We start from the raw sequence: 72,089 nt of genomic DNA, 5'->3' as shown, positions 1-72,089 counted from the left end.
TAATAATGCAAGACAACTAAGCTTGACTTGTGTGCTTATGAGTTGGAGTTCCTTGTTTTTTAGAAAGTATTAATTGTGTTAGGTTAATAGTTGTTGAAAGTTGTTGAGAGTTGTTGTTGAAAGTTATTGAGAGTTGTTGTTGAAAATTGTTGAGAGTTGTTGAGTGTTTAAAGCTTTGTCTCCTAGGCTATGCCTATAAATAGCTTTCTTATTGTAAGAACAAGAAAAATGTTGAAGTTGAATATTGAAGAAGCATCTCTTTGCTTGAGCTTGTAAAGCTTGTTCCTCTCCTTGTGAGTGAGTAGTGTGAGGCTACGGCGTTCTCTCCGAAGATCAAGTGGTGAGAGACCACTAAACTATCCAACGACTCCATCAACCCCTCCTCCATCTAATATTCTCACGGCCCCCATCAACACCACACGGCCAGCGTCTTCATACACCCACACGACTATCATCATCTACACTTCATTGCTGTGTTCATCTTGTGATTCAAAACTTGTACAAAGGACCAACGGTATGACCTAACTACGTGTGGAACAACGTCAAGTCATCTAAACCAATATCTTGGTAACTTCAATACTTGTGTTTGAATCTTTTTTTTTATATTTTGTGAACCCTTGCTAGTAGATTAAAATCACATCTTTGAATAGCCCATTTGATCCATAGATTGCAATATTGGTACTTGCTAGTTAAAATCAATTGTATGAATATTAGTTTGCTAACATAGAACTTTTATTCTTGAATCTTTGAAATAACAACTTTTCAGTATATAACTTGATTCCTTTGTGAAAGAACCAATCGGGACTTAATTGCTAGACAAGTCATACACCTTTTCAAAATCCTTGAACATGTGAAATAAAACATGATTTATTGTGTTTATGTTCGGATAATTAAATTCTTAAATTAAAGTGTTTAAGTGTATGTGCTTGTGTGAGGGTTGAATCGTAGGACATAGGTCGACCTTTTCCGTCCTACATCATCTTGGTATCAGAGCCTAGTTCGAATTAGGCGAACCCTCTAAGTCCCAACATCTTCATTTTCCGTCTGCCATATTGATGTGCGATTTTCACTATCAAAACCTTACCATCTTCAAAAACCTTAAACACAAGAGTTGTGGAAAATTTTCTTAGCTTTCTTTTGACACTAAGATCGCCTTATTTGGAGTTCTGTAGAAAAAGTTATGCCCCAAATACCAAAAGGTGTTTGCAGTTGAAAATCCTTTAGCAGCTCTCGGGTTTCCAGAAAAACGGGTGACGGTTTTGCCAAGAACAGCCCATCTATACTCTGAATTTTGGGTATTTGGACCTCAATTATGTTACGTTTACACTTGACCTTACCTTGTGTAACCAAACACCATTCCAAAGGGCTGCCCTAGTGCTCTCCGAATCCTTTCCCAATCCCTAGGATGTCTACTCAAGTTGGGAATCCTCATCGAGGTCGTAGGATTCATGTTGAGAGAGAGCCACTTATGACTCCTAGAGAAAGACCTTCCCTCCCTCCACAAAGGCGAGTGAGTCACCAAGATGACATTGCTAGGATACCCTCACATCGTGAGGCCTATGCCCAACATTGGGATGATGAGGACTATAACGTTGATGACCTTCATATTAGGAGACCTTGCCGTAGGGACCGTCGTGATCCTTACATTGATGAAATGAGGATAAAAGCCCCCACCTTTGATGGACAAAAGGATCCTAAAGTCTTTCAAGATTGGTTGACTGGAATGGATGCCTATTTTGAGTGGTGTAAGATGCATGACTCACACCGAGTGAGGTTTGCAAAAATGAGACTAACTGGGCAAGCCAAACTCCATTGGATAAACATTGAGAGGCAAGAAGCGAGGTTAAACCATAGACCCATTGAGCATTGGGATCTAATGAAGGATAGGTTAAGGGAGAAGTATGCACCCCTTAGTTATAAAGAGCACCTTATAGATCAGCTTTACGACTTGCATCAAGGTAGCATGACTGTTCTAGAATATATGAATTAATTCGATAAGCTGACTGTAAGATATGGTGTCTATGAGACTGATAGTCAACAGACCTCCCGATTTTGCCTAGGATTAAAGCTTGAACTGAGGAGAAAACTGTTCCCATATCACATTGAGTCCCTTGAACATGCCTATAGTTTAGCTTATGAATTTGAGCAAATGACTAAAGGGCACATGGGAAAACAGTTTGATACCTCTTCCAATGAATCATACTCTCACCAGATTCAGAGTTATGAAAAGTTTCAACCAGCGCAATCAGGTCAAGTTGCTTCCCGAGTGAGCAATCCCACGGACCAAAAACCTATGGACAAAAGGAAAGCACCTATGACTAGATCCTCTCACCAGAGTTCTGGCAATGCAGTGTGCTTTAGGTACCATAAACCAGGACACTTTCCCAAACAATGTCCCACTAGGAACTTGGCACTTGATAAGGAAGATGGTGAGAAAAAGAAGAAGGAAAAGAAAGAAACTAGTGGAGAAACCTTGAATATCATAAGTGAAGGGTCGTTTGAGCAGGAAAGTCAAGATACACAACAAGTGTTGGTGGTTGTTACTGAGGAGACTGAAATGTCCCTTTCTGAGAAAGAAACACTCGTAGAAGTATCATCCCTACCTTCTGAATTTAAGGATGTCATCTTTAAGTCACCTAGTGAGTCATCTCCCACGAGAGACAATCAACATATCACTGACCTTGTTCCTTATTCATCTTTGCCTCATTTACCACATCATAGAGTGAACCCGATAGAACATGAGGAGCTGAAACAAGTGAATAAATTGAATGAACATGACTTTGTTCATAAGAGTTTAGGTCCACTTGCCTGCCCTACTTTCCCTAATCCTAAGGAAGATAACACTCTGAGCACATGCATCAATGATAGAGCACCCAACAAGATTCTCATCGAGCATAGGTTTCTCAAAACCATTGTTTCAAATAAAGATGTACAACTCATAGGTTACTTCTTGAAAGCCTTAAGGACCATGTTAGGCACCAAACTTAAATGTTCTAGTGCTTACTATCCCCAAACTAATTGTCAAGTTGAACTAGTAAATAGGAGCCTTAGGGACCTATTGAGATGTAAGGTAGTTGAAAACATTATATCTTGGGATTTATGCCTTCATGTGGTTAATTTTGCATTCAGCAGTTTAGTGGATAGGACCGCAATACTCAGCCCATTTCAGGTTATTACAAGATATAGTCCTAGAAAGCCTGTAGATCTTATTCCACTACCACTTAAGTCTAGAGTGAGCGAGCCGACTGATGCTTTTGCAAAGCATATACACAATCTATACTTTGAAATAAGAATGAAGGTTAATTTGAATCATGAACATTATAAATCTACTACTGACCTACATTGCATGTTGAAAGAATTTTCAAAATGTGATATGGTTATGGTCCAGATTCATCCTGAGTAGATTCTTGTAGGAAAGGTGAGGAAGTTACATGCTAACAAGATGGATCATTTCAAAATTTTCAAGAAAACTAGTTCTGATGCTTACATGCTTAATATTCCTATTGATTTTAGCATAGACAATGTTTTTAATGTTGAAAATCTAACCCTTTTTCTTGTAGCATCTTATTTTATGGAGCCTTCAAATTCTAACCCTGCAGGTGACCCCACTCCATTTCCCATTCCTTTTGACCCTGAAAACCCGAAATTGCCTTTGCCCCTACCCTTACCCATGCCCAAGTACCTTGATGTAATTTTGGATGACAAGCTAAAGTTCACATGAGCAGGATCATATCAAAAGTTCTTTGTCAAGTGGAGAAACAAACCACTTATTGAGAGAAGCTGGATACTTAAAGAAGACCTTTTTCATCGCACTTCAGAATTGTATTCCCAATACATCACCTCTAAATCTTCGGAGAAGAATTCTTTTGGGCCCGGGAGAGATGATGGGGATCAACATGTCTTATGTATCCCTTTTACTGATATGATGACACATGGACGACCTCCCGATCTCCACTCCTTTGCTAACATGGTGACACGTGGACGACCTCCAGATGTCCACTATTGTTTATATCTATTTTTCAGGAACACATGAGATTAATTGAAGATCATCTACTTCTTTGATGGAAGATTTTTTTTATGTGAAGACTTTGCTATTGTGTTCATTTATATTTTTCGTGTATATGTTATTTCAAGATTACTAGGTGCTTGAAAACCATGCTTGAAGACCCAAATGAAGTATTGAAGCAAAGTCCAACTCAAAACCCATGTGGCCCCCACATGGCTCCAATGGGTCCCACACGGTTTTAGCCTTCCTTTTGGAATGTGTTTAAATTTCAAATTTGAATTGTAATAATGCAAGACAACTAAGCTTGACTTGTGTGCTTATGAGTTGGAGTTCCTTGTTTTTTAGAAAGTATTAATTGTGTTAGGTTAATAGTTGTTGAAAGTTGTTGAGAGTTGTTGTTGAAAGTTATTGAGAGTTGTTGTTGAAAATTGTTGAGAGTTGTTGAGTGTTTAAAGCTTTGTCTCCTAGGCTATGCCTATAAATAGCTTTCTTATTGTAAGAACAAGAAAAATGTTGAAGTTGAATATTGAAGAAGCATCTCTTTGCTTGAGCTTGTAAAGCTTGTTCCTCTCCTTGTGAGTGAGTAGTGTGAGGCTACGGCGTTCTCTCCGAAGATCAAGTGGTGAGAGACCACTAAACTATCCAACGACTCCATCAACCCCTCCTCCATCTAATATTCTCACGGCCCCCATCAACACCACACGGCCAGCGTCTTCATACACCCACACGACGATCATCATCTACACTTCATTGCTGTGTTCATCTTGTGATTCAAAGCTTGTACAAAGGACCAACGGTATGACCTAACTACGTGTGGAACAACGTCAAGTCATCTAAACCAATATCTTGGTAACTTCAATACTTGTGTTTGAATCTTTTTTTTATATTTTGTGAACCCTTGCTAGTAGATTAAAATCACATCTTTGAATAGCCCATTTGATCCATAGATTGCAATATTGGTACTTGCTAGTTAAAATTAATTGTATGAATATTAGTTTGCTAACATAGAACTTTTATTCTTGAATCTTTGAAATAACAACTTTTCAGCATATAACTTGATTCCTTTGTGAAAGAACCAATCGGGACTTAATTGCTAGACAAGTCATACACCTTTTCAAAATCCTTGAACATGTGAAATAAAACATGATTTATTATGTGTATGTTCGGATAATTAAATTCTTAAATTAAAGTGTTTAAGTGTATGTGCTTGTGTGAGGGTTGAATCGTAGGACATAGGTCGACCTTTCTCGTCCTACATCAACAAATATATAAATGATTCAGTTTTATTTAGATCTTTGAGAGCCACTTAATGAATAGCTTCATTTTTTGTTATCACTTTAAAGGGATGGAATAATTAGTGAACCAAATCAAGAGTCAAAGCTAGACTAATAGAGATCTTTTTTTTTTGGAAAGGTATATTTTCTTCCATTGCTATTTTTCCTAGTTGTTTTAAATTATGGAAAAAATTTGTTTATTATACTCTTCATCCATCATTATTTTTCCTTAACTATTTTGAATTATGAAAATACTTATTCATTATACTCTTCGTATTATTAATATTAAACAATAAATCTAGGTCACCGAATAAACTAGTTAATGTTATAGATAGCTCATAGATTTACATCTTGAATTTTTTTAATAGAAGTTCAAACAAATTGTATTAAATAACTTTAATAATGTGTGTGTGTGTGTGTGAGAGAGAGAGAGAGAGAGACTAAATTAGTCAAACCTTCTTAATTTGAAACTTAGGAAGAAAAAAATTATTTTAAAATTGTATAAAGTCTTTAAATAGTTAGAAACTATATGTAAGGTTTTAATTATAGGGTTTGAACCATTTATTGAATATTTTGTTTCAACAATGCTCTTTTTAGGAATTAAACCTTTGAAAAACCATGAGTTGAGACCGCTTGCAACTAGTGAAGAAGAAACTAATATAAAACGTCCTTAAAAATGTTTTTTTTTTTTTTAAAAAAAGTTATAAACCTATCAAATTGTTTGAAATGATCACCAATTCAACAAATTTATATTATTTTATTATGTTTTTAAATAGGCATTTTTATTATTTGTTAAAAAAAACTATGGACATGTATGAAATACTAAAATCCATTTAAAATTCTCTTTTAGTTTTTCATTTTGTTAAAAATCTTACACTTGAGCTTTTAAAAGTAACTTTTTAAAAGCTTGATAAGTATTTTACCAAACATCTCAAATTATAGCTTTTACTTTTAAAGGAGAAAGCATTCTTGGAGAGAGGGGCTAAAGAAAAACCTAGAAGAGAGGGGGAAAAAAGAGAAAAATGGAATAAATAACCATTACCTATATTCTCAAATTTATTTTGAATTGTATTCTATCTTATTCTTTAAAATAATTATTCTACAAACTAAAAGTAATCTTTGGGCATCTCCAATGAGTCATTTGCATTTAATGAAATCTTATTAGAGAACATACGTTACTTAAGTGTGTATCCTATTGTCACCATTGAACTACCACCTTTAGTTTTTACTTTAAATTTCTTTCTTTCATCATCTGTCTCTTTCATCCTCCTAACCATTCATTATTACAAGTTTTAATTTATGTTCACCAACTTAAACCTAAAGAAATTGCAACATACATATTTTTGAATTAATACATTGCCACACCATTGAACTACCTCCTTTAGCTTTTCCTTTAAATTTCTTTCTTTTATCCGTCTCTATTGCCCTCTTAACTATTCATTATAAGTTTGATTCCTGTTCTTCAACATATATGTTTTTGAATTAATACATTGCCAAATATGCATCTCTCTCTCTCCCTCTCTATGTATATTCAAGTGCATGATATGCTCGCTTTGGGAATTCAAATAATCCATAGAAACAATGGGTATAGAATTCTATCCTTTTTTATTTAAATATTAAGTCTTATCTAAACTAAAAAATCATAAATCCTCATACAAAAATAACATGTGACAACAAATCACACAAAAGTTCATTTGCTTACTATTTTTTTTTATATATAAGTTGCAACTTACATGGCCCCTTGACATACATTGTATGGATGCAACAAACTGTGAGCCAGGCAGCAATTCACAGAGGAGTGAGTTTGTTTTCTTATCACCCAAGTCAAAGCAACACCCTCAGTTGCTTATACTGGCATTTAGCAATAATTAAAAGCTAAAGAGCTCTTTAATTCCTCCACCATGTTTTCAACTTGGAACCATTAGTCCACACTTCAAGGATTGCATCTAAGCAGAGCCATGAATCTAATTAGGCCCACAAAGAAAAGAAAAAAAAAAAAAAAACCCACTAGGTCTTGGCTGGCAACATGCTAAGTGAAGGATGGATCATGATATTGATGGCACCTTTTTTTTAAAGTTTAGGAAAGAAAAAAAAATATTAAGGAATTATCGTTTTGATGTTCAGTTATCAAGAAAAGTAATAAAAAATATATATCAAATTCATGAGCAAAATTTTAATTTAACACATCATTAGTATTTAATTTTTTTTTAAAAAAATTTAGTCATATAAAAATAAGCTTTTATTTTTAAGAAAATTTAATATAGAAAAAAGATATAATGGAAAATGAGTTATTGCTCATTCTCTTTTCCTTTTCTTTTCTTAAGTGAAGTTCTTGTTCCGAAGGGACCATAAGGGTTTCTTGCTTTCTAGGCAAAAGGCTTAATTAAGATATCTTAGGGTTTCCATTCCCATTTATTGGGGACTAGAAGGTAGGATTATCATATCAAAGGCTTTTCCAATGTTCCTTGGACCATAGGTTTCCTCTAATTCACTTTAAAAGCCAGTTGTCCCAAAAAAAATAAAAAATAAATAAACAACTCATGTTCCACCATTATCATTACATGGTTCACTAAATTAACTCGGTTTTAAATTTGACAAGATTGATCAATTGTGTTGTTCATTTACACTTCTATATTTTTTTCCTCTTAATTCACTTTTTAAAGGAGTTTTAATGATTAAACATATTAAAGGGCACTAATTATTGCCAATTAAGGATCTAAATTGCGCAATTAAGAATTTTGACATCATGAATTGACATTAAAATAATGATGCAAAAGTTGTTACCAATATAGGCCCCAAGTTTTTTACTTGAGTTATGACAAACACGAAAAAAAAAAGGCAGGACTAGTGGGACACGTGAGTGGGTAATTTTGTAATATTAAAAAATTATTAGGGACATCCATGGAATAGTATTATTCCAATAAAAAAGTTAGTGTTTTTTTTTCTTTTAAAAGTTTCAAAATTTAAACTTTTAAAGTTGCCCAAAAAAGTTAAAAGTATTCTTTTAAAATCTCAAAAAGTTATTTGTCAAACACTAGATACCGAACTTCTGCTTTTAAAAAAGATAAATTGAGACAAAAAAATGGGGACCAACCTAACCTTAAAAGGTATAGATTTGAAACTTTTAAAAGTTAAAAATAAACTTTTTCTCCAACAAAATATTCTATTCTATTAATGTTCTTAATTTTTTTCTCAAATATTTAAAAAAAAAAAAAAAAAAAAACCTATCAAACCGTTACTTACATTTCCTAAAAACACATATCCATTTTAGTCATTTTAAATACTTTTAGGCACCTTACAACTTTTTTACCAAATGTTCAACGTTAAATTTTTTAATAATTTCTTTTTCACAGAGGACTAAATATTTTTAAAACAATATCAATAATTAACCTCCTTTTTGAAAGGTTCATTTTAAATATTTACAGCATGGTCAAACTAAGCTGTAAAATAAAGTCGAAATTGTAAGAATTAAACTACTCAAACTGCAAGTTAAAACTTTAAATAAACTGTATTATCGGAGATAAGAAAACAAGAACATAATCAAATACATATTTAAATAAAAACAATTAATTTCATTTTTACATACTTAAACATGCACTCAAAATATTATCTTGCTTCTTCTCTTTAATTTGGTGGCCTTCTGCAGCATACTAATAAGTTCTTGGTGCTATAGATCCCATATATTATATGTTGACTCTCTGAAACCCTAGCTTGCAACCATTAGCTACTCCCACCTTCCCAATCCACAAGCATGCCCTAACAATATTGGATTAACCTAGCTAGCAACAGCACATAAACCCTAAATGTTCAACCCATTCCACTTACATATGTTGAACCATTCAAAATTATTTACCCCCAATTTTCTACACCGCCCTGCAAAGCACATGGTTGTGCCAACCCACTAATAAAAGATTCACAAAAGCCCAGCTCCTATGTATTCATCATCATTTAAATAAAAGAAAAGTTCCATTAATTAATCATTATAATTGATTAACAGTTTGTTATGGTCATAATCATCTCCCTTTTCTCCTTATATAATATATATATATATATATATATATTTAGAGAGAGAGAGAGAGAGAGAGAGAGAGAGAGAGAGAGAGAGAGAGGTTGCATATGACATGGATGGGAACTGCACATTTGTATCCAAGCAAGGGGTACTTTATGGTCAACAGGTTGGAAAGTGATGTGGGGCAGGGGGAACCTTGTGGCCAAACACCCCATTAGAAAAATGGGAAATTGAGAAAAAGAGTAGGGAACAATTCCCACCTAGCTGTGATTGCGTGAAGAAAACTAGAGGAGGAAAGGAAAGAGGAGAATGGGAGAGGGAAAGTCAAATTCACCCACAAGTCACATGCCCCTCGCTGCTTTGTATGCCCACCACTTGCATTGCTACGCCAATTCTATTGAATGTGGGACTTAACAAATGCAAGTAATTAACTCCCCCATACATCGCATCTGTTTATTCCTATTTAGTATGCTTAATCGCCTCATGAATGATATGCATCACAAATAAGTGCACTCTTAAATTATTCATGAATTAAGATTTCTTAGAGTAACCCATCCTGATAAATTTTTTAGGGTTGAAAATTTCTCTGTACACGTAGTAAGTGATGCATATGATACTTCAAAAATCGTAAGTATTTTGGTCTAATGAACACAGGGTAAAAGTTATTATATAGGATTTATTATCGATGGTAATATACAAATGAGCGATTGTGAGTAACTGACTTCTTGAAAAATTATTTGAGGGTACTCTATTAAAGTACAATATGTTCTATTTATGAAACATGTGCAGATATAGATACTTATATATCCATTTCTCAACTCAGATTTTTTCGGGGTAGTACAAATCGTGCTCTAAGCACGACAATTTCCTGAAAATCTCTTATCCCTATATAGATATAGAGATAAGATATCTAATTAGATATAGATATTTGTGTAACAATTTTTGTTCTAGGTTTCCGTATACTTATAATTGGTGTTATATTATAGTAATTATAATGAAAATTAAGAAGGATTTTTGGTACTGTATTGACGTGGAATATACTTCATATTTTTCTTATGAAACAGACATCTTATTTCCATCTTCACTAGGCACTTGACTTTTAGTTTGTTTGTCTAAAACTATTCAATTTGATAATATAAAAATTATTAATATTCTAATTTAATAAATGAACTATCAATAAAAGAGTATCCGTCTATTTTTAATCAAAATGCAAATTAGTAGTTTTGATCAATTGAATCCTCTAAGATACATTTGAAAAGTGTAATGACGTCTCTTGAAACGATCATCTTTAGACAATTACTTTCTAAATTTATTTGTCTAAAAACTTTTCAATTTGATACTATAACAACTGTCAACATTCTGATTTAACTAATGAATCATGCATAAAAGGTACTACAAGGATTTGCTCTAATCGTAGCATACAAAATTAATGGCTATGATTGATTGACTCCACTAAGAAATACTTGAACCATTATATTATCATGCAATATACCTTTGTATTTTTTTTTCTCCTACAATAATAATCTTATTTATATCACACCCTTCATTTAGCTTCTGAACCTATTTATTTAAAAGTGTTCAATCCAATACTATTAAGACAATTTGTAGGGACCTAAACCTTGAAAAGAAAATAAATAAAAGAAAAGAGAAATGAGGAAAAAAAAAAATTTCGGTTTGGCAAGATCCTAAACCGTCGACAGTTTCACTGAGCTCAGGAAAAACCGTCGACGGCTACAAACAACCGAGAGCAATGAACTGCCAAATCGTGGACGGTTTCACTGAGCTCAGGAAAAACCATCGACGGCTACAAACAACCGAGAGCAATGAATTGCCAAACCGTTGACGGTTTCAGGATCCCCAAGAAAACCATTGACAGTTTTCCTCTGGGCAAGCTTACTTAAGTAGTAAGCAAAGTATTTTATTTCATAATTTAACATTTCTCTCTCTCTCTCTCTCTCTCTCTCTCTCTCTCTCTCTCTCTCTCTCTCTCTCTCTCTAAATTAGGTTTTTGAGACTCTCTCTCTCTACTCTCACTCTCTCACGTGGCTCTCTCTCTCTAAGATCACTCGGAGTCCGTCATTGGTCCTGGGTCATTTTTCTCTCCTCTCTCGGCTCCGGCTTAGTTTCGGCGGCGAGTTTGGAAAGCTAGGGTTTTCGTTCCAGAACGTAATCGGCTTATTTTTCAAGAACAAGTAAAGGGATTAAGTTATGTCAGGTTTTTATTGAAATTGGACCAATTTAACTACGTTATATGTATGTATATTCATGGTTTCAGTTGGTGTTTCGAAATCCAACCGTTCAAAAATGGGCTTTATAAATATGGGTATATCATACGGTTTTGAATGGGATGAATGGTCAAAGCTTGGTTTTCATCATATAAACTAAATATGCTATGGGCTGGGGTATTTTTTTTGGTTGTTTATTTGATTATGTTTTAATACTCAAATTGTGTGGTGTGACGCCCCGATTTTCCATACAATTTTTTTTTCAATAATAAATAAATAATCACACGTCATCCATAACATTTACAAATCGGCCACGTCAACAATCCTACTATCATTCATACGACCTGACCCGCATTGGGTATCGGGTAAAAAGTTATTTTATTATATAACCTAACAGCAGAAGACAATATATACATATCAGTCAGAATACAATACCCAGAGTATCAATATACACATAAATACACAATACTATCTCATATCCAAAAACAATACAATCCTAGGGAATCACACCTCCCTGGTCCAAACTCATCCTGTATATCTGGGTCCTAGCTCCCTATGATCATAGAGCTCTATCACCTGACTTATCTTTGTCCCCTGAAAAATTTAGATAATTTGGGTGAGACATATCTCAATAAGAAAGAATAAATTATTTACAGTGTGTGGTCATATGAGTACAATTATAATACACTTTACTTTTCAAATCACCATTTCATCTAAGAAAATACACTAATATACACATTCTCATAATCGTATAGATATACAACACAAGCTTTTAGAAGCTTTAAAATCATTTATCAAATTCAATGATATCTAACACATAATTGTCCGCGAAGTTCTTGAGAATTAGGAAGATTACCCGCCCATACAGGTAGCTTCCCTTTACCCTAACACGTTATGCAGTCGGGTATGGTCACATCTGATACCTATCAGGGCACTCACCTTACTCAATAAGCCCTCAGGCAGAGAGTTTCATTTCACCTTAATTATTTATATTATTAACTCACACGGTTCCATTTCTCAATTTTATCATTCTTTATTTCTCAATTTCCATTCTTTCTTTCATTTCTCATTTTAGCCAATTTTATCATTCTTTCACTTTTCGTTTCCATTTTACTTTTCGGCTCATGAGTATCCTCGGTATCAAATGCCAACATCGTGTCTGTAACTCATGGCCACCTTGGGGATCTTTATATACACGCCATGTTTCCCCCTATGGTCAAGGTTGTGCGGCCCGAAAGCTGGATCTAACCACGGTTGGCCGATCCGGTTAGATCAAATATCATATCACATATCGCGTCCATAGTACGATTGGCCGACCTATAACCCTGATCCGAACTCAGGGGGCCCAACAACCCTACAAAATAGCACAGTCGACTGTCACGCCACACGCTTCAAGAGTCCGTGTGGTTGCACTAACACTACTCGCAACGGTACCGTGCTCAATATCATAACCATCCAATAGGGTTTACCACCACATACCTGCAATCATTATGCGGTATTGGCATTTTATCATTCATATTTCACGTATTTCCACATTTCTCATTTTCATATTACAGAATTAACATTGCAACATTTTCATTTCACATATTCACATTTCAATATCAATATTCTCAACACATTTCATCATTTAAATGATATTTTCTCAGTTCATAATTCATCTCATCTCATACTATCATATACATATCTTATCTCACAATTACTCAATATTTCTTAAAACACATTTCCATATCACATATTTCACAGGGTAAATCATCTAACTCAGTTTAAACATTTCTCAATATAAATCATATGCCACACAAATTTCATTTGATATTTATATTATAATAAATTTCAAGTAAAATAACATACACCATTTTCACATATTTCTCAACCTATAATTTTCATAAAAAGACTGTTATAATTTATTCCCCTTACCTGGCTTACTGAGAGTCTCGCTAGAAACCCAAAATCTCACGCCCTTGGTGCCCGAAATTTAACTCCTGTAATTTACATTTTCCCCAGATTAATTAATCTATTTCTCCAAAATAATACTCATCTAACCTTCCCTAGGCTCCATATAACTCAAATTAATATTTAAACTATTATTTAACACCCCCACTTAATTTTCTGAATTTTTCCTGTGGGTCCCAAAATTACACCCACGGCGCTCACCCAGATCCTAAATTCTTGAAATCCTACCTCAACCCCAGATGCTCAATATTTTAGCATTTCTAAATTAATGCTAATTAATTAAAAATAAGCCCCTTAATAACCCCCGCACCCCAAATTTAGAGCTTTGGCCCGACACCCCCACGAGAATTCCATCCCGTTAGACTTGTAGAGAATCATCCCTAGATTCTCGTGGTGGTATCCGTTCGTCAATTGGGCTTATAATTTGTAAGAAATTAAAGAAAAAAGGAAAAATGGTTTACTCTAGGGAATACGCCTACGCCGCTCCTACCATCGATCTGCGCCAGTAGAAATGACGGCAGCGGAGAATGGAGTCCAGTCGTATCTTCGAATTTTCAATCGGGCGAAAATCCGTCACGAAATCGAGGAGAGAGAGAGATAGAAGGAGAGAGAGAGAGAGAGAGAGAGAGAGAGAGAGAGAGAGCCTGTGCACGCAAGTTGCAGAAGAAGAAAAGAAAAGAAAAGAAGAAGAAGAAGAAGAAGAAGAAGAAGAAGAAGAAGAAAGAACAAAAGAAAAAGAAAGTTAAAAGGAATAATGAAAACAAATGAATCTCATGAAGCTAGAAGCTTCAGGAGAATAATAATAATAATAATAATAATAATAATAATAATAATAATAGTATATTTAATTAATATTAATAATAATATATTTTATTAATAAAAATAAAAATAAATTTTAATTATTTTTTTCTTTTTTTTTTCTTTTTTTTTCTTAAATCTGATTAATTAATTAATAATTTATTTATTTATTTTTATTTTTTTTGGAATCACTCTACTAATCTTCTATAACCCTTTTTGGGGTTATTACATGTGGCATGAGATTAACCCAATTGGTTTTGTTTCATAATCAAATCTGAGTTATTTTTTGGTATCGTACTATGGAAATATGGTTTATACTGTGGGATGGAAATACTGAAATTATTTATGGAAAATACTAGAAATGTGATATGACGACTATATGTCGGGTTTTGAGATGACGGTTGTATGCCGGGTTTTGAATTGATGGCAAGTTTTATGTGAAATGATAATAATAATAGTGAGAATATATTATAGTTTTTATTACTTAAATGGCATGATATGGTTTAAGAACCCTAAGCACCAGTTGTATTGAGAGCATGGTACCATTGCTAGTGAGTTATTTGGCCAGGTGCAACCACACTGTAGTGGAAGTGTAGGTGGTTTCAGCCGGTTGGCCTGCCGAAGTGTTGTTGTACCTTCCCTGGAGTTTGGACCAAGAAGTGGTAAGGCAATCAGACCTGCAGTAGAGCTTGCAGATGCCTGCAAACGTACTTGCAGATGGTTACTTTAACTTTATTTGGATTGATCACCCATGCTAAGTCCAGTCTACGGGCCGCACAACCCATCATAGGGTTAATCATGTCGTTTGTCCCAAGGGATGTCTTCTACGCATATATGTGAATTTATGTAAATAGTGTTATTTATTAATTGAAATAGTTTATACTGTGGGAATGAATGTGTATTTTCAATTGTATAGGTGTGAGTACAATTCTGCAAATGCTATTTTTTATTAAATGGAGAAATGAATATATATATGATGCTACTAAAACTCATGTTGGCCACACCCTAATATTAACTTAATTCATCTTACTAAGAGGTGTCTCACCCCAATGATCATTTGACTTTTCAAGAGATACTAGGGGTCGTGCTTAGCAGACTAGAGGGGCCGAGTTTAGTTTGTCTAGTTTATGTGCATGGTTTTTATGGACGAAGTTGGTTTCTGTCTTTTATTTTTGGGTTGTAATATTAAATGCTTGAAGACCCTTGATAATAATGGTAGTCTAGAACTCTGGTAATGTATTTGAGGATGTTTAAATTATTTCCATTGTTTTTATATGAGAATTATGGTATCAAGAATACAAATATTACTAAAGTAGCACCTCAGGCCCCACGTGGCAGGTCGGGGCGTTACACAATTGATAAGGAAACCCTAGGTAAATGTCACTATTGAAGACCTATTTCAAATTGTAAAATATCCAGTTCAATGGTTGTGACTAATGAACCCAACCAAGGGACATTCAAAGCATGTAATATACTTTCGTACTTTTCTCCCGCAGTGATCATCCCTATTTTCATCTTTACCATAGCTTGACTTGCAAACCCGTTTGCCCAAAACTACTTGATTTGCCACCAAGTGCGCTCTAATATCGACAAATGATTTGAACCTTTCAGTTCTTTTTGTTCTCCTTACATAAGACACTTTTTAAAATCTGATCCACTTGCAAAACAAAGCTTTGCATGCGATGCTATCACATCTAATAACTGAATTTGAATCTTCATGATCTTCACCAGAGTTTTTTCCCAATTTGTTATTATTTAAAAATAATATATTAAATAATACCCTATTCAGGAAAATATTTCCCAAAATAACGTTCACGTAATCTCGTTACTTGGTCCAATGAGATTTGTCACACATCAAGACCAACTTTTATCCTAGGCAAATCTCGTTGGGACAAGTAGCGAGATTTGCTTGCCATGCATTAACACTGGATTGGGCTACCATTTAAATCTCGCTACTTAGTCCAGCGAGATTTACTGTGCATTTAATTTTTTTTTATTAATAATCCTAAGTATTCCATTTTCAAAAATCTTTTTGACTACAATTTGTAACATGGACTATTTCAATATTTTGTGTTATCCTTATTTATTTATTTATTATAATAATAATAATAAATTAAATTATTAGAACGAAGAATCATTTATTAATTTAAATTTTCACATAGAATAAATTAATTTTTTTAATTTAATTAAAAATATTATTTTTATCATAAATTAATGTAATAGTCATACAAATATACACTAATAACAAAATTATTTTTAATTAAAAAGGAAAATCTTATATTATTTTATTTAGTAGAAAATGTTTAAATATTAATTAAAAATAATAATTATTGAAATTGTTAACTAAAAATCTTAATAATTCTAATTTAAATTATATTTAAAACTAATAATAACACTTATTTAAATACAATCAAATGCCACTTATAATTTTTAGGGCTTCTCCAATCCAACACTTATTATCAACACTTAATAAATTCAACACTTCTACATAAGGCATTTCAAGTCACTTATTTATTTTTCATGATTGTAGTAGATCATACAATTTGTGTATGCAGAATTCGTGGTACTTATTTGGCGCAACCACTATGAATTTCATGCAAGCATTATTTTATTGTCAAATAATGTCTTAATGAAATTTCTAAAATGTGAGTCTGTAACAGTAGGAGGCAACAGATGGATGAATTCTTTTGCTTTAATATATTTTACTTTGCTTGATCCTTATTCAAATACAATGACCAACCTTCAATATGAATGAGCCATGTAGCAGTCATTATATGCTTATTGCAGGAAAATGCTCTAGTTTCATTGTCTCAGCCTGAGTGCCAAGAATTTAGAAATACGTGCGGTCGTACCATCCTTGTAGCCTCAATTTCTTCTTTCCTAACTATCGTTTCCCTTCTTCTTCTTCTTCTTCTTCTTTCTTCTGAAGATATAATTAATTAATGGCTAAAGTGTACTAGTGGAGATCATCAGTAGTGACTTTGATTAGAGCATTTTCTAGGTGTTTGATCCGTCTTGTTCAAGTAATTACATTTAACTTTGATCTTGTTTTATTTGTTGTTTTTAGCACTTATATATATGCTTCTCTTCTCCTAATTGTTTAGAAAAGCTAAAAGCTCCAACCTACTTCAGACTATGCATTTTGGAAGTCCTGAAACAGCATCTCTCATTTGACATTGTCTTCTAGATTTGTACGCCATGTGTGTATGAGATTTTTCTATTTCTCTTTGGCTTGTATGGTTAATTAACTATCTTGCAGATATTAGAGAAGTTGCAGCATCGTACAAAGATAATCTTTTGGCCGTAATAGCATGTTGAAACCCCCCCCCCCCCAAAATTCCTTTTGTTACTTGAAGCATTCGCCTAAATAGAAACAAAAATATGCTTTTAATACTTGATAACATCAATATCTATATCCTTTGGATCCAAAGTATTACTGTTATCAAGTATTAAAAGGATGAATTGCTTATCAATTATTTTCTTCATTTATCTTAGATTAATCTTCACTCATTAGTTAATTAACTGTTTGATTTAGGGATGAGGTTAGTGAATCCCAATTCAACTAGATTTTGAACATTGAGCTAGATCAAATTATAAAGGTTTTTGTGCTTATCCAAGTCCCTTTTTTACACTTGTTACCCCCACTATTTCCTTAGATTAATTTGAAATATATCTGTGATCATAATTTTTTTTAACAATGTTTCATATGTGTAGGCATGTAAGTTCCTTGAATACTAAATTATTTTAATATCTTAATACTATTGTTTTCATTTTTAACCGTTTGAACCATATATGTTAGAGAACTCATCCTCAAAACCTAGGTGTCAAGGAGAGAGAGTTAAAAGGATCTTATATTGGCTTTGGAACTACTCACAGAGACGATATAGGACTGGACGGACATTAATACTCCCCCTGGTGCCCATGGGGGAAATAAGGCGACGAGAGCCAACGAGGGGAAATGAGGCGAGGAGATATCCAGCCTACGAAAGGCCCTGCTCTGATTGTAGAGACCCGTAGAATTATAGTAATTAAATAGTAAGATAAAAGAGAGAAACAAGAAAATTCTAAAAGGGAATCACAAGGTCTCGTCGACGAACACAAAGCGTTCGTCGACGAACATCCTCATTTGGTTCATCGACAAGGACATGTCTTGTCAACAAGAAATTACCAAGAGGGTCGTTTATAGGGTTAGAATCTCGTCGACGAGGAGTAGGCGTTCATCGACGAGACTACCACTTAAACTCGTCGTGTAATGACCCAAAGAATAATAGTATTTTAATAATAAAGAGGGAGGAAAATGGAAACAAGAACAGAAAGAGGCAGTAGGCTTCGTCGACGACATTACATTTTGGAGATAATAATTTCAAGGAACTTCCAGGATTCGTCGACGAATACAGGGATTCATCTGTATTCGTCAACGAAGGTCTTTAGGACCTTGTCGACAAGGTCTCGTATCGTCGACAAGAAAATACCGAAAGAAGGATTTGGGCTACTTTAAATTTTGTCGACGAAGGGTAAGGTTCGTCGATGAATTTACTTAAGGACTCGTCGACGAGGTGACGTGTCTCGTCGATGAATCTGGCCCTATAAATAGTGAAAACTCATATTTTTATACTATTTCAGTGCAAATTACTCTCTCCTCTCTCTCTCTCTCTCTCTTCTACGGTCTCTTTCCCTTCTCTCTTCGATTTTGGTCCCACCAGTTGCCGGATCGACGATCTAAAGCCACCACGACGTTCTTGACGGACTTCTCTACAAGTTTGCTGGGGCGGATCGTTGGTGAAATGAAGTTGGAATTCATCCCAAATTCAGGGTAAGGTCTTTTAGTCAATTTTCGGCCTTCTGACAATTATAGGAAATGATATAGGCGAAGAAATATTGATATTCTGTCCAAGAAAATGTTGTTTTCGGGGTATTTTGTAGGAAGCCTTGCACGTGTTAGGCCAGTTTACCATAGGGGTTTTTCAGTAATCAGGTAAGGGAAAATATACTATATTAGGTAATCTTAAAATGATTTTTAGTATGAAATGCATATTTTTACCAGTTTAATATTCACAGCAAGACATTATACAGTTTATTAAATTATGAATATTATGTATTAAAGTATTGTATGGCTTGAGAATATGAAATAGTACGAAAGTATGTTTTACAGTTTTCAGTACCATGATTATACGAATTTCAGTACCATGATTATATAGTTTTCAATATTAAGATTATATAGTTCTCAGTACCATGATGTACAGATTACAGTTCAGTTCGAAGATACATATGATACAATTACAGTTCATTATAATTTATTTCATTGTCATGGTTAATACAGCTATTACAGAATCATGGTAAATCAGATAGTTGTATATATAGATATATTATATAGTATCAAACCCTGTTGAGCCATACAGTTACAGAGCACGATACCGTTGCAACAGATATTTATGTTATGAGTGAAACCACCTATTTACATAATACGTGGTTGTGGCGACCTGCTTAATTTTCAAAAAAAATTTAAATAAAATATAAAATCAATATCATAAATCCCGGCTCAACAAATCATAATCCACCTGGACCCATGGGCACCAGGGATACATCAGAACACATAACAGAAGCCTAAGCAGCAGGAAACATATAATCACAATATAATAAATACGGAAACATCCATCACATTACTATAAATACCAGAGTCACTACATCCACTGTATTTTAGTATATACATCCTAAAAGAAACAAAATCTATGGACACTTCCCACAAAAATCCAGCTGTCCCTACTAAAACTTACCCTTCAAAAAGGGCAGACAATAGCTCTAGATCAGCGGGGCTTTTTCTGCTCTCCTATCAGGGGCTCTTGAAAAGTTTATAAAATTTTGGGGTGAGACACCTCTCAGTATGGGAAATAAACTAATACCAGTGTGTGGCAACATAAGTATTTTGTATTATACATATACCATACATAACATATCTAGTAATTGTTTGTCAAATCTGGGAAAACATATATATATATATATATATATATAAATATGGCAGAACATACTGCATTTTCATAAACATATCTCATCTCATATAATAATAATAACACAAAAACATTTCTGGTAGGTTAATTGATTGTTTTCATATATTACCCCCACATGATTAGGTTGTGTGGCCCGAAGGTGGGACCTGACAATGGTTGGCCGACCACTGCCAAGTCAAAAGTATAGTCTATAAGTCTGATGGGTTTTCCTGACCTGGTCCGTACACCAAGGGCGATCACACACACTTCTTAAGAACCACATCGACCATCCAATCTCACACCACTCCGTACAACGGCGTTAACACAAATATCATGATCATGAAGACCATGGACACATAGCAACGGTACTGTACAAGTGCTAACCTAGACCAAGCCAACCAGATTCTGATATCATATAGCATATACTAAAACTGTGATATTTGGATATCTCATATCATTAGTTATCAGATCAATCATGTCATTTTTCATATATACGTATATCATGAAAATCATCGGCCCGTATGCCGGTATTACACATTTTATCATAACTCGACCCCTACGCCGGCAAATCATAGCACAACTTGTACGCTGGCAAATCACATCATAGCACAGCCCGTACGCCGACAAACATATCATAGCACAACCCGTACCCTGGCAAATCACATCCATAGCATGGCCCGTACGCCGGCAAAATATATCAAAATTTCGGCCCGTATGCCAGTTTTCCCATTATAAAAATCCGTATCATAATCTCATTCCAGAAAATAGTATTTCATAACATTTTATACTCATGTCACACTGAACAAATTTTTCGCATATTTAACATACCATCATTTTAACCGTATTTTCTCAAATATAAATCATATATAAATATATTCATTTCCTTGAAATCAAATTCTATAATAATATACATACATTCATCATAAAATACTAGCTTAGTTTATCCCCTTACTTGGCTACTGATAAAGCCCCCAAAATAATCTAGTCTAGCACCCGTAGGATTTCCTGACCAATACCCTGAAAATGAAAACTTCTAGTATTAAACTTTAGTATTTCCATGTGTATATCATTTCCTATAACTATCGCAAGACCAAATTTGGCTTAAAAAGCATTATCTCAACTTAGGGATGATTTCTAACTTGCTTTCACCAACGATCTACTCCGACAGATTTGGAGAGAACTTCCCCAAGAGAGTCGTGGTGGCTTCAAACTGTCGATCCGGCGTAAATTTAGCCAGAAATCGAAGAGAGGGAGAGAGAAAACTAAAGGGGAGAGAGAGAGAGGAGAGAGTTTTATTAATAAAGAAGTAAAAATCAGATTTTTCCATATTTATAGAACAGAGGAATTCGTCGACGAGCCACGTTATTTGTCGACGAATCCTTAAATAATTTCGTCAACGAAATTCAGTCCTTATCGACGAAATTCAGTTGGCTCAGAACCTCTCTTGGTATTTCTTCGTCGACAAATCCCCTGTGTTCGTCAACGACTTCTCTTAAACCTTCGTCGACAAATTCCCTGTATTCGTTGACGAAGCCTTGATGATCCCCCCCTCGGTTATTCCTTCCAAAATGCAATGTCTGCCTCCTTCTGTTTCCAGTCTCCAATTCCCTTTTTTTTATTATCTAAATCCCATTATTATTCGGGTCGTTACATTCTCCCCTCCTTATAAAATTTCGTCCTTGAAATTTATTATTCACGTAACTCGTCATCCCTTAACAAGAAAAGGGGTCTACTTATTTTATTACTTACCCTCACTTATGGCGGAGGAATACCGTGGTTACATTTCGAGTCCTGGGAGATTACATATACAAAAGAAAACTTCTCCCAAAACTAAAATGCTACACTAATTAAACCATTACATGTACCTACAAAAGAAATACAACTTAACTACTTAAATTTCTTGAAATAGTTGTGGGTACTTCTGTTTCATCTGCTCCTCGGATTCCTAAGAAGCTTCTTCTACCACATAATTCCTCCACAAAACTTTTACCTGAGGAATTTTCTTGTTATGTAGTTCTTGTACTTTCCTATCTAGAATCTGTACTGGTACCTTCTCATATCTCAGTGAATCACTAAGCTCCAATTCATCATAACTGATGATATGAGAAGGATCTGTGACGTATTTCCTTAACATAGAAACATGAAATACGTCGTGGATCCTGTATAATACAGGTGGTAAAGCTAGCATGTAGGCTACCGGTCCCACTTTATCTAGAATCTCAAAAGGACCGATAAACCTAGGAATAAGTTACCCTTCTTCCCAAATTGCATAACCCCTTTCATCGGAGCTATCTTAAAAAACACATGATTACCCACATCAAATTCCAAATTCTTGCGGCAATTATCAGCATAACTTTTTTGTCAGCTCTAAGCCGCACTGATCCTATCTCTGATAAGCCGAACCTTATCATACGCTTGCTGCACAAGCTCCAGCCCCACAACTCGCCGCTCACCCACTTCATCCCAAAACAAAGGAGATTGACATCTCCTACCATATAGAGCCTCAAATGGTGTCATGCCAATGCTAGACTGATAACTATTATTAATTCGCAAATTCTACCAATGGCATGAACTGAGTCCAACTACCCCCAAAATCCAATACGCACGCACGGAGCATATCCTCTAATGTATGTATCGTCCTCTCAGTCTGCCCGTCTGATTGAGGATGGAATGCCGTACTAAACGATAGCTGAGACCCTAGTGCCTCCTATAGACTCTTATAAAAACGTGACGTAAAATGCGGGTCTCGATTTGACACAATCGATACAGGCACCCCATGAGAACAAACTATCTCCTAAATGTAGATCTCCTCTAAACGGTTGAGGGAGTAGCTAATCTTGATAGGTATAAAGTGGCAGTTTTTGTCAAACGGTCAACAATCACCCAAATGGCATTCTGGCCATGTAATGCCGTCGGCGGTCCTGACACGAAGTCCATAGATATATGATCCCACTTCCACTCTAGGATATATAACGGTTGCAATTACCTTGACGGCCTCTAGTGCTCAGCCTTTACCTACTGTCACGTCAAACAATGGGCTACAAACTCGGCGATCTCTCTCTTCATACCACTCCACTAGTACGACTCTCGCAAATCCATGTGCATCTTTGTACTGCTGGGATGAACTGTATACAAAGATTTGTGAGCCTCCTCTAAGATAGTCCTCCTGATCTCAGTATCAGCAGGAACGCATAATTTGGAATGGAACCGCAAAGCTCCATCATCTGCAATATTGAATTCCTCCCCCTGTCCACTTTGTACTCTGTATATTACCTCTGCTAATTCTAGATCTTCCTTTTGAGCGGCTTTAATTCTTTCTTGTAGAGTAGGTTGTACTACTAGGCTGGCAATACACACTGGAAGATCACTCTCTACCAACTCTATGCCGAGCCTCTCCAGATCCATCATGATCGGATACTGGATCTCTATAGCCGCTAACCCTGGTTCCCTGGATTTCCTGCTCAACGCATTAGCTACCACGTTTGCTTTCCTTGGGTGATAAATGATGGTGCAATCAAAATCCTTAATCAGCTCCAACCACCTTCTCTGCCTCATATTCAGTTCCTTCTGCGTGAAGAAATACTTTAAGCTCTTGTGGTCGGAGAAAATCTAACACTGCTCACCCTATAGGTAATGCCTCCAAATTTTTAATGCGTGTACTACTGCAGCCAATTCAAGATCATGTGTAAGGTAACTCTTTTCATATTCTTTCAACTGCCTGGACGCATAAGCCACTACCTTGCCATGCTGCATCAATACACAGCCACGTCCCTTCAAGGAAGCATCACTGTAAATGACATACCCCTCACCCCCTGATGGGATGACCAATACTGGTGTTGTGACTAATTTTTGCTTCAGCTCTTGAAAACTTTACTCACAGCTATCATCCCATTCAAATATGACATTCTTTCTCGTTAGTCGTGTCAAAGGTCCTCACAAAGCTGAGAATCCCTTGACAAAACGATGGTATTATCCAGCTAGCCCCAAGAAACTCCTGATCTCTTGGACATTTCTCAGTTTAGCCCAATTCACTACCGCCTTAATCTTGCTAGGATCCACAGAAATACCGTCTCCAGATATAACATGCCCTAAGAACACAACCTTCTCAAGCCAAAATTCACATTTACTGAACTTGGCGTACAACTTCTTTTCCCGAAGTGTCTGCAAAACCTGCCTCAGGTGCGTCTCATGCTCCTCATAGCTCCTCGAATAGACTAGTACATCATCAATAAACACAACAACAAACTGGTCTAGGTATTGGTGAAAGACTTTGTTCATCAAGTCCATAAATACCGCATGAGCATTCGTCAAAGAAAATGACATAACAAGAAACTCGTAATGCCCGTACCTGGTCCTGAAGGTCGTCTTCGAGACGTCTTCTGCTTTCACTTTTACCTGATGGTAGCTGGATCTAAGGTTAATCTTTGAATACACCCGTGTACCATGGAGCTGGTCAAACAAATCGTCGATACAGGGTAGAGGATATTTGTTCTTGATTGTCACTTTATTAATCTCCCTGTAGTCTATACACATCCTCATAGTCCCATTTTTCTTCTTTATAAATAAAATTGGGGCTCCCCACGGAGATACACTAGGTCGTATGAAGCCCTTATCAAGTAGATCTTGTAACTAATTCTTCAATTCTACCAACTCTGTTGGTGCCATCTGGTAAGGTACTTTAGAAATCGGTGTTGTACCTGAAAGTAGATCAATAGGGAAATCTACCTCACGATCAGGTGGCAAGCTTGGTAATTCGTCTAGGAAAACATCTGTAAACTCCTTTACTACAGGCGTGCTAGCAAATTTCAATTCATTCTTTGACATCTCCTTTATAACAGCCACGAACCCCTAACAACCACTCAGCAGTAGTCTTCTGGCCTAAATAGCTGAAACTAGCTGAGGCGAGGATCGCACTCACAACCCTATGAACTTGAATTATGCTTCCCCCAAAAATCTAAATATCACTTCTCGTGCTCGATAATCTACGCTGGCAAAATTAGCTGCTGACCAATCCATGCCAAATATAACATTCACTATCAGATTAGCAAACAAAATTTTTCCTTGAATTTCAACTGGATAACGTCAAAGCACCCTACTACACCTCACTACTGACCGAGTTGGTGTGGATACCAACAATTCAACATCTAATGATTGTGTTTCAGCTCCACATAATTTAACGCACCCCGAAGACACGAACGAGTGTATAGCTCTCGAATCAAATAATGCAATAACTTTAAAGGAAAGCATAATAACCATACCTGTCACTATGTCATCTGCTATCTCAGCCTCACCCGGCGTCAGAGTAAACACCCTAGCTGGAGCCGTATTCCTCTGCTGGCCCCCACATGGCGCTTGATAACCTCCCCGGTATGGTTTGGGAGCTGGAACTACATCTGGTGGGGTAAGACAATCTCGCACCACATGCCCCGATCTACCGTAGCGATAGCACACCACACCACCATCTGGTGGGGTAGGGCAATCTCGCACCATATGCCCCGATCTATAGCAATGATAGCACACCACACCACTAGCTCGACACTCCCCCTAATGCCTCCTATCACAAGTCTGACATACTGGAGGACCCTGCCCTGCCTACACCATGCGTCCTCCCGTATCCTGCCTCCGTCCTTTGCCATGATTTCGTCTTCTCCACTAACCAGGCCTATGACCCTACTGGTAGCCCGTAGATGTAGATCTCTTCCTATGTCCCTGCTCCTCTGCATCAAGACGCTCACCCATCTCCGCCAAGGCCGCCCTGTCAACCAACTCAGCAAAGTCCTAGATCCACAGCACCACCACCTACTTAAATATACTCCGACTCAAACCTTTCTCAAATTGCCTTGCCTTCTTCACCTCATTAGGAACAATATACGGGGTAAAACGAGAGAGCTCGATGAAACATTTTGCATACTGCTAGGCGGATAACTTTCCCTGCTTCAAACTCAGGAACTCTTCTACTTTAGCCTCCCTAACAGTAGCTGGAAAATATCTGTCGAAGAACAATTCTTTAAATCGATCCCATGTCATGGCTATCGGAGTCACCCTCTGCTACTCCAATAGTCTCACCGTAGTCCACCACCTCTCAGCCTCTCCCGTCAATCTATAGGTGGCGAAGAGGACCCTTTGTTCCTCAGTACACTGTAACACGGCCAAGACCTTCTCGGTCTCCTGCATCCAGTTCTCGGCGGCTGCAGGATCAACTCCACCTAAGAATGTCAGAGAATTCATCTTCGTAAACTTCTCTTTAGCGCACACATGGCCTGCAGATGGACCACTCCGCTCCCTCGAGCTCCTAGCGATCTCAGCCATAACCTGCTGAGCCACGCTATGTAATACCGCGTCAAAGTTGGTCCCTGCTGCACCTGATGGTCCTGCTCCATCACTGCCACTCGCATGGGCACTATTTCCTTCTGAATCCATCCTGAAAAATAGCAGTTGCAACTCAGTAATCTTATCCTCATAATTTACCCACCTATCCTCACCACTTATCTCAACATTTCTAACTCATTTCTAATCCCCAGTCCTACATTCTAGGAACAAAACCCGACAATAACTTACTATGGTTTTCTTGAAATCATCACCCCAGGAAAAACACAGAAACTACCATGAAAGTCCTGTCTCTAGGCTGTAGAACAAAACCTCAAATCATTTCCTAAACTCTAGTATTATTTTCGCTGCATTCTAAAGTCTACAAAACCTAGCAACCTAGGCTCTGATACCAGACTGTGGCAACCTTCTTAATTTCCACATTTTTTTAAAAAATAAAATATAAAATCAATATCATAAATCCCAGCTTAGCAGATCATAATCCACCTGGACCCGTGGGCACCAGGGATACATTAGAACACATAACGGAAGCCTAAGTAGCAGGTAACATACAATCACAATATAATAAATACAGAAACATCCATCACATTACTATAAATACCAGAGTCACTACATCCACTGTATTTCAGTATATACATCCTAAAAGAAACAAAATCTAGGGACACTTCCCACAAAAATCTAGTTGTCCCTACTAAAACTTACCCTTCAAAAAGGGCAGACAATAGCTCTAGATCAGCGGGGCTTTTCCCGCTCTCCTATCAGGGGCTCCTAAAAAGTTTATAAAATTTTGGGGTGAGACACCTCTCAGTAAGTGAAATAAACTAATACCAGTGTATGGCAACATGAGTAATTTGTGTTATACATATACCATAAATAACATATCTAGTAACTGTTTGTCAAATCTGGGAAAACATATATATATATATATATATATATATCAAAATATGACAGAACATACTGTATTTTTATAAACATATCTCATCTCATATAATAATAATAACACAAAAACATTCCTGGTAGGTTAACTGGCTGTTGTCATGTATTACCCCCACATGACTGGGTTGTGTGGCCCGAAGGTGGGACCTAACAATGGTTGGCCAACCACTGCCAAGTCAAAAATACAGTCTATAAGTCTGATGGATCTGCCTGACCTGGTCCGTACACCAGGGGTGATCACACACACTTCTTAAGAACCACATCGACCATCAAATCTCACACCACTCTTTACAGTAGCGTAAACACAAATATCATGATCACGAAGACCATGGACACATAACAATGGTACTGTGTAAGTGCTAACCTAGATCAAGCCAACTAAGTTCTGATATCATATAACATATACTAAAACTGTGATACATGGATATCTCATATCATTAGTTATCAAATCGATCATGTCATTTTGCATATATACGTATATCATGAAAATCATCGACCCGTACGTCAGTATTACACATTTTATCATAGCTCGGCCCGTACACCGGCAAATCATAGCACAGCTCGTACGCTGGTAAATCACATCATAGGATAGCCCGTACGCAGGTAAATATATCATAGCACAGCCCATATGTTGGCAAATCACATCCATAGCACGACCCGTACGCCGGCAAAATATATCAAAATCTCAGCCCGTACGCCGGTTTTCCCATTATAAAAATCCGTATCATAATCCCATTCCAAAAACAGTATTTCATAACATTTTATACTCATGCCACACTGAACAGATTTTCCGCATATTTAACATACCATCATTTTAACCGTATTTTCTCAAATATAAATCATATATAAATATATTTATTTCCTTGAAATCAAATTCTATAATAATATACATACATTCATCATAAAATACTAGCTTAGCTTATCACCTTACCTGGCTACTGTGAAAGCCCCCAAAATAATCTAGTCTAGCACCCGTAGGATTTCCTAACCAATACCCTGAAAATGAAAACTTCCAGTATTAAACTTCAGTATTTCCACGTGTATATCATTTCCTATAACTATCGCAAGACCAAATTTGGCTTAAAAAGCCTTACCTCAACTTAGGGATGATTTCCAACTTGCTTTCACCAACGATCTGCTCCGGTAGATTTGGAGAAAACTTTTCTAGGAGTGTTGTGGTGGCTTCAAACTGTCGATCTGGCATAAATTTAGCCCAAAATCGAAGAGAGAGAGACAGAGAGAGAGACAGAGACAGAGAGAGAGAGTGAGAAAACCGAAAGGGAGAGAGAGAGAGGAGAGAGTTTTCTTAATAGAGAAGTAAAAATTGAATTTTCCATATTTATAGAACAGAGGAATTCATCGACGAGCCACGTCATTCGTCGACGAATCCTTAAATAATTTCGTCGATGAAATTCAATCCTCGTTGACGAAATTCAGTCAGCTCAGAACCTCTCTCGGTATTTCTTTGTCGACGAATCCCCTGTGTTCATCGACGAATTCTCTTAAACCTTCGTCGACGAATTCCCTGTATTCATTGTCGAAGCCCTGATGATCCCCCCCTCGGTTATTCCTTCCAAAATGCAATGTCTGCCTCCTTCTGTTTCCAGTCTCCAATTCTCTTTCTTTTATTATTTAAATCCCATTATTATTTGGGTCGTTACAGTAGTAGTAGGTCGATCACCTAGGCCCTTGACGTGGACAAGCTCCCCATCAAATATGGGTTGAGGTGGGCAGATCAGATCGATGGAGTATAGTGATTTACCCTAGTCGGCTAGCTAGTGTAGATCCCGCCTATGAGCTGCACAACCCTGTCATGAAAGGTTAAATCATGACACACAGTTATCCACAGGGAAAGTTTTCAGTTATTATTACGTATATACAGATTTACAGAAACAGGGAACATACTTATGTACATTAGAAGTATTTTGAATAGTAATCCTTAATGCTGTTATGTTAAGCAACATGGAAAGGGTGGTGGATTTTATCACTTGTACTGTATTTACATAATCAGTTATACATGATTATATGAAAATAGATTTTCATAATATTGTAGCTCCTTTGCCACACACTAGTAATAGCATATTTCATCTTACTGAGCGTTGGCTGATCCCAGTGTTAAATCATTTTTTAGGTGATCCAAGTAGGCGAGAAGACCAGGTTCCCAGATAGAGGGGACACAGTACTGCCCTATCAGTAAAGAGTGAGTATTTTTGGGAGTGTTTTTGTATAACTCTCACCAGTTGAGAATATTTTGAGAACAGTGATATATGTAAAATTTGGGAAGCCTGTTAGTACTCTAGTATTGTATATAATCATATATGGATATGTTTATTTGATTTCTGCTTCTCGCTATTTAGGTTAATGATTAGGTTTACCCCAATATGGTATCAGAGAATGTTAAATGTCATAGTATATATATATATAATGAATGAACCAGTTATATAGCAGGTCGTTACATTTTGGTATCAGAGCCTAGGTTGTTAGATTCTGTAGACTTTAGAGTGTAGCAGAAGCAATACCAGAGTATAGGAAAAGGATTTGAGGTTTGTTTTGTTTCTAGGTACAAGATTACCGTGGTGGTTTCTCTGGTTTTCCTAGGATGACGATTTCAGGAAAACCATAGTAAACTATTGTCGGGTCGTGTGTCTAGGTGACGGAACTAGATATTGAGTTAAGGTCAGGGAAGGTAATTAATTTGGAATTGGTGTAGGATAGGTCCGTATAGGAGATAAAGTGCTTAAATGTGTTTCTTATTTTCGGGGTGGACCCAGGAAGCAGCGACACGAATGCTATAGAGGATAGGCTAGGACCTTCCAGCATAGGTGGAGGAGATACAGATGCTGTATTGCACAGTGTTACTCAACAGGTGATGACTGAGATGGCCAAGAGTTATGGGGAGCGTGGCTGTTCGATTAAGCAGTTTACGCAGATGAAGCCCCCATCCTTTGCTAGAGGAGATGAGCCGATTATAGATAAGAATTGGGTCCAGGACATTGAAGAGACGTTAGCTGTGCTTCCTTGTATGGATGAGCAAAAGGTAGTATTTGCAGTATTTAAGTTGATAGGGGAGGCAAAGCATTGGTGGAGATCAACGCGTCTGATAGAGAAGTAGAGGCTGGTTCCAGTTCCAGTGACATGGGACCGATTCAAGGAGCTGTTCTTTGAGCGGTGTTTCCCTACTATCGTTTGGAGTGCGAAAGCAGCAGAGTTTATGCACTTGGTACAGGGGCAGATGACTGTATCCCAGTATGCGGCTCGGTTTATCGAATTGTCACATTTTGCTCCACATGTGGGACTTGATGAAGAGAAAAAGGTGAAGAAGTTTGAAGAGGGACTGAGGCAGAATTTGTTTGAGCAGATGATTGGTTTCAGGGCTTAGAAATTTACAGAGGTTGTAGATAGAGCTGTGATTATTGAGAGTGGTATTCAAAGGGGTGTAGTAGCTTAGAGTCAGAGGAAGAGGCTTGCCCCTTAGGGTTTTCAGGCTGGCTCCAGTAGGGGTCCATGGAGAGGAGGTCGCGATAGGGAAGATCAGAGGCTGATGGCAAGACCACGGGGAAATCAAGGTACGCTGACTTACCCGGTGTGTCAGACGTGCAAGAGACATCATTTGGGGGTGTGCCGAGTAGGCAGAGGGGTATGTTATCGCTGCGGAAGACTCAGTCACGTGGTACGCAAATGCCTAGGTCAACCAGATTAGGTCCCAGCTCCTAGGCCCTATCAGGGAGGACATCAGGTAGCTCAGGGAGGATACCAGGCTCCTCGTGGTGGCCAGCAGAGGAATGCGGCCCCAGCACGAATATATGCTCTGATGCCAGGTGATACAGAGGCTGCTACGGATGTGGTGACAGGTACATTTACTGTTTTATCACATCCAGTTATTGTTCTTTTTGACTTGGGTGCTACTCATTCATTCATTTCTGCATCTTATGTTAAATTATCTGAGAGTGAGACCCAATTATTAGACATAGCGCTGTCAGTAGCTACACCATCTGGGTCAGTGATCAGATGTCAGAAGGTACTTAGGGGCTATTCGATAGAAATTTAGGGGAAAGTGTTACTAGCTGACTTGATTGTATTTGATATGTGTGGGTTTGATATAATACTAGATATGGACTGGTTGGCTTCTAATCACGCCAGCATTGATTGTCGTCAGAAAAAGGTAATTTTCAGACCCCCTGGTACGCAGGAATTCAGATTCGTTGGTTCACGGGTATGTGCTCCAACGCAGTTGGTGTCAACCGTGCAGGTGTGCAGATTACTCCTGGACGGAGGTCAGGGGTTTATAACATTTGTGAAAGAAGTATCTAAAAATGAATTGAAGATGAACGGTACTCCAGTAGTATAAGAATTTCCAAATGTTTTTCTAGAGGAGTTACCTAGATTGCCTCCGGTGCGCGAGGTGGATTTTCCTATAGATTTACCTCGAGGGACTGCGCTGATTTCTAAGGTTCCCTACCGTATGGCTCCAGCTAAATTGGGAGTATTAAATGGGCAGTTGCAAGACTTACTGAATAAGGGGTTTATACGACCTAGTGTATCGCCATGGGGAGCTCCAATGTTGTTCGTAAAGAAGAAAGACGGGTCTTTGAGGATGTGTATTGATTACAGAGCAATCAACAAGATTACTATTAAGAATAAATATCCTCTACCCTGAATAGACGATTTGTTTGATCAGCTCCAAGGTACACGGGTATATTCCAAAATTGATCTTAGATTCGGGTATCATCAAGTGAGAATAAAAACAGAGGACGTCGCGAAGACAACCTTTAGGACCAAGTATGGGAATTATGAATTTCTCATTATGCCGTTTGATCTGACGAATGCCCCAGCCATGTTCATGGATTTGATGAACATAATTTTCCACCAGTATCTAGATCAGTTTGTAATAGTTTTCATTGATGATATATTGGTGTACTCAAGGAGTTTTGAGGATCATGAGGTGCATTTGAGGCAGGTGCGGCAAACACTCATGAGGGGAAACTTTACGCCAAGTTTAGTAAGTGTGAGTTCTGGTTTGAGAAAGTTGCATTTTTAGGCCATGTGATCTCAGGAGACGGTATAGCAGTGGATCCTAGTAAGATTGACGTGGTGGTGAATTGGGCTAGGCTGAGGAATGTGCAGGAAGTTAGGAGTTTCTTAGAACTGGCAAGTTATTACCGATGACCTTTTGAGGGGTTTTCGGCTTTGTTAGGACCTCTCACACGTTTGACTAGAAAGAATGCCAGATTTGAGTGAGATGAAGAGTGCGAGCAGAGCTTTCAGGAATTAAAGCAACGGCTCATCACTGCACCAGTTCTGACGATTCCATCAGGAGGTGATGGTTATGTTATCTATAGTGACGCGTCATTGAAAGGGTTCGGTTGTGTGCTCATGCAGCATGGTAGGGTGGTGGCATATGCGTCTAAACAGTTGAAAGAGTATGAAAAGAACTACCCTACTCACGATCTGGAATTGATTGCGGTTGTGCATGCACTGAAGATCTGGAAACATTACTTATATGGTGAGAGGTGTGAGATATTCTCTGATCATAAAAGTCTAAAGTACTTCTTTACACAAAAAGAGTTAAACATGCGGCAGAGGAGGTGGTTGGAACTCATTAAGGATTACGACTGCACCATCAGTTATCACCCAGGTAAAGCAAATGTGGTAGCTGATGCACTGACCCGTAAATCAGAAGACACAGCACAGATAACAACGGTAGTTCAGCATCCGATTCAAATGGACTTAAAAAGACTCGGTGTGGAGTTAGTGGAAGTTGATCCTCGGGCGCTTATTGCCAGTTTGGTTGTACAACCTACACTTTATGAGAGAATTAAAGTTGCTCAGAGGGATGATCCAGAATTGGCAAAGGTGATAGCCAAAATACAGGATGGTCAGGGGGAAGAATTTAGCATTTTTGACAAAGGGGCTCTAAGATTTAGCACCAGATTGTGTGTGCCTACAGATGACAGCATTAGGAGGACAATTTTACAGGAGGCACACAGATCTCTACACACTGTTCATCCTGGCAGTACGAAAATGTATAGGGATCTATGAGATTATTTTTGGTGGAGTGGCATAAAGAGAGAAATAGCAGAATTTGTGTAGTAGTGTTTGACATGCTAGCAGGTTAAAGCTGAGCACCAAAGACCGACTGGTCAGTTGCAGCCACTTTTCATTCCTGAATGGAAGTGGGACCACGTATCCATGAATTTTGTTACGAGGCTACCGCTGGCACCGCATGGTCAGAATACCATTTATGTAATAGTTGATAGGTTGACAAAGACAACGCATTTTCTGCCTATTAAGAAGAGCTACCCTATGAACCGGTTAGCAGAGATATATATACAGGAGATTGTTCGACCCCATGGAGTGCCGATATCCATAGTCTCAGACCATGACCCATGTTTTACATCACAATTTTGAAGGAGCTTACAGGAGGCACTAGAGACTCAGCTAGCATTCAGCACTACTTTCCACCCTCAGACCGATGGTCAGACTAAGAGAACAATCCAGGTATTGGAGGATATGCTTCGTGCCTGTGTGCTAGACTTTGGAGGTAGCTTGATTCAGTTTTTTTCGCTAGTTGAATTTGCTTATAATAACAATTATCATACTAGCATCGACATGACACCCTACGAAGCATTATATGGTAGGAGATGCCGATCTCCTCTTTTCTGAGATAAAGTAGGTGAAAGGCGAGTTTTGGGTCCAGAGATAATTCAGCAAGTGTGTGATAAAGTCTGACTTATTCGAGATAGGATCAGTGCAGCGCAGAGTCGGCAGAAAAGCTACGCGGATACTCACCGCCAAAAATTGGAATTTGAAGTGAGTGATCATGTATTTTTGAGAATAACTCCACTAAAGGGGATTTGGAGATTTGGGAAGAAGGGTAAGTTGAGCCATAGGTTCATTGGTCCATTTGAGATACTTAAGAAGATTGGGTCAGTGGCCTATCGGCTAGCTTTACCGCTATCTCTATTTTGAGTTCATGACGTATTTCATATTTCTATGCTAAGGAAATACGTCCCAGATCATTCCCATATTATCAGCCATGCGGAACTGGAAGTCAGTGAGGGTTTAGCATGTGAAGAAGCTCTAGTACAAATCCTAGATAGGAAAGAACAAGAATTGCGCAACAAGAAGATACCACTAGTAAAAGTTCTATGGAGAAACCACGCGATTGAAGAAGCCTCATGGGAGCTTGAAGATGAAATCAGGTGGAAATATCCCTATTTATTTGATGAATTATAGTATTGATGTATATGCTAAAATGATAATTTTATTTTGTTGAGTCCAGTGTAATTGTAATGTAGAGCATAGGTTAGGTAGTATTTTGGTTTTGGGGGAAATTTTCTTTTATGGTTGTAATCTCCTAAAACTACCTATGTAACCACGGTATTCTTTCGCCATAAGTGAGGGCAGGTAATAAAATAAGTAGACCATTTTCCTTAACTGAATGATGAAGAGTATAAATAAAGATACAGATAGTAAATTTCTAAGACAAAATTTTATAAGGAGGGGAGAATTTAGTGATCAAAAGAATAATAATATTTTAATAATAAAGAGGGAGGAAAATGGAAACAGGAACAGAAGGAGGCAGTAGGCTTCGTTGACGATATTGCATTTTGGAGATAATAATTTCAAGGAACTTCTAGGATTCGTCGACGAATACAGGGACTCGTCGACAAAGGTCTTGAAGACCTTGTCGACGAGAAAATACCGAGAGAAGGATTTGGGCTACTTTGAATTTTGTTGATGAAGGGTAAGGTTCGTCGATGAATTTACTTAAGGACTCGTTGACGAGGTGACGTGTCTCGTCGACGAATTTGGCCCTATAAATAGTGAAAACTCGGATTTTTATCCTATTTCAATGCAAATTACTCTCTCCTCTCTCTCTCTCTCTCTCTCTCTCTCTCTCTCTCTCCTACGGTCTCTCTCCCTTCTCTCTTCGATTTTGGCCCCACCAGTCACCGGATCGACGATCTAAAGCCACCACGACGTTCCTGGTGGAGTCCTCTACAAGTTTGTTGGGGTGGATCGTTGGTGAAACGGAGTTGGAATTCATCTCAAATTCACAGTAAGGCCTTTTAGTCAATTTTTGGCATTCTGACAGTTAAAAGAAATGATATAGGCGAAGAAATGTTGATATCCTGTTCTGGCAAATGTTGTTTTCAGGGTGTTATTTAGGAGGTCCTGCGGGTGTTAGGACAGTATACCATAGGGGCTTTTCAGTAATCAGGTAAGAGAAATATGCTATGCTAGGTAATCTTAAAATGATTTTTAGTATGAAATGTATATTTTTACCAGTTTAATATTCACAGTAAGACATTATACAGTTTATTAAATTATGAATATTATGTATTAAAGTATTGTGTGGCTTGAAAATATGAAATAGTATGAAAGTATGTTTTATAGTTTTCAGTACCATGATTATATGAATTTCAGTACCATGATTATACGAATTTCAGTACCATGATTATATAGTTTTCAGTATTATGATTATACAGTTCTCAGTACCATGACGTACAGATTACAGTTCAGTTCAAAGATACAGATGATACAATTACAATTCATTACAGTTTATTTCATTTTCATGGTTAATATAGTTATTATAGAATCATGGTAAATCAGATAGTTGTATATATAGATATATTATATAGTATCAGACCCTGTTGGGCCACACAGTTACAGAGCACGGTACCGTTGCTACAGATATTTATGTTATGAGTGCAACCACCAATTTAGATAATACGTGGTAGTAGGTCGATCACCTAGGCCCTTGACGTGGACAGGCTCCCCATCAAATATGGGTTGAGATGGGCAGATCAGACCGATGGAGTATAGTGATTTATCCTGATTGGCCAGCAAGTGCAGATCTCCCCTACGGACCACACAACCCTGTCATGAGAGGTTAAATTATGACACACAGTTATCCACAGGGAAAGTTTTCAATTATTATTACGTATATACAGATTTACAAAAACAGGGAACATACTTATGTACATTAAAAGTATTTTGAATATTAATCCTTAATGTTGTTATGTTAAGCAATATGGAAAAGGTGGTGGATTTTATCACTTGTACTGTATTTACATAATCAGTTATACATGATTATATGAAAACAAATTTTCATAATATTGTAACTCCTTTACTACATACTAGTAATAGCATATTTTGTCTTATTGAGTGTTGGCTGATTCCAGTGTTGAATCATTTTTAAAGTGATCCAGGTAGGCGAGCAAACCAAGCTCGCAGATAGAAGGGCCACAGTACTGCCCTGTCAGTAGAGAGTGAGTATTTTTGGGAGTGTTTTTGTATAGCTCTCACCAGTTAAGAATATTTTGGGATCAATGATATATGTAAATTTTGGGAAATCTGTTAGTACTCTGGTATTGTATATAATCATACATGGATATGTTTATTTGATTTCTGCTTCTCGCTGTTTAGGTTAATGATTAGGTTTACCCCAGTATGGTATTAGCGTCCAATAGGTCTGCAAAGTCCTCTTCTATCTGCTCTGCAAAGGCCATCGTTTCTTTGTTGCTCGTTCGTTCGCATGCAAAGGAAGGAGGAAAGTCAATATGCAAGCAAAACTCGCTGGATGGTCCAGCGAGTTTTGCCACGCGTCCAACGACAGATGAATGAGTGAAACCCGATCCGAAACAAATAACATTGGATGGATTAGCAAGATTTGCCATACATCCACTGTTGCATCATTTTCCCAAGCAAATTTTGCCAGACCAAGCAATAAGATTACGTCAGTGTCATTATGAAAATATTTTTCCTAACAAGGTATTATTAAATATATTATTTTAAATTAATAATAAAATGGGAAAAAACACATCTTCACCATCATGATATTGGAAGAATCATCTTCAATCAGATGATGGAGACGAGGAAGTCTATTGATGCTCGTGCACACCCAATGCTCTCCCCAACTTGGCTTGTACTATAAAAGAGTGTACTAAATACACATTTGGGAGTTGTTTGGCGAGACGGAGGAAGCGGTCTATTGGAGGGAAGGGTGAGCAGTTAATTTAATTCCAGTGGCGTCTTCCTTGACGATGAAGGTGCGCAGTTTAAAGCGAATCTCCTTTGGTAAAGTGGGCGCAGGTTAAACCAGTAGAGAGAGAAAGATAGAAAACTAGAGAGAGAGAGAGAGAGAGAGAGAGAGAGAGAGGGTTGTGGCCGATGCGAAGGAATCATGTCTCGAATGAAGCATCTGCTGCGAAAGCTTCACATCGGAGGTGGGCTCAATGAGCACCATAGAATGGCCGATGCCCGACCCGAACCTGTACCGGTATCTAATCCATCTCCTCCATTGGCTCCGTCTTCGTCTTCCTCTTCATCGTCGGCTCCGTTGCCGTCACCGTCTCCGACAACGCCTGATTTCAATTTCTTTGAGGAGGAGTTCCAGGTGCAGCTTGCACTGGCAATAAGCGCATCAGATCCCAGTGCAGGCCGCGAGGACCCGGAGACTGCACAGATCAAGGCCGCCAAGCGGATTAGCTTGATTGGGTGTTTGCCGCCGGTCCCCGAAAGCGAAACCCTAGTTGAATTTCTCTCGCTTCGATACTGGGTATGTCCCGTTTAATTTAAGTTATGCATTCTGTGTTATCTAGGTTGTGCTTTCTGAGCGGTTTTGGAATTTGGATAGATTACACAGAAGTGGTTCGATCTGTGAATTGCCCAGATCTCTCCTCCGTTCTTTTTTTTCTTCAGATATGTATTGTTCATTTGCATATTGAGTTTGATTAATCATTATAAGTTCTAGGGCTCTATGTTAAATGACTTATTCCTGATATATTTGTTTAGTTTTGAAGATTGTGTTATAATTGGTTTTGACTTTTTACCCCTTGGAAATTTCTATATTTGGCATGTGGCAGAACTATAATTTTATCAATTATGATGAAAAAGTGGTAGATGGGTTTTATGATGTTTATGGCATTACCACAAATTCACTGTCGCAAGGGAAAATGCCTCTGCTTGTGGATCTTCGAGCATTATCTGTATCAGACAATCTTGATTATGAAGTGATTTTGGTGAACCGATCTGTTGATCTCGAATTACAAGAGCTCGAGAATAGAGCATATTGTATATTTTTGGAGTGCCAAGCTTTGGAGCATGACCCAATTTTAAGTGGTTTAGTTCAAAAACTTGCTAATCTTGTCGTTGGTAGAATGGGTGGGCCGGTTGGTGATGCTGATGAAATGTTGAAAAGGTGGACTGTGCAGAGTTATGAGTTGCGAAAATCTCTAAACAACGTCATCCTGCCACTCGGCTGCCTGGATGTTGGACTTTCACGGCACAGAGCCTTGCTTTTTAAGGTTGGCAGCTGTTATCTTCTTTAATTTGTAGCATTAAATTTCATGCAAGACATGAATTGTCTGTTTGCATCTTACCTCATCGTGCTCGTTGCCATTAGCTGTCTTGGCCAATAGGTTTTATAATATGATTCCAATAAAACTGGCAAAATTGTTTCATTGAATGTCTAGGTTTTGTTTAAAATTTTTTATTATCTATTTGTTGTAATTTTCATCAAGGCATGTCATACTCATTTTTATGAAACTAGCAAATGTGATGGTTTATTTTACTACATTTTTTATGGAAGTTTTGCTTCCAACAAGCGTAAGCTTATAATGCTTTTCCTTTGCATTTCTGATTCTTTTAACTTTCTAGGTCATAGAACAATTCAACAATCATGATAAATTAAGCATAATGGATCCTCGTGAAATCTAAAGTTGAGTAGTGGAACCTTATGATATACAATAATTAGAGTTATGTTCATTACTTCTAGCTTAAGTTTCTAGTTCTTTCCCGTTATGTCCAGCTTCTTTTAGGCCATTCTGGATTTGCACAAAATGTTACAGTTTCCACATGTAACATAAACAGGTTGGCTATTCTATTGGAGGTGCATGAATCAAGATCTTTGGGAGAACGTGGACTACTTCTAATGCCCTATTGTCGTGGTTCGAAACTTCTGTTATCTTACACAAGTGAATTCTTTGTCCAATGTTAGTAGTGACTGATGTAAAAGTACCATATATTTGACACCTTTATGTTTCTAATTAATTAATGGTTATAAAGTTGCATACACTTGGCTGATTTCAAATAAGTTGCACTCCTTTTGGTTTTGTACAATCATTTCTATCAATCTGTATGTTACTTATTCTTTGGCAAATGAGCATCATGATTTGGTCTGGTTGCTCTAGATTTATGTAAACATGTTTAGTTTCCTCATGTCTTAGCATTTATTTTTTACTTCTTTTTTCCTGATGCTAAAATGCTTTACGCCGTTGGAAATATTTGATTATTTCGGTTTTCTGATAACAGGTACTAGCTGATAAGATCAATCTTCCATGTATGCTGGTCAAAGGAAGCTACTATACTGGCACTGATGAGGGAGCTGTAAACTTAATTAAAATTGAAAACGGAAGGTGATGATCTCCAGCTTTGTTTAATCACTGCTCTGTAAAATGTTCGTAAGTTTTTATTTGGAGACCAATTTTCATGAGTACATGGCGTCTTGTGATATTTACTGTGCTTAGGATTGAGAATTTTGAATATTCAAGGCATTTGTCAATAAAGGGGTTTTCAATAGATGGGGGTTTGAACCAAGTTATTTATAACTATCAATGTTTTAAAAGGCAAAGGCACAAGGTGAGGAGCATTGTAGGCATAAGCCTTTGTGGATGTATTTTTAATTAAAAATATATCAATGTAAGCTACATATTTCTCAAAATAAGTTGTTCGCTCTTGTCAAAACCATATAATGTTAGGAATAGGGTCTATGCCTCATCCCAAAGACACATCTTGTATGTCTTTGGAATGAGGCACATCCCTTACTTACAAAGGGGTTCTCCTTTAAAGAATCTGGCATTTCTAACCAAGCCTCTGTGCATTTTACGAACACCAATAGTGCCTTATTGTTGTTTGGGAATGCATGAAGGGATTACTATAATTAAAATAGTGCAGATTTAAAACACTTATTTGCATGATCGCTGGCATCGCAATTGGAAATAGATGCTGAAGTTGGGGACAATCATGCCCTCTCCTTGGTGGGTTGTCTAGTAGAATATTGTTAATGACTTGCTGGAGTGCTGGTGGATATAACCATGGGTTTGTCAATGGTTAGAGTGGTGGTGTTGTCAATGACATGGTGACTGGTGTATGGTTAGAGGCAGGCTACAGTGGTTTGGACTGTGGAGGAGAAAAGTGTCAAAGAGACAGGGTGGGAGAGAGAGAGAGATAGGATTTCGTAATAGATGGAAGGAAAAAAAAGTGTCTATTTGTATGTCATTTGAAGTTTTTTATTTTTTATTTTTCCCCTGGGAGCGGGGGATTGAGGGGTCCTAATTCTGATTAAATGATGCACAGAATTTTAAAAATTACCAGTTTTCTCAAATGCAGAATTGCGTCATGTTAGAATTTGAAAATTTGAATTTTCTAGATTCCATGTCCAAATTCTGTATCCAAACGCAACCTTATGCTTGTTAGGAATTCTTAATTTATTTCTTATCCTGTTTTATCATTCTGGATCTAGGGAGATATCAAATGAACTTTGCCAAACTTTTTATCAAGTCCACACATTTCTTGTGCTTTTTCTTATTAATGAAAAAGCATAAATTATTATTTGAATTACTTTTGTGTACTGGCTAGCTCACCTGCATTTGTGAAAGTCTGCCAAAGTTCATTTGTATATAGACACCCATTATTCCATTAAGTTTCTGGACTTAAAAATCTTTTCTTTATAGACAAGTACTTTTAATGATAACAGTGGGCTATGTATTTTCGATACTGTTTGTATTCTCTTGTTCAGCTGTTTTTATTTTCTCACACTGATAAAGCAAACAACCTTGAAGTTTCTATGAATGTAGTCATGGAATTGATTGTCCCACCAGTACAGCCTTGACGTTTTTATGGAAATTATTTGTATTGATGAGTTGACTGTTGCATCGATGCAGTGAATACATAATTGATCTAATGGGTGCTCCTGGTGCACTAATTCCTGTGGAGGTACCAAGTGGTCATCTTCAAAATTTGGGATCAGATGTAAGGAGTTCTTCAGTTGTCACTGGAACTGTCGAAGATCCCTGCCTGGTGCCTGACAGGGATCAGATGAAAGGAATTGAAACATTGGCAGTTTCACCTTATCACGATGAAGTTGCTGAATTTTGTAGTTCAAATTCAGAATATGAAGCCATTCAATCAATAGAGAGTGATGAAAAACATGCCAAAAAGAATAGAGCTGAAAGATTTGAACATGATTTTGGGAAGCTTCTTCCATCACTACGTAGATCACATGAATGCTCATCGCCTTTCAGTAGGAAATCATCGTCTGCTCAAAAGATGAAAGTTAAAGATGTGTCCAAATATGTCATAAGTGCTGCAAAAAACCCAGAATTTGCGCAGAAATTACATGCTGTTTTGTTAGAGAGTGGTGCATCACCACCGCCTGATTTATTTATGGATATAAATTCCCAAGATCTGGGAGAACAGAATATGCCTAGAAAAATTCAGATGTCAGAAGGGAAAAAGGTTGATGATGAGGTTCAATGTCATCCAGATAAGACAATGTCAAACAATGAGCAATGCTCTAACCCTTCTTTGCCTCCCCATACAACAAGTGATGGATATGTGATTGTTGGTTGTGGGTCTAATGAAATGATGCAAGCTGGTTCAACAGGTGTGGACATTTCTCCCGGTGCTCAATCTAGAATTGTTGCAATAAGTTCATATGGGGAACAAAGTCATGAATCACCCAAACATAATGCAATTGATTCTTGCCGAAGACAGCTTGAATCAGTCAATGATGGTGGACATAACTCTCTGCAAAGTGCAGGGATGATTGTCCGTGACACTGAAATTGACAATGATTCTACCTCAAGAATGGGTGAAAGAACCAACAATGGCGTGCTTATTGATTGCGATCACAGCAATAGGATTAATGCAATGCTGGATGAGGTTGCAGAATGGGAAATTTCTTGGGATGATCTTCAGATTGGTGAACGTATTGGTATTGGTGAGCATCTATTTCCTCAATTTTGTTCAAAAATTGGTTGGCAACCTTAGGCACCTGTTGGTTGACTCAGTCTTTGCTTGAATTAAAATTATATTTGTGCACGCACACGCGTGTTGTTCAAGACCACTACTTGTTTGTTGACTCAGTCTTTGCTTGAATTTTTGGGCCCTTTCTCAATAATATTTTTGCATAATATCTTATTTTGCAGGTTCATATGGTGAGGTTTACCATGCAGATTTGAATGGCACTGTAAGTTATTTTTTTTATCACATCAATTAATATTTGTTGATCAGGAATATCTGTGTGCATGCTTATGCCCACACCACTCTTTTTGCACATTCACTTTGTAGGTCAATCCAACATAAGTAATTGGTTCATCTGCTAACCATTGGTTTGCTATGTATGCTTGAGGATTAAATTTGATGTTATTAATAAAACAAATATCCACATTCAAAATCAACTTGAAACTTTTCCTGCATCGTATACATGAGTAGATTATTAAACCCTACAATTGATTTAATGAAATATAAACCCCACAAAAAAGTATAGTGGTGTAAAAATTAAAATTCTCTCACCAGTGTAAGTGAATCCTAATCCATACAGTGTCTGCTCAATCGACACCCAAGCATAATGGCTTCAACAAAATAGAGTTCCTTCACAGCTTCATAAGATTCAAATATTTTGTCAATTTTGGGCTCCATCTCTTTAGGCATGCCGGGAACCACAAGATTTGCTGCGAGTGGTGGGTAGATGTAAAGGCTGAGTTTCGTGGCATTTGAGCATGATGTGTGAGGAATCATCTTCAACAGAGATGGAATGGTTGAGACGGACATAAAACAATCACACTTTTTGGGGTTTAAGAACCAAATCAAGCCAGCCAAATTGCACACAGCACGTGCTTGTGTGTGCATGCACACAGAGAGACGGAGCTTCAGTAGGGACGGAGAAATGTGAGTAACAACCAGTTTGAACTTAAAACTTGGAAAATATCGAAATTGTCTGTGTATTTAAAGAGAACCTTAGCTGTGAGGTGCTGGGGATGGCTCCTGCTTTTTGAAGGTGGCACTTTTAGTTACAGACTTTAGAAAGTCTTTGTTAAGATTGAAGACTGTTAAGAAAAATCAATGAGCTGGAATCACCCAACAATGGCAACTTGGCAAGATGGAAATGATGCTGGGCATCAATTGAGCAGGACCATATATGTGTGTGTGCATCAAAGGTCTAGGGAGTATGACGTACACAACCTTATCTCCCAATCTGGAGAGGCTGTTTTTGTGAGTTGAATCCATGAGGCTGTGACCTTAAAGTTTCGATCTGAATAACACTCTTATCATCAGGTCAAGGCTCACCCTCCTAGCGAAATGAATATGGTAGTCAATCTTCTTTTGATGTTATTGCTGCGTATGTATGTGGCAACTCAGGTTGTTTTAATCCCTTTATAACAGTTACAGCAATAGGTTGCACTCCATCAAAAATTGTTATATATGATATTTTGAATGGTATAGCATTGCTGGTAAAATGTGCAAAAAATTGATGAGAATTTTTCTGATTTTTCAGTGACTTTAGGTTGCTTGCTTCCTAAATTTTATCTTTCATTAGCTTGATCTTTTTGTTTATTGAATTTTGAGTTAACTAGAATATAAGTTCCTAAGGGCCGTTTGTTGTCACTATCAAAAACTACGAAGACAAAAATTGGAAACGAAAACTAAAAACTAGAAGCTAAAACTAAAAATTTAAAACAACCTGTTTGGTCAATATTTCTAAAATTAAAAGAAATTAAAAACTTGATTGAATACATGCTCATTTGTGTCTTTGAATCAAATAACAATTTTAAAAAAATATGATTAATACAATAAAAACACAAAAGGAATGCAAATGAAAAAAAAAAATATAATAAAAGAGAAATTATTATAATTGTTTTACTTAACTACTAATTTCAAAAGTCATGTTTTGGTGCTACAAGAGCATTCTCATTGTACATGATAATTGAAAATTAGTAAAATTTTACATGAAATTATTTTTTTTTCAAATTTTTAGTGATTATATAGATAATTATATTTTAATTCACATGGTTCTTTAATTTTAGTTTTAATTTAAATTATGTATAAGATGAATGATTGAATCCAAAAAAGTTAATTGGTTATATCAAAATTTTTTGGCAACAAGTTGCCACAACTGAAACCCATAAATTTTCATTTTCATTTTCATTTTTTTGGAAACAACAGAAAACCGACGATAGAAACAGCAAACTAGCAACATAAACAAATATGTTGTCATTAATTTGTTTCTTCACTTTGCAGAAACAAAAACAAAAATGAAACCAAACAAGCCCTAATATAGCCCTATTTTTTATCACATTCTCTGCAATTTTGAAGTTGCATTTTACGCTTTCCTTATCGATAGTGCCTCCCTCTCCCCCCCCCCCCCCCCCCCCCCCCGAACCCACCCATGAAAAAAGAAAGAAATTGATAATCTTCTGAAATACATTGGCTGGCATAATTGGAATTTTACAATCACGTTAAATAACAAATTAGTACTGCATGATATTGTTTATTTAATACCAGATTGTATAGATTGTTGTGATTTATTTATGGGATTGGCGTTATCAAACAGGAAGTTGCGGTGAAGAAGTTCTTAGACCAAGATTTCTCTGGTGAGGCGCTGGTTCAATTTAAGTGTGAAGTAAGCTCTCAAAATTTCCTTCTTCCACCGCATGCTGTTATCATATTATTAACCTGATATTTTATTCAAATGATTAATATTTGGAATATCCAAATCAATTCTTGTGCTTCATACAGGTTGAGATCATGTTAAGGCTGAGACATCCTAATGTTGTTCTCTTCATGGGTGCAGTTGCTCGCTACCCAAATTTCTCGATACTGACAGAGTTCCTCCCAAGGTTGATGCCTACTTTCACTTTAAATCAATGCAATGAATTCCTTCTGTAGAATGTGTGTATGCTTGTTCGCAATAGGTTCAAACAATGTTACTTAGAATGTGAAATGTTTCAGTTCATGGAACTGAAACGGAATCATGGTACAGAACATGTTCTAAAACATGGAATGCTAGGGGTATACTTATATAGATATATTGGTGAGAAATATGCTATGGCCCTTGTATATTTCGGGGAGGATGTATTATTTATAATGCAATAATTCTCCACTTTAAATAATGAAAAGGATATGCTATGTCAAAAATATTGAATTAAAACTTTTGGATTGTGAAAAGTGAAAAAATTGTATTTGGTTGGGTTTTTAGTGGACAGTCCCAAAAATACACATGAAAAGTTTGCTTGCTGTGTGATTTGTACATGTATAAATTACTATGATTTACTAGTTAATATCATTTATTTTATGGAGAGCAATATTAGAGATAAAGGGTGTCAAAGAGATTTTTGTGGATATATCAATTGTTCTTGGGAGAAAAATGAGAAAAAAATGTTTTGTTCTCTTGTGGAGTTTCTCAAGTTCATTTATTGTTGTGCAGGGGGAGTTTATATAGGTTGTTGCACCGAACCCATATTCAACTTGATGAAAAGAGGCGCATGCGAATGGCTCTTGATGTGGTATGAGTTGGGATTTTCCCCCCCTGTTTTGGTTTCTCTTTGTGGTTGCCTTTATCCTATTTTTTCTGTAAGTAGTCAATCTACCCAACTGCTTGCAGGCCAAGGGAATGAATTACTTGCACACAAGCCACCCTACCATTGTGCATCGCGATCTGAAGTCTCCAAATCTCCTTGTTGATAAAAACTGGGTTGTGAAGGTTTCCTCCAGAATTGTTCTTCTGCTTTCTTTTGTTTCTTCCATTATCATATATGTTTCTTCTGATGTTATTTTTCAACTTGGTGAACTTGGTGCATAGTTATAATTTTGTTAATTTGAAATAAGAACTACCACTTTCTTGGTTAACAGAAATATGTGAAACTTTCCACAATATATTTTTATGTTTTTGTAGGTTTGTGACTTTGGTTTGTCACGGATGAAGCACCACACTTTCCTGTCTTCGAAGTCTACTGCTGGAACGGTATTACTTTTTGAATGCAATTCAAAACCTATTCTAAAGCCTTCCCTTGTGAATTTGTTCTGCAAGAAATGCCTTTTTGTTTTGTCAAAATATGAGATTTTTGTTTTGAAGTACCATAAATAAAAGAGATTGTTGCATGGTATCATACTAAAATTTGCCTTTGAACCAGTCTGAATGGATGGCGCCAGAAGTTCTAAGGAATGAACCATCCAATGAGAAGTGAGTTTAGTTTATATATTCTTCTGAGACCTGCTAGGGGGTGAATGCAATTTGGAAATATCCGCTTCAAATATTGATGCAAATGTGTTGGCTTCCTTGCAGATGTGATGTCTACAGTTTTGGTGTTATATTGTGGGAGTTGACTACCTTGCGTGTGCCATGGATTGGTATGAACCCAATGCAAGTTGTTGGTGCTGTTGGATTTCAAAATAGACGTCTTGAAATTCCAGAAGAGGTTGATCTGCCAGTTGCACAGATAATACGTGATTGTTGGCAGACGTAAGTTTTCAATTGTGTTAATTATCTGTTCTAAAATATTTTGGCGCTGAGGCAGGGTTTGGAGTTTGGTTTCATTACCTTCTTCCTTCCTGATTGAAATTAAAATGAATCCTGCCATGATTAGAGTATAAGAAATTTACTTGCTAAGGTAATGTTTTGAACTAGTTCTCAAGGAAATTCAAAATTATAAACAATTTTCATTGGAATAGGCCAATTTATACTATTGGCTAGTGTTTTGTTTATTTCCCTCAATGATGCTGGCAGGATATTGTATCGTAAAAGAAGTGCCAGAAAAAGCTTATAGCTATCTCAGTAAATTATATGGAATTAATTTAATAGTGCTCAATTGTTAGTATTGTTAATATAATGACTCATTATTTTTCCCTCCTTTTTGTGCAGTGAACCTCATTTGCGGCCTTCTTTTTCACAGCTGATGTCTCGTCTCCGGCATCTTCAGCATCGTAGTTGTTGACAGAATATAGAGACTACAAATTGGACAGAACAGCGATGACAGTACTGTTGTATAGTGAAGAAATTGTTCTAGGCTCGAAGAGTCAGAGCAGCAGAAGTTTCAATTTGGAAAACCATGGAACATTTGAGTGCGCTGGATTGGGAGTGCTGGTTCATTCAAAGTGGGGACTCAGCACCGCCGATTCAGAAAAGAGTGGGAAGTAGCTTTTAGCAATGAAAATAGGTGATATACCTACACGCTAGTTGTTTAATTCTGCTAAGGCAGAAGGAAAAAAAAATGGCCCCGCGGGGGGGGGGGAATCGTATGTATCAAAGTTCTACAAAAATGGGGTCAAAAAAAAGAAAAAGAAAATAATCTTGGAGTTCTAGTCCCTGGAAGTATTTTCAAGCTTCCGGCTTTGAAATTGTAAAACATTTGATCTCTGTAGGTTGTGCGGAAAGTATAATAAAAGGACAAAAAAAAAAAATTTACAGAAAATGCGTTTATATACTGCGTGCTTGTGCTTGCTCAACTATTTTGGTTAATTGATTGGAGGACAGATGTGGGAAATGGTTTGAGAAAACAAGAACCATCTTGTTTGTAGCACAGGCAACCATAGATTGATTCTGTGCCTGAACCAGCAAAAGGTTTCTTCGCATGGTGGAAAACAGAGAATAGTTTCAACATTTTACCCTGCCCAAGCGAATGATTCTGTTATTTAACAGAGCATTGCTTTGATTGCAAAAATAAGCTCATAAAACCATCCCAGCAATTTTTGCCCATTTGGGTCAACAATCCTCTCTTGGCTTGCATAAAGAAAAGCTACCAAATAGGTAAATTTGGGTTTGTGTAAGAAACATTCTGATCCATTTTGAAGGCAATGTAAACATTATGATCATTTTGGAGACGAACTCCCTACCACCACAGGTGAATGTATTGATATCTCAATGATGATCACCTTTATCCTCAAGGCCTAATTTGGAAATGCCTTTGTTTGAGACTCTGACATGGAATCCTTAAAAGAATTTCTGAGAATGGATTGAGAATTATTGGAAGTCAGTGTTTGGTCCATGGTGGAGATTTTTCATGGACATCTGATATTGTTTATCAGTTTACATGCACAATACATTTCTTGATCTATTAATTTTTGTTAATTTGAACTTGTATGAAAATAACAACTTATGTCTAGAATTTTTTAGCAAAGCTACTGCTATTTGCTATTATTTTGGAACTTTCCTGTGGAATAGAGGGAGGGACTCGCAAAAACTAAACACTGTTACTTTGGATAAATCACAAACCAGAAAAATCGAAATTCCATGGTTTCCATGGCCAGAGTCCCCCAGCTCGTCCTCTCCCCAATGCCTCGCCCGCCAATCTCAACCTCCTTCCTTTCCTCTTCGCTTAATTTCCTAATCAGAAACCCTAGACTCCACCTCCACCACCACCACCACCACAACCAAAGCTTAATTCCCAAAACACCCTCGCCGTTATCGTGCTATAGAAATGGCAGCACCCCACCTTCAGAAACAAAGTGCCCTGTTCCAGTAGACCAGCAGCCGGTGAACGAGTACGAGAGCCTCTCTGCCTCCTTCCCCTTCTCGTGGGCTTCTGGGGATTTGGTTCAGTACTCTTCTCGTCTGTTAACCACCGGCGTTTCCTTCACTCTCTTCGTGGGTCTTCCCGTCGCCTGGTTCGGTGCCGTTGGGCCTGAGTCGGAGCCGGTGAAGCGGGTTCTAGGAGCTGTTTCAAGTGGCATCTTTGTGGTGACTCTTGCAGTTGTGAGGATGTACTTGGGATGGGCCTATGTGGGCAATCGTTTGCTTAGTGCCACAGTTGAATGTAACATAATTCTCCTTTTTACTTTTTTTTTTTATTTCGTGTTTCCTCTTGTGAGTTATTGATTGATTGAACTCTCTCTCTCTCTCTCTCTCTCTCTCTGTAGATGAAGAAACAGGATGGTATGATGGTCAGGTATTTTGAGATGCCTTTTCTGCAGAATTTCTTCTAATACTAATATGGAATTACTCTCCACAGTTTCTTATGTTGTGACTTCTTTAAATCATTTGACTCTGAAATAAGTAAAACAAGTAAGCATGCCTATACGTAGCAAATAGTTGACGGTTTCTTAATTTAATGAAGTTTGCTAATTTCATGGCAAGTTAATTGCTCATTTGTCAATGTTTTTTTCCCCCTAATATAGTCACTGGGCATACTAAATTGTTGCAATTCACGTGCAAATTTAGTGAAATTATTGGACTAAGTTTACCCTTCTTATTCCTTGTTGAATGGAGCAGCACAAACTTTTGCATGAGCAACTTTTTTCCTAAATCATTATATTCCTAAATCATTATTCCTATACAATGTTTAAATATTCCCACCTTATTCCATTTAAACATAACCTAAGATTGCAATGATTTATAATTTGCAATGATCTAAATTCCAACAATTTATGTTGTCCCAAGAAGCCATGGAGCCTGTACCCCATCATTGAAAGAAATTCTCCTAGAGGCTGACTTTTTATAATTCCTTATGTTTCATTCAAATGGTCCATAGTAGGACTTCCATCCTTATATTTCAAATTCATAAGCTTCTTTATCATGTGGAATTTATTCCCTTTATATTTTACTAACTTAAAGTCAATGTGCATGAGTTTCGTTAGCCACATGATTACGAACATTATCAACCCACTATTTGGAGATAACCACCTATTTGTTTATTTAACATTTTCCAATCTTCACCTCTTCTATCAATAGGTTTGGTTGACCAACTAATAATAAAAGCATGGTATCTTTTCGCAATAAAGAAAGTTGTCCATTTGCCCATTCTAAATATGATAATTTCCCCTAGTCACATTGATCATTTTATTTACTTTAACCTCCATGGCTACAGACAGAACTTGCTTCTTTACCACTATTGGGAAAGAGGAGGCGAAAAACACTAGTCTAGGATAACCCTTCCCCTTGTGCAAATAACCACTGAGCATAGAAACACACCTTGCCTACGGTGGCGGTGTTAATGAATTACATTACTTCAATGTTTACCATGTGAATCTCATTTGCTTAATTATTGCTTATTGCTTCTGCTTATTGCATATTGAGCACGTGTTCTTGTTGTTTACTGCGGCATACTTTGGCTAACTAGTTAAGCAAGAGTGTTTTAGCTAGTGTTGCATGACCCTTCAAAAGGTTTGACGTGTTCAGCCCATGACACTATGCCTTGAGCAGCTGCCACAAGGCTTGAAAGAATTAAGAGAAGATTTCTTTTGGGGGAACTTAGGGAGGAATTTAGATATCGTCTTGTTAAATGGGGGCTTGTCAAACAACCTATTCAGAATGAAGCTTAGGGATAAAATCCCTATCTACTTTCAACAAAGCCCTCATTTTGGAAAATGTCCTTGGACTTTGGAGATTCATGAAGGAAAAGGACCATATTTGGAGGGGAATCTTGGCTTCTAAATATCATCTTCAGCACAATGGCTGGATCATTAGTGTTTGGATAAGATGTTGCAGTGTTGGAGTTCAGAAATTCATCACGAAAGGTTGGGATGATTCCCCCCCCCCCCCCCCCCCCCCCAATGTCAGTTTTCAAGTGGGGATGGGAATGACATTGTCTTTTGGAACAACATTTGGGGTGCCCAGCCCTCCATGCTATTTCCCTTCCATTTTTAGTTTGGCCTGCAATAAGGATGCCCTTATCATTAACCACCTTCAAGTTATGGACCAAAGGATCTTTTAGAACATTCCCTGGCATAGAAATGTCTATGATTGGGAAATTGATCATCTTATAGACTTCTATGATAGCTTGTATAAACTTAAATATCAAAATGCTACTAATGATCCCAGGTTGATCATGGATAAAAATGGTAGATTTGCAGTCCCAATATGGGAACCTCACTCCATCTAAAGCAACCAGCAACAACTTCCCTTGAAAACTCATATGGAAAATAGCAGCCCCTACAAATGTTGCTTTCTTGATGAGGGGAGGCAATACTCAGGAAGATTCTAACCCTTGATAACCTGCAGAAAGGGGGTTGCTTTATGTTTGGATAATGCTGAATCTGTTGACTAAATCCTCTTGCACTGCCCTTGAACCAGGAACTTTTGGAACTTGGCCACTTATTTGACCAGGCAGCCGTGGGTTAATGCCGGATCAGTAGGGGAAGAGTTATGGGGCTGGAAAAGTTTCTGATCAAGCTAGGGAAAGAAATGAGATAGCTTTGGAAGAGTTGGCTACGCTCTTACAGATTAGTAAAGTCCCTTGGATTGTTAATGTAAAAAGCTGGCGTATTGAGCTGTTTTTGAATAATTCCCTTGATGCCATTAATAAATTTTTCTTTACTAATTGGAAAAATGACTAAGCATTATCATTTTCTCATTGTTGAATATAACTTGTCTATTTGACAATTTCCAGTCTTCATCACTTTTAGCATTAGGTTTAGCCAACTCGCCAAGAATAGGAGCATGATATTTTTTCAATAAAGAAGGTCCTGTGTATTTCGTTTCTCCATATGATATTGTTGAATAATTTGGTAAAATGGAAGACCTAACCTCAATGATAGGTCTTTCCCTTTGTTTATAATATATGTCAAGCACAATACCAATGACCATAATACCTTTCCTAACACAATTACAAACATAACTCCTAACACAAACTAATAATGCTATTGCCAAATAATCATTAACACTTCCCCCCAAGCTGGAGCATACATATCATATGCTCCTAGCTTGTTATAAATGAATTTCACATGAGCACATCCCAAGGCTTTAGTGAACAAATTAGTGAGCTGAAAATTAGACTTCACATGAGTGGTTGTGATGAGCTTCTATATAAGTTTCTCTCGGATAAAGTGGCAATTAACTGCAATGTGCTTTGTTTGCTCATGGAAGACTGCGTTGGAGGCAATATGAATTGTTGCTTAACCATCACACATTAACTTGATAGGCTGAGAATGTGGAAAACCCAGTTCTTCCTACATGTTCATCAACCAAACAAGTTCACATGTAGTGTGAGCCACAGCCCTATAGTTTTGACTCAACACTTGACTTGGCCAACACAATTTGTTTCTTACTCTTCCAAGAAACCAAATTACCATTGACAAAATACAATACCTGGTTGCGGATCCTCGGTCGGAAGGCAACCTAGCCTAGTCTACATCTATATCTATATATCCTTGAACATAAGTGTGACCCTGATCCTGATATAAGAGACCTCTCCTTAGTGCACCTTTGAGATATCTCAAAATGAAAATTATTTATTTAAATGACTTGTTCTCGGAGAATCGAGAAATTGATTCAGTACTTGTTGCGAAAGATATATCTGGTCGAGTGTTTGTGAGATAATTCAACTTTCCAATATGTATTTGATACCGTCCTAGATTAGGCAACAAATCACTTATGTCTGGCACTTACTTATTGTTGGGATCCATGGGTGTATGAACAGGTTTGGATCCCAACAGCCCAGTCTCATCTAAAGGATCAAGAGTATACTTTCTCTGGGACAAGACCTTTCCCATATGAGATGTTGATGCTTCTATACCTGAGAAGTACTTCAATGGTCTTGAATTCTTGGTCTAAAATTAAGTCTATAGGAAAAGCTTTAAATCCAAGATGCATTGATCATCTTCAATAATCACAATATCATCCACATATACAATAAGCAAAATTCTTTCAAATGGAGTACTACGATATAATACATACAAGGTTGTTAGAATTCGGATCCTACATTGGATCGTTGGGAGGGTCCATATGATCGGATTATAGGATCGGATTATGGATCATAAGATTCTACTCAATGTAAAATAAATTAAAATTTTATATATTTGGCAATTTATGATCATAGCGCAATGGTAAGGTTGTCGCCATGTGACCTGGAGGTCACGGGCTCAAAGCGTGGAAACAGCCTTTTGCAAAAATGCAAGGTAAGATTGCGTACTATAGACTCATTGTGGTCCACCCCTTCCTCGGACCCGCATACGCTGGAGCTTTGTGCACCCACCGGGCTGGCCTTTATTGATAAAATAATCCTAAAAACTTGGTAGTAAGTATAAGAAATTAAAACAAATTTTTGGAGTGTAGCTAGCTTGCTAGCTAGCACCTAGCAAGTTTTTCCTTCAAGGATTTTGATTTTTGACCCTAAAAAAAAATCTAAATAGCCTGAACTGCAAAGTGCTCTGCAAAGGGTAGATTGTTGCTAGCTTATTTATTTAATAATTATAATTAAAAAATTTAAAAAAAAAAGTGAAGAGAAGAAGGAAGAAGAAATTGCTAATCTTAATTCAATGAACTGATAAATTTCTTAGTTTTTGTTTGTGTCATCAAACCATGAGAAGAAGAAGGAGAAGAAGGCGAAAAAAAAAGGAAGGAAGAGGAAGAACTTTTTGTTAGTCACAAAGAAAAGAAGAGGGAAAAGAAAGCTATATGCTATCTGCTTTGGGAAAAAAGATGGGTCTCTGGCTTGTCAATAATAAAAGGAAAAAAGAAGGAACAAAGTAAAAGAAGCTACAAAGATAATGCATAATTGCTATGGGCCTACAACTTTAAGCTCATAGCCTGACTGTGCAACTCCCTATTTGTTGAAGCTTTTTGTTGATCTCAAAGCTCTCAGCTAGTCTCTACTATTGCTAGAAGAAGGAATAGTCCAAGCCTATTGATAGACAACCTAGGATCTGTCTATCAAGAACTCTAAGCTCTCAAAGAGCTTTCAATTTTGAAGGAAGAAAACTTTCAAGAGAAGCTCCGTTGCTCTCTTGATTTGGATCGAACAAATCCTAGAACATGCTCATTATGTTGCCATAATTTTGATGCATTTGAGTCAACTAGACCAAATTTTATGACTATTGCCAAAGTAAAATGTTTGGGCCAATAAAAATATATATTGGGCCTTCTTTAAAATCGTAAATAGGGAAAATCCATATTTCATTGCAAGAGTAGGATTGGTAGGATAGTAAGTAGGATCGTGATCCTAATGATCCTAATGATCTAGATAAAATCCTATTTGGATCCTACTTTATTAAGATTCTATTTAAAATCTGGATCGATTAGGCAAGTATGGATCGTAGGATTGTAGAATCGCACGATCAGGATCGGACCATCAATACAAAGTGATCTACTACACACCATTGGAGGTCAAATTCAAGCATGATAGCACTTAATCAACTAAATCATGCTCTCGGAGATTGTTTTAAACCATATAATGATTTCTTGAATTGACACACTAAGCCTGACTCCCCCTGAGCAACAAACCCAGGTGGTTACTCTATATAGACCTCTTGAAGATCACCATGTAGGAAAGAATTTTTCACCTCTAACCTATGTAGAGGCCAATGACAAGTAGTGGCTGAGGAGATGAACAAATGTACTGAAGCAAGTTTAGCAACTGGAGAGAATGTGTTTGAATAATCCAAACCATATACTTGAGTATATTGCTTAGCAACAAAGAGGGCCTTCAATTGAGCCATGGAACCATCTGGATTGACCTTCACAACATACATCCAAGGACAATCAACCACCGACTTGTCAAGAAGTATAGGTACCAACTCCCAAGTGTCACAATCTTGTAACTCATGCATCCTTTTAATCATTGCATTCCTCCACCCATATTGGGACAGGGAGAGCAACAAAATACAAAGTACTAACAAACAGTATAATATAAGGGCAACGAGAAATCATAACAAACTAAAATAGAGATTGGATGTTGGGTACAACTATGTTTACCTTTCCGAATAGCAACGGAAGGATCAAGATCTTGGGAAATAGGATCTTCTAACGAAGGAAATCTTCTGACGAAGGAACTAAAGCGTAGAAATGGAAGCTAGAGGAGGCTCTCCTCCCTTGAACATGTGTATACCTTCAAATTGGGATGATCCAAGCAACGAGAAGGACTCAAATTGAATGAAGATGTAGGAGGATTGGGCACAAATACTAGGTTACGATTTGGAAGGTAAGGTAGAGGAAGGGACTCATTAAGGTCAATAGAACTCAAAGAATCAAAGTAGTGTGGTGTAAACTTAAAAAAAAGTCATATTAGCAGAGATAAAGAATTGACGTAAAGTAGGGCTATAACATCTAGGGCAAAAGAGACTAACTTCCCTTGAGATTTGACAAAAAGACAATGCCCTCCCTTGAGATATCAAAAATCTCAGGGACCTCCCTTGAGGTTTGTCAAAAAGACACAAAAGGCAAGTTTTTTTAGCGAATGTCTGTCTTTTTGGCAAGTCTCAAGGGAGTTATATGGCATTTTTGAAACCTCAAGGGAGGTTTGTGTCATTTTTGACAAACCTCAGGGGAGGTCCCTGGGATTTTTGAAACCTCAGAGGAGGTCTCTGTCTTTTTACCAAACCTCAGGGGAGGTGAGTGTCTTTTGCCGTAACATCAATATCCCTTTTGAGTATAGGAACATCCTAGAAAAATAAATTTGATGGCATAAGGATCCAACTTATTCGTTCTTGGAGTTAATTGATGGATATATGACACACAACTGATTATGCGAGGAGCAGTGGAGAACAAAGGAGCCTTAGGGAAGATAACTGAATGTGGGGTTTTACCACCAAAGACAGAGGATGACATTTTATTAATGAGAGAGCATGCAATGAGCATGACATTACTCCAAAAAACTTTGGGGACATTCATTTGATACAATAGAGTATGGGGGACTATGAGAATATGTTTGTTTTTCTGTTCTGCAACTCCATTTTGTTGTGGAGTGTGGGCACAAGATGACGGATTGATTATATCAGAATTAGTCATATAGGAATTGAATTGGGTACTGAAGTACTTTCTAGCATTATCACTTCAAAATATCTTGATTGACATATCAAACTGAGTCTTTATTAGAGAATAAAAGACGCAAAAGATATTAAACAACTCAAAATGATCTTTCATTAAATACAACCAAGTCATACTGGATTATTCGTCGAAAAATGTAACAAAGTACCGAAACCTCATTTTCAACGTGACACAACTAGGATCCCAAACATCAGAATGGATGAGCATGAAAGGACTATCTGCCCTTTTGTTAACCTGGGAAGCAAAGGAATACGATGATTTCTCCAAACTGACAAGACTCACACTCAAGACTAGACAAAGAACTCAAGGTAGGAACTTCTTGTTTTAATTTGTCCAAGGACGAATGAATAAGGCGATAATGGTTTTGAAGTGGTGTAGTGGTGGCTGCGCAGGCAATGGGAGAAGAGAGCAACTCAAACTAGCGAAGTCTATGAGCTTCACGTCTTGTGCCAATTGCCTACCTCATCTTCAAATCCAAAATTAGGAAGAAGGTTACAGAATAATTTAGTGCCTTTGTAAGCTTACTAACTGACATGAGTTTGAAAGGGGACTTAGGAATGTACAAGATAGAAGGAAGAGAGATGGAGGGAGTTGGATTTATTGATCCTATCCCCTTACCTAGTTGTGGACAAATCAATAAGGATAACTTGAGGTAGATTTTTAGGATATTGTAGGGTGAAAAAAAGGTTGGTTACACCTATCATATGGTGAGTAGCAACAAAGTCGATAATCCAAAGACTAGTAGGAGAGATACCAGATGACATACAGATTGTACGATTACCAGTCTGGACAAAAGATGGAATGTGATGAGATTCTTATTGGGATGCTCGATACTATAGAAGCTTTGAATACTCTTCCTCCAAGATAGTTATAGTACATTGTTCTTCTAAACAAGTGCCTAACAAGGGAAACACACTTTTGGGATATGAGGATGTCATCCCAACACACACACAACCTCGATACTGCAGCAAATCAGAAATACAGAGTGAACAAAATGCTCTTGGGATTCCAAAAAAGTGAACTTCTGGACCAACCAATACAACCAAAAGTGAACTTCAAGATCACAACTGAATCAAACACAAATGAGTCAACCACTAATTCAACCACAAACAGGACACCAACAAGTGAAACAACCACAAGTAAACTTCCTGACCAACCAAAACAAGTACAAATGAGTCAACCATTGATTCAACCATGAAAGAGTCACCGAAAAGTGGACATAGCACTGCCACAGCCCTACAAAATCAATCTATAAACACTGCCACTGCTCCAGGAGACTCACCAATGAACTTTACTAATACCAAACAACAACACCAGATTGCCACAAGTGCATGTTCAGAAAAGGTTGGATTTTTTAACAAAAAAACATGTCCAATAGCTTGATATTATGGTATATGTAAGTAATCGAGACATTCTGCCAAAAAAATGCAGAAAAAAGTGTCCGGAATTTGTCTCACGCGCTGGCAAGTGGGGTCGGCACTGCTGGCAGTCGGCTGGCGCATGGGGGTGAGTGATGATGTTTCCAGCAATGGGGTTTTTCATATATATAGATCGGAGGATTCTGTTTTTGATTACATGGTTGGTTTTGTGAAATTTGGAAGGGTTTTGAAGGTTTTGAGAAGGGTTGTGATGGCCAGGGAATTTCCAGCAATGGCTGAGTTTTCAAGCAGTTCCTGGACTTGTTTCTAGGCTGTAGGAGTGTGGTTGATCTTCTACATAGACTGATTTGCATACAGTTTGGTTTGGTGGTGCACTGGTGCTGGTAGAGTTTAGGTTGGAGCTTGCTTTGATACCATGTTGAATCCAACAATAAGAACAAAATCAAACCTTAAGTTACACTAGGTGAGGTCGGCTACATGAATCCTTTTCCGCCAATTTATGCGATCATGGACAATTTCTTTCAACAAATTCAGGGCTATTAAATCCTTACTCATTATCTCATTCCAAGTTATTTTAGGTTTACCCCTACCCCTACTACTACCCCTCACAATAACTAACTCACTCTTCCTTATTGGCGCACTATGTAGCCTACCTTGCAAGTGCCCAAACCATCTTAGTTGTCCTTCTCTCATCTTATCTTCTACAGGAGCTAGGCCTAACTAATTGCGAATATGTTCATTTTTTAATTTATCTTTAAATGTTATATCATTCATCCATCTAAACATTTTCATTTCGGCAAATTTCACTTTTTGGATATGTTGTTTCTTAGTTGCCCAACATTCTGATCCATACAACATAGCAGGTCTTATAGTTATGCTATCAAACTTCCTTTTTAATTTTAAGGGTATTCTACAATCATAAAGCATACTTGGACCACTTCTCCATTTTACCCAACTTGCTTTAACTCTATGCATCTCTTCAATTTCTCCTTCAGCTTGCATAATAGGTCCAAGGTATTGATCTACAAGTGTTATTTATTTCTACATCATCAAGTTTAGCGTTGTCTCCAATATTCCTCCTACTATTATTGAAATTACGTTTTATATATTATGTCTTATTTCTACTTATCCTAAAGCCTCTAAAATTCTAAAGCTTCTCTTCATAATTCTACCTTAGTCTCTACTCCATCCCTAGTTTCATTAATCATTAACCATCCCTAGTTTCATCAATCAATACAATATCATCTACAAAAAACATATACCATGGAACCTCATTTTGGATACTCCCAATCAGTTGATCCATCACTAAAGCAAAAAGATAAGGGCTCAAAGCAAATCCTTGATATACACCTATTGTGAATGGAAATTCTCTAGTCTCTCCACTTATAGGCCTTATACTAGTCATTACTCCATCATACATATCCTTAATGACATCAGTATACCTACTACACCCTTTTTCTAAAACCCACCATAAAACTTTCCTAGGTACCCTATCATATGCTTTCTCTAAATCAATAAATACCATATGCAAATTCCTCTTCTTTTCCCTAAACTTTTCCATTAATGTTCTTAAAAGATATATAACTTTTGTAGTAGATCCCCAAGCATAAAATCAAATTGATTTTTTGAGACCTTTGTTACCTTTGTTCAACATCCATTTCCAACAGTTTCATCATATGATTCATAAGTTTAATTCCACGATAGTTATTACAATTTTGAATATCTCCTTTATTTTTGTATATACATATTAAAAGTGTTTTTCCTTCATTCATCTAGCATTTTCTTAATTTTTATAATTGTGTTAAATAAATTAGTTAACCATATAATTCCATTATCAATTAAGAATTTCCAAATTTCAATTGGGATCTTATTTGGTCCTATGGTTTTTTTCTTTTTTCATCTTTTTTAGTGCAAACTTAACTTCATTAACTCTTGCGATTAAATCTCATATTTTTAGTCTTTTCCTCATTTGTCAATTCTAAGTTTAAGCCTTTTATTTGGTTTTCATTAAATAGCATGCTAAAGTAACTTCAGCATCTTTTTTTATGTCTTCTTCCTTAACCAAGACAATATCATAATCATTTTTTATATATTTTACATTACCTAAGTCCTTACTTTTTCTTTCTCTAGCTCTAGCAAGTTTAAATATATCTCTTTCTCCTTCTTTTGTATCTAATCTATTATACAAATTGTTATATGATCTATGTTTAGCTTCACTAACGACATTTTTTGCATCTTTTCTTGCCTCTTTATACTTTTCAAAGTTATTCATGTTTCTACATTTTTGCCATGTTTTATACCGAATTCTTTGTCTTTATAGCTTTTTGAACATCTTAATTCCACTACCAACTTTCTTTGCTATTCGAGAATCCTCCTCTTGACTCACCTAAAATCTCTTTTGCTGTTTTTTTAATAGAGCTAGATATCCTACTCCAAAGAGTGTTTGTGTCCACACCATCCTCTATAATCCAAGCACCATCTTTGATCATTTTATCTTTAAATTTTATAATATTTTTTTCCTTAAAGTTCCACCATCTAGTTCTCTTACACGATTTATTTTATCCTTTCTCTTCCATTTTTTAATACATATATCTAATACCAAAACTCTATGTTGTGTGGTTAAGCTTTCACTTGGGATAACTTTATAATCTTTACATGATAAATGATCTACTTCCTAGTTAAGAAAAAAGTCTATTTGACTTTTATTTCGTGCACTTTTGAAGGTTATTAAGTGTTCTCTCTTCTTAAAGCAAGTATTCATTGTAATAAAATCGAATGACATGGTGAAGTCTAATATCATCTTTCCACACTCATTTTTGTCTCTATATCCATATCCTCAAGTAAAATACCAATGACCATAATACCTTTACTAACTCACACTTACTAACATAACTATAACACAAACTAATAATGCTAAATGACCAAATAACCATTAATAGATACTTTCTCAATGGCTACACACTCGTCGGATGCTAATAGCATTTTTGGGGAAGGAGAGGCTGACATGTCTAGCTCAAGAAAATCCTTCTCCTTGTGCAAATAACTACTAAGTAAAAAAATGATTAATTATCAATTAGCTCAACTAACAAAAAATTCAACGACAGAAAGTTAGAGACACAAAAAAGACTGTGGTATCGATGTGGAAAAGCCTTTGGTCACAAGGGAAAATAATGGGACCGAAAATCTCTTCTAATCTTCCGTAAAATGGTAGGGCTACAACAAGTTCCTTAATGAAACTAGAGGCAAGCATCAATTACAATTATCTAGAACAGTATGTTCTTGGCACCCTATCACCTACAGGGTGGAATCAAGCAAGAAAATATGGTGAGGTCTCACTAAACCCACATCCCCCCTCCCCCCTTCTCTGCAGGGGCAGGGGGACACTGCTACAAGAAACTGCTCTACAGCAATGTTTTGAAAAGGTGTGATTGAAGGGCTTTTAACCCCAATGAGGTGAGGCATTAGCCTTAAGGCATTAAGGCATAAGCCTGTAAAGAATTTTATTTTTTAATATAAAAATATAAATATCACATGTATATTGAAAAAATAGGGAAATTGGAAAATTAAAAACTGTAAACTACTTTTTCATCATTCCTGGCATACAAACGTAAATTTATTCATATAGACAATAGAAAGATAAAATTGTAACATTACAAAAGTCAAATTGTTTTCATGATTTCATGATGAATTCCCATTCAAAAAGCAAGAAAGTGCTGTTCATAATGAATTCCCATTCAATAAGATAATAATGTATGCTAAGCACAAGTTTCATTTTCAAACTATTCAGTGACTGGTGAATTTTATAAGTAAATTTTTTATGGCATTGATAGTCCTGATACATTGAATTTCCCTCTTAAGATTGGATTCATTACATATATAACCTGAACAAAGTTGTATCTAATTTGGAAATACAGTAAAAAAAAATGTCACATATTGAATGGTTTTTATTCGAGATTTCAGAATTTGTTACCAGTGTAATTTGGAGAAAAGGAATCAAACTAATAAGGAAATTTTGTCCTGGCAAACAAAGCCAGGAAGTTTTTTTTTTTATTTTTTTGTGAGTCCAATACAATGAATTCCAAATCAAGCTGATAACAATACATGCTGAGCATAATTTTCATTTCTGTATATTTGGAGAATTTTATTTTTAATTTTTTAATGGCATTTATATTCCCGATTCATTGAAGTTAAACCCTTAATAATAAGACTATATGTTTTCTCATTGATGTGTAATCTAAATTGGAAATACATGAATGTAATAGAACTATGGATCTACATGCTCAATGAATTCAATTGGTGTGCATTAAGTTCTACCAAATACCCATTTCCCTTTATTCTTTAGGGGTTAAACATGAAGATTCTTTGTCAATAGCAATAGGCAGTTATCCTATATTAATTATTTTCCTATGTGGTAATGCATTGTGCAAATTGAATAGCTCTGTTAAGAGTTAAGAGTTTTTATTTTCCTTGACAGATCTGGGTGAAGACAGCTGAAGTTTTGGCACGTGACCGGCTTTTGGGTTCATTTTCAGTAAGTAGTTATTCGTATTGGGCAGATTCAGTGTATTTCCCTTATTTCTTTTTTCTAGTTGTTCAATGTATTCAATTATCTGATGCTGCAAATCCATGTCAAAAGCTATGGATGAAAACCACATTGACTGTAACGGGAAATAGAACACAGAAAATAGTAATAATCTTAGAAATTGAAATATTAAATTTTTGCCTTGTATACTTTGTTGTGCCTGTTGTAGCTAACGGATCTACTTTCCAAACCATTAAACTTGTCCTGGATCTGCAGGTTGGGTGCTTTTTGTGCATTGAAGCATGAGGAGCCTATTGTGCATTGTTTTCCTTCTTTTCTTTCAGACTCTGTTAAATGTTTAACTACACATTATGTCATTGTCATGGAAAAAAGAAAAAAAAAATTGTGAGTTTAGTATTGTTTTACCCGTTTAGTGTTGTTTTACCCCCTTCGCCAGAAATCTTGGCTTTGCCCTTTTGACAAAGCCACCACCAATTTCGTCTTTTTTTAGTAGAAAATATGTGGAGGAAGATTTGATGGCATATAATTACTTTGGTGAAGGTTTTTGATACGCCCAAAATTGGTATGCCCAAAGTTGATAAGTATGCTCATAAAGGCGAGCAGTTGTAAGGCCAGTATTTAATAGCATTTGGTGTCTTGCATTACTGCCTTTAGGTTATCCACAACCCCTTATGTGGTTACAAGAGTTGCTATTGACCTTTAGGTTATCCATAACCCCTGTTGCTGTTACAAGAGTTGCTATTGATGTCTTGCATACCCACTCTTGAGTTACCCGTAACCCCCCAAGACATAATATGGCACGTTCATAACTCCCAAGATGAAGGAGAGCCTACTTTCACCACTATAAATAAGGGATCTTAGGAATAGGTAAGCATCTTCTTCTCTTTCACTTTTTTTTTTACTATTGCAACCTAAAGCGTTCCACAGTTTCTAACTTAGGCATCAAAGTGATCTCCTGGAGTACACCTTAGGTCTCCCAAGCCATTATTATTTAATTCCTTTTAGTGGTCACGGTTGAAAGATGATCTACAAAAGCCGTTTGATTTTTGGCAGCAACATTTTGTTTTAGTATGCAATGTCAAAGACATTGTTTCTTTTTAAACTTCAAAATTATCTGTTCTCAACTTACACTTCGGAGTGAACATGCTTTTCAAGTTTTTGAGCTGATATTTTTAAATTATTGTGTTGCACATGTTTTATCTTGAGATCATTCAGGATATTATGAGGAACTTGTAAGCATCAGAGATGAATTGTTGAGGCAATGTATTAGATTACATACTAGGTAGGAATTCTAAATCCATATATAAAATGTTTGAAGATCATATTACTCAGTTCATTTCTCTTGCTGCATCCATAGGTAAAGCCTGTGTTGAGCAGATTAAAATTCACTCTTGTGGGGCTTGCGGCATCCTTGCTCATATGTATTCTCCTTCTGACTAATATTGAGGGTAGTCAAAAGGATGTCTACTTATCCAAAGAAGCTGGGGGTAGAGCCATAGCTGGAGTTTACAATGACAAGTCTGCAAGAGCATTTGAGCCTGATGCCTTCTGTGGTGAACCTGGTCTGCCCTAGCTCTGTTGGTCATTGAACTGATGTTAGTAATTTGCCCTGCCTGGTATATATGTATATAGGAGCATATCAAGTACCATTTCTGTACAGTTATTTATATCGCTGTATAGGCCCCCCCTGTAATTTCTTCAATCATAGCTTTACCCCTTGTTTGACAAATGATGTATGTGAAGTTTGCAGTAAGATTTAGTTATTGCAAATGATCATTGTAATGTGAAGATCTACAAAAAACAATTGAAAGTTACCATCTTGTTCTTCCTTTCATTTTCCTTCCCATATTATTTAAGCAGTCATAATTCATAGGCTTCCTGTTTTGTCTGTAGATATGGTTGAATTATGAAGAGGGACTGTTTGGTGGTGAGTCCTATCCCAACTTATGGGGGACTGTTGTCAATGATTCCTAGTGACCCAATATATTATATTAAGGGGCACCCTGCTTTGGAGAAAATGATAGGAGGGAGATGCAAGTTTAAAAATGAAATAAAATCAATGTCAAAGAGGCCAATATCCTTGTCCTTCATATTCTGCCATGCTCTGCATGTGAAGGATAATCAAGTTATGGGTCTCCACAATGCTTTAGAAGCCTCCCATGTCTATACAAGACATCCCCACTTGACCAAAAGTATGATTTCTTGCATTTCTGTTTTCATAAAAAAAAATAAATAAATCTAACAATTTTAAATTCACCAATCGCTGGCTAACTGCCATAAAATATATTTTCAATTATATTTGGAGGATCATACCCTGCACCCTACAAATGGTTATGTTGTGTTTGTCTTAACATCAAAAATTGAAGTTTAAATAAGAATATCCATCAAATTTTTGGGATAACAATATGCCAACATGACAAGTACTACATGGATTTTTATTTTTTTTATTTTTGAAGAAAAGAGTTTCCCTAAACCCTCTCTCTTTTCACTTGTGATATTCCAGCCTCCATCTCACATTTGGGAGACGGGCCATCCACCCTACATTATTGAATATTTAGGATGTTTATATGAACACAGTATTTTGGACGTTTGAGGAGAAAATAAGGCTATTCTCAGCTTGTAGTTCAAAACCTAGTGAACCTTGATCAGATTTTTTTTTTTTTTTTCTTTTTAAGCTGAAAGCTATTGTAATTGACTTATTCAAAAGATAGCGAATTTTGTGTTTTTAATGCGTGACAAAATTAAAATGCTTCCTAGTCTGGTGGAATTTTCTTAATTGCACTAAGTCTCTCATCTGGAATTCATCGAAGAAAAATAAATTTCTTGTCATCACGATAGTGTCTTCTGTTGGACTATTGAAAGTGGAGTGACATCATTTTTAGTAGCAAGAACTAGAATTTTCTTCATATTTTTAACGAAGCTTCATCCACTATATGTATTGAAATCTTAGTGAATGATAATGACGAAGATAACCATGATCCTTAGGCTTTCAATATGTCTTCTCTAAAGATTTTTTCATATGATTTCTTGAGAAAATATTTTATTGATGCTATCATTTGCCATGTTGCTACATTCATTTAATTATTTCTATTTATTTTTTGGGTAGGAGCCGCGCGAGCACAGGCCCCCGCTGCCTTAAATAATGATGTGCACTCTCCCACTTGGAGAGATGTTAGGTGAGTCCGAATGCAATGGAGGCTGCACACCTAGGCCATAGCCCTTATGGATCAGCCCTCGACCCCATCCACGTATTTAATTATTTCTAATAATTCAACTATTGCACGTCTTATGTTTAGGAAGGATTTCCATAATTTCCGATTCATTCCAAGTTTAGTGCATCATTGGTGTATCAAGCGAAAGCTTTGACTATTAGGGATGCTTTTATAACAAACAAGAAAAGAAGTAGAGTCTATTTCTTATTTTGTTGGATGCCAAAGGAATTGTTGATGATATTTTACAAAAATGGTATCCAAATTGAGACTCTAACCCTAGTAATTTCATCATGACATCTAAATTTTTTATAATCACTTCAAATTTTACTCATTTGGTTCTATACATAATAGGGATACTAATTCATTTGTGTCCATAATGTTGATTTTATCAGACATCCTTCCTTTGGTCTTCTTAGGAATAATTTTAACCCCATCTATGGACAAAGGTGAAAGTATTGATGTGTACATATTGTCTTTGTTTAGTCCACCAAAAAAAAAAAAGAAGAAATAATCTGCACGAAATAGTTATGGAGGAGGTACTAAATTGTGTCTCATCAGAAGGTTTGTGGTTGGGAGGAGACATGAGGAGACAAGGCATCAGCTGATGCCGATGCTGATGGTGTGGATGGGTAAAAATTCCATCAGAGGGACAGGAACTCAGCCAATCCCACCTGCATTAATTGGAAGTTTCGGATGAACAATGCTTCTCCGTATGTGGGCAGGCAACAACTGGGACTCATCCTTTGGCTGGTTCCTCCAAATGCTTGGTCAATCTTTGCGACACCTTCTTTCTTTTTCTTTTTTTTCCTTCTCATGCACTAAGTCATCTTCTTGATAATTATGTCCCATCCCATTAATACACCAACCCCTCATCATCAAAATGCAACAGCTCCACTCCACATCATGATAATATCTATTGACCAATCCAACGAAGAAACAATTCAAAGCAAGTCACCGAACAAATAAACAAAGGTGCTTACTAGGTGCATGCATTAGGGCTAATCTATCTTTTTTTTTTTTTTTTCTTTACGAATATGCACCGAGTATCCACACGTTCATTTTACGGTCTACGTGACTAATTTTACGCCTCTTAAAGTTGACTCCACAACTCCAAAAGAAGGATAAATTTAGGAGTCCAAGGACGAAAACGAGTCCAAAAGAATTTGAACACCTGATATCGTGAAAGGCACTCCTATAATCCCCACTACTACCTGAACCACACCCTGAAAGTAGGGCTAATCTATCTTCTTCTTCCTCTTTTTCCTTGTCCTTTTCTTTCTCAATGTCTTTCTTTACTTCTTGCCTTCTATTCTTTCACAACTTTTATTTTTCTTTTTGTTTTTTTGGGCTGTGATGTAACTGTTTGGGTCCAATTAACTCTTTCAGCCTTAGCTATCCTCATCTTAATTAGAGGCATGATAAGGGTTTAGTTTAGCTTTTTAAAAAATGATGAAAAGGAGTCCATCCATATCATAATGAAAGTTATTTGTCTTTTAATGGTAAAGAGATTGTTAAAAAATGAACTGAGAGGACATACATAACATGCAAATAAGATATAATATTTATTTTAAAAAATTAAGATAAAAAAATATAGGCTTTTTCCGATCTTTTAAAAATCTCTATAAATCATATAGATCTTCTTTACGTTCCATTTTTAGGACACTTGTAATTTTTTTTTTAGGATTTCTTTTATCAAATATAAATAAAAATATATGTATCTTTTCTTTTGTCAAATATAAGTAGATATCTTTTTTGGAAACATAAATGGGAATTTTTTAAATGTCAAGAGAAAAAAAGTTATCTTTTAACTTTAAAAATTTAAATTCCACAATTATTTAAAAAAAAAAATCCTACTTCTACAACAACCAAGCTTTTATAATTAAAAAAATTATTTAATTAGTGTGCTTGCATCATATTTTATTATTGAAAAGTTTTCTTTCAGTGAAATAATTGGGAGTTAACGTGAAACGGAGATTGTGCAGATGCTCACGAATCACGAGAGGCTTTAGAGGAATTCAGAGAGACAGCAGTTTGGTTGAAGTCGCTCTCATCTTCACGAGTGAGTTCATCATATGTATATATATATATTAACTGAGGCAGGCTGGTGCAATGTTACATCACCTAAGGCTGAGAGCCCGAGGCTAAGGGTAGCCTACCCTACATTAATGCCCAAACTGCCCTACAGTTTGTCTCTCTTGGATCCTCCACTGTCCATTGTATGTGCTTATCCCATCGGATCTCATGCTGACCTTACTTCTTTTCATATACGCACCCACATACATACAATATTCAATTCATAGCTAGGGAGTATTAGGTCCTGAATGGGGACATATCATGTCACTATGGTAAGAGAGAAGAACCCAATTAAGTTATTATTATTATAGTTATTTGTTTGTTTTCTTAACTAGTGGAACAATGTATTTCACTGGTTCACGTACTTTCATACATCAATCAAGTAGATATATGGATTTCATTGGGTTGATTTGTCATTTCATCCCAATGGTGGTAAAATGGGTTAATGGGTTAGGTTTGGATGACGAGATTAAATGTGTTTAGGTTCAAATTAACTTATTTATTAAGAAGTAATTATTATGTAAATTCAAATCTGTCTATTTAATAAATATGTCACTTGTCTAAAAAATATAACTTATTTATTTTAAATTTTTTAAATATTTTATATAAAATAATATATATATATATATATATATATATTATATACTCCTTAATTTTATTTTTTAAATAGGCCATAAACGGATCATCCAACGGGTGACCCAACTCAAACTTGCATAACCCGTTTAATAAATGGGTCGGGTTCGCGTTGACCCATTTATAAATGGGTCAGTGTGTTTTAAACCCAAATTTGGTTTAAACGAACAAGTCACGGATCACCCATCGAGATCCGTTTTGTCACCCCTATTCATCTCTCATGCATTTGTACTCCACTTTTCATTTTAATTTTATCATTTTAGGGTGTGTGTGAATTATAAAAATAAAAACAAAAATAAAATTTAAAAATTGTGCTAAAATAAAAAAAAAATTAAATGTGATAAATTTGTTTAAAAAAATATGAATTTTTAATAAGTTCATGAAACTTATTTCAATCTAAGAATGTTCTTTAAATTGCTTTCAATATGAGCAATTGAGTTACACTTTTAACAATTAAATTATGATATTAATTTTATGTTGAGCCCCAATAAATTAGAAGCAAAATAAAGTAAATTTTGTGGTCAAAAAATATAAATTATAAAGATGATTTTCATTCCGCTTCATTCTATTATTACATACCAAAATTTTAAGATAATTAAAAACATTCCTTAAAAAATAGGTTTGCATCTTAAATTTAAAATTTTAATACAAATTTTTTAGATTCAATTTTACTATGTTCATATGGGTGTTTTTTGAAAATAAATTGTAAACAAACTATAGAAATTAAACTATATTTTTACAATTTAAAGTCATAATAAAGCCTACCAATAGATCGAAAAAATTAATTATGATTTATGACTTTGGTACTTGACTAAAACACGTCTGCAATATCTTTATATATATATATATATATATATATATATATATATATATATATATATATTTTTCAACCATTCAAATAAACTCATCATAATCTTAATCAAAGACAAAGTTTCATTATAAGTGTAACAACCTCAATTTCTTAATATAAAATGTCACATAATAGATAAAATGGTCAACCTGAACCTGTGGGTAACGGGAATACCTATCAATCACAGTGAAAATCTAAGCAACAGTAAAATAAAATTTCAATCATTCAACCATGAAACATAATACCAAAGTTATTTACATTCCCAAAATATTGTCTTTATTTACAAATTTTTCAAAAAGTCAAAATAACACTAGGATTGTACAACAAAAATCTCATGATCATAGTTCAACGCTTACCCCTGTAGTAGGGAAGCTGTTTAACGGCGGCCCTGACCCGCCGGTCCTTTTGGGTTTTCTGAAAATTATTTAATATTCGGGGGTGAGACACTTCTTAGTAAGGAAAAATAAACTAAATACAGCTGTGTGGCAACATAAATATTTAAGGCACTTATACGTATAAAATACATTTCATAATTCTGTAAACATTCATCATATCATACTGGATAATCATATAATTTCATATTTGTTAATAATTTATAGCATACATGAAACATCTGTTATAACTATAATACTGAAAATATACCTAAAATGAATAGCTAGCTGGTGTCATGTATTACTCCCCATGACGGGTTGTGCAGCTCGAAGGTGGGACCCAACAATAGCTGGCCGACCACTGCTGAGTCAAATATGTCTGTAAGTACGATGGGCCCGCCACACCCTAGTTCGGATTGCCAGGTAGACGTCCACACTCTACTAAAAGCCACATCGACTATCCATCTCCCACCCCCTCATGGGGTGATTAGCACTAATCTGATCATAAACATTTGATTTATAAGTTACGGTACCGAACTCTTGAACTGAACTAAACTAACATTCGGATTCTACTAACATAAAATACATAATATAATAGCGGCCTTGTGCCGTTCATTTTCATAAATACGACCTCATGTCGATAACATAAATACGGTCTCGTGCCGATAACATAAATACATGACCTCGCGCTAGAATCATTTCAGGTATATACATTCTGAAAATAAATCATTAATCATATATTCGTCAAAATCATCACAACATAACTCATCTTTTCATAATACCTAAAAACATGCTTTGCTCGTAAAATCTTTCATATCATAATACATTTCACGTAAAATAATATTCATGCCACACATATAATATTAAAAGTCATACTTGATATTCTAAAATCGTGATTTTCTAGCATCTCATACATATATATATATATACATTTTAATCATCATAACAGTATTTTTCCAATTGTACATTTTATTCGTAATAAACAAATATGCTTTTATGAAAATAGATTTACTCATAATTAGTAATAATTTGCATGAAAAATAACTATTTTAGTTTATTCCCTTACCTGACTACTGAAAAAGCCCCTAAATTATCCTAGCCTAACCTCTGTAGGATTTCCTGATTAATGCCTTGAAATTGAAAATTGTCAGTATTAAATTTCAGTATTTTCATACGTACATCATTTCCATAACTATCACAAGACCAAAATTGGCTTAAAAAACCTTACCTCAATTCAGGAATGATTTCCAATTTCGTTTTCTCAACGATCCGCTCTTCCAAACTCATAGAGAACTTTGCCAGGAGCGTCGTGGTGACTTCGGATTGTTGATCCGACGTATATTTGGCCAAAAAATGATGAGAGAGAGAGAGAGAGAAAGAGAGAGAGAGGGCAAAGATGGCTTAAAAATGAAGATAAAAATCGGATTTTTAATATATATAGGGTCAGATTCGTCGATGAGACACGTCACCTCGTCAATAAGTCTTTCATTAAATTCGTCGACGAAACCCTATATTCATTGACGAAATTCATAGTAGCCAAAACCCCCCCTCGGTATTTTCTCGTCAATGAATCCCTGTATTCGTCGGCGTATTCAAGCAATCTCTTGAAATCATTTTTATCTCCTAAATGCAATGTCGTCGACAAACCCTTTTATTTTCAAATGCTAAATTTAAGTCTAGAACATTAAAAAGATAACAAAATACATACACGTGATTGATTTTCTTAATGAATACATGCACGTATCTTTAAAGTTTTTCCACCATACCTATAGATGCACATTAATACTAATGAAGACTAGGGGTGAGCATAATTCAGGTTTAATCGAATTAACTGATCGAGTTAGATCGATTCGATTCGATTCAATTCAGTTTGAGATTTGAATAATTTTGGATATTTGATTTTTGATTCGAGTATGAGGAATCTTTAATTCAATTAACCAAATTACTCAAATTACTAATTAATTAATAATTAAATATAAAATAGTAATATTAATAAATGATATATATTAAATCTTAAATGTTTAATGTTAAAAAATCCCATTTATAAATAAACTCTTTTATTAATTAAACTGGAATTGGTAAATTAGAAACAAAATTTACAATCATATTTTATTTTTATAATTAATTTTAAATTTATTCGATCGAGTTAATTGAATTATCCGAAAAGTTGATTCGATCGGGTACAATTATATTATAACAATTAATTCGGTTGGATCGATTAAGAATTGGTGTTAATCAAAAAATTTGATTAATTTAATTAATTAATCGAATTTGACCGTCTCCTAAAAACACCTTAAATCTTAAAAAGTATATGATTGACTAAATATATTCCATCAACACCGTTAGTTTTTTTTTTTCTTCCCTACCACACCTATAAATTAAACCAACTAGCATCTTAAAAAAAACACAATTTTGAATTCAAAGATTTTTTTTTTTAAAAAGGTGCCTACATCAATTACTTAGCAATCCTGCAAACTCATTTATAAAAAAAAAGTAGAATTAATTAAGGCATGATGGGTAGAAAGTACAACGTCACAATTTGGAAAATTATAATACAAATTTCAAAAGTGGAAGCGCAGCAAATGCATACCTGATGAGTTGCAGGGTATTAAAGACCAACAGAGAGTGGGGTCCAGCATGGAAGTAGAAATCAAGAATGGTTCATCAGGTTCATGCACCTGCCCCTTCTGTCTCTCGGGCCTCCGCAGTCCTTTTTCCATTCCCAAAAGCAGAAACCTCAGATTTTTTTTAAAAAAT

The 72,089-nt window shown here is 36.3% G+C and overlaps 3 protein-coding genes and 1 non-coding gene across 6 annotated transcripts in view; 3 read left to right on the top strand and 1 right to left on the bottom strand.

The window, feature by feature from the left end:
* Positions 1 to 37,469: 37,469 nt before the first annotated feature.
* Positions 37,470 to 47,986, top strand: LOC131150852 (probable serine/threonine-protein kinase SIS8). The gene is made up of 13 exons (XM_058101888.1): positions 37,470 to 38,073; positions 38,381 to 38,821; positions 39,828 to 39,931; positions 41,459 to 42,516; positions 42,725 to 42,765; positions 45,130 to 45,198; positions 45,315 to 45,415; positions 46,003 to 46,081; positions 46,180 to 46,278; positions 46,471 to 46,539; positions 46,709 to 46,758; positions 46,861 to 47,037; positions 47,437 to 47,986. The coding sequence occupies exons 1-13, from the start codon at positions 37,699 to 37,701 to the stop codon at positions 47,507 to 47,509; spliced, it is 2,736 nt and encodes a 911-aa protein (XP_057957871.1). The 5' UTR covers positions 37,470 to 37,698; the 3' UTR covers positions 47,510 to 47,986.
* A 636-nt stretch (positions 47,987 to 48,622) lies between these two features.
* Positions 48,623 to 65,656, top strand: LOC131150851 (uncharacterized protein ycf36). Of its 3 annotated transcripts, none has more exons than XM_058101885.1 (5): positions 48,623 to 49,327; positions 49,431 to 49,459; positions 62,125 to 62,181; positions 63,551 to 63,755; positions 65,300 to 65,656. In XM_058101885.1, exons 1-5 carry the CDS (start codon positions 48,805 to 48,807, stop codon positions 65,371 to 65,373), a joined length of 888 nt encoding a protein of 295 aa, XP_057957868.1. In that variant the 5' UTR covers positions 48,623 to 48,804; the 3' UTR covers positions 65,374 to 65,656. The 3 variants fall into 3 exon arrangements, with proteins under 3 accessions (XP_057957868.1, XP_057957869.1, XP_057957867.1); XM_058101886.1 differs by having other exon boundaries at positions 63,551 to 63,788; positions 65,300 to 65,521; XM_058101884.1 differs by lacking the exon at positions 65,300 to 65,656 and having other exon boundaries at positions 62,125 to 64,027.
* LOC131152498 (U1 spliceosomal RNA) lies at positions 65,297 to 65,449 on the bottom strand. The gene has a single exon (XR_009135997.1). It is a non-coding gene; the product is annotated as a U1 spliceosomal RNA (small nuclear RNA).
* A 6,313-nt stretch (positions 65,657 to 71,969) lies between the features above and the next one.
* The window catches only part of LOC131150849 (protein REVERSION-TO-ETHYLENE SENSITIVITY1), a 9,935-nt gene continuing 9,815 nt past the window's right edge, over positions 71,970 to 72,089 (top strand). The window contains exon 1 of the mRNA XM_058101883.1: positions 71,970 to 72,089. This exon is cut by the window's right edge and continues 187 nt beyond it. The gene's annotated coding sequence lies outside the window, so the exon portion shown is untranslated.

The sequence above is a fragment of the Malania oleifera genome, chromosome 3 (assembly GCF_029873635.1).
Source record: "Malania oleifera isolate guangnan ecotype guangnan chromosome 3, ASM2987363v1, whole genome shotgun sequence".
Taxonomy (NCBI): domain Eukaryota; kingdom Viridiplantae; phylum Streptophyta; class Magnoliopsida; order Santalales; family Ximeniaceae; genus Malania; species Malania oleifera.
Note: the sequence above shows the minus strand (reverse complement) of the source record. Positions and strands in the feature narration are given on the sequence as shown.

Coding starts and splice junctions, on each gene's coding strand:
- LOC131150851 (XM_058101884.1), top strand. CDS start 48,805: ATGGTTTCCATGGCCAGAGTCCCCCAGCTCGTCCTCTCCCCAATGCCT. Junction 49,328..49,430: donor GCTTAGTGCCACAGTTGAAT/GTAACATAATTC, acceptor CTCTCTCTGTAG/ATGAAGAAACAGGATGGTAT. Junction 49,460..62,124: donor CAGGATGGTATGATGGTCAG/GTATTTTGAGAT, acceptor TTTCCTTGACAG/ATCTGGGTGAAGACAGCTGA.
- LOC131150852 (XM_058101888.1), top strand. CDS start 37,699: ATGTCTCGAATGAAGCATCTGCTGCGAAAGCTTCACATCGGAGGTGGG. Junction 38,822..39,827: donor ACAGAGCCTTGCTTTTTAAG/GTTGGCAGCTGT, acceptor TTCTGATAACAG/GTACTAGCTGATAAGATCAA. Junction 46,540..46,708: donor CGAAGTCTACTGCTGGAACG/GTATTACTTTTT, acceptor CCTTTGAACCAG/TCTGAATGGATGGCGCCAGA.